The sequence below is a fragment of the Antechinus flavipes genome, chromosome 1 (genome assembly GCF_016432865.1).
Source record: "Antechinus flavipes isolate AdamAnt ecotype Samford, QLD, Australia chromosome 1, AdamAnt_v2, whole genome shotgun sequence".
Taxonomy (NCBI): domain Eukaryota; kingdom Metazoa; phylum Chordata; class Mammalia; order Dasyuromorphia; family Dasyuridae; genus Antechinus; species Antechinus flavipes.
In genome coordinates, this window is record NC_067398.1 from 182421593 (window position 1) to 182493681 (window position 72089).

The following is a 72089-nucleotide window of genomic DNA, read 5'->3' on the forward strand; positions in this document are numbered from 1 at the left end:
CTATTTTTCACTATGATATCTATCTCTGAGCACAAACATTTTTCCTCTTTCTAAACAATAACAATTTCAAAAGCAAACTTGATTCTAGTAGCTTTAAAGTGAGAACCATTAAAATCATCACTTGATTTTTTAAAAAGAATTTTTAAGTTTTAGAAATTATACTTGAAGAATACAAATTACTCAAGGATACCAGGTTTTTAAAAGTTCCATGCTGTTCATATTCTTTTTTCCTACAACTTTTTTTTCTTTTTTATGAACTTAACAATCATCATATAAAATTCAAAGTACAAATAAGATTAGTAAAGCAGGGTATGTAAGAAACTGTGGATTCCTATTATGAAATTAAAGTTTCATTAAAAGATATATGTATAACAAGCAACAACATTTTTGTGTCCATCCCTGCATTTCTCTTTTTTCTATTCTTTTGAAGATTTTTTCGACAGACATTTCATATATACTGACCCACCTTTTCCACCAAATCTTGAGTAAAAATATCTCCCTTATGACCTATAATTTTTCTATGAAATTCTTGTTGGTTTCTTTTTCAAAATCTTTAATTTCATAAAGTATAGATACTAATCAGGAGTCAGGAAGTTCATGGCTCTACCAGTATAATTCCCAAGCAGTAACTTAACCTTACCTCTTAGTTTTAGTTTCTACATTTGTGTACTAAATGACCTCTAAAGTCTCTTCTAATCTAAAATATCAAAAATGCACGAGTAATTCACTACCAACCGTCTACCATGATTGCTGTATAAAAAGGCTCCTAAATATATTGTTTGTAATAGAGGCCTGCAAGATCAGTCTTTGCTGTTAAGATAGTGGATCATCTTTGTTGACCTTTGATACCAATAAGTACAAGTATATTTTCTCTTCTGACTGATTTATACATGACATAGCTATTTGGCTTTAATAGCTTATACTACTTGTAAATATAAGCAACTCCAATAGTAGAGTTGTAATAAGCACAGCCATTTAAGGAGATACTGGCAATTTTTAAAAGAATTCTTTTTGCTTAATTCTCTTTCTTCTCCCAACTCCCATTCTACTATTGAGATAGATAGATGGTTGGATAGATAGATAGACAGACAGACAGACAGATAGATAGATAGATAGACAGACAGAAAGAGAAATGTATGGTAGAGATGATGGATAAATGAATAATAGAATTGTAGTTAGAGGTGTGCATATGTAATATACATATATATTATATAGACATATGTATGTCTATACATTAGAAATCATCTTGTGAAAACTGGGACACTGATGCATTGTTGGTGGAACTGTGAACGAATCCAACCATTCTGGAGAGCAATCTGGAATTATGCCCAAAAAGTTACCAAATTGGGCATACCCTTTGATCCAGCAGTGTTTCTATTGGGCTTATATCCCAAAGAAATACTAAAAAAGGGAAAGGGACCTGTATGTGCTAAAATGTTTGTGGCAGTCCTGTTTGTAGTGGCTAGAAACTGGAAATTGAATGGATGCCCATCAATTGGAGAATGGCTGGGTAAATTGTGGTATATGAATGTTATGGAATATTATTGCTCTGTAAGAAATGACCAGCAGGATGAATTCAGAGAGGCTGGGAGAGACTTACATGAACTGATGCTAAGTGAAATGAGCAGAACCAGGAGATCACTTTACACTTTGACAACGATATTGTATGAGGATGTATTCTGATGGAAGTGGATTTCTTTGACAAAGACTCAATTTCAATTGATAAATGATGGACAGAAGCAGCTACACCCAAAGAAAGAACACTGGGAAACGAATGTGAACTATTTGCATTTTTGTTTTTCTTTCCGAGTTGTTTTTACCTTCTGAATCCAATTCTCCCTGTGCAACAAGAGAACTGTTCGGTTCTGCAAACATATATTGTATCTAGGATATACTGCAACATATTTAACATATATAGGACTGTTTGCCATCTAGGGGAGGGGGTGGAGGGAGGGAGGGGAAAAATCGGAACAGAAGTGAGTGCAAGGGATAATGTAAAAAAAAATTACCCTGGCATGGATTCTGTCAATATAAAGTTATTATAAAATTAAATTAAATTAAATTTAAAAAAAAAAAAAAGAAATCATCTTGCTTCACAGTGGAGTAATAGCTTTGTTAACAAAATGATGTCATAACTTACTTAAAAGTTGATGCAATAGAAAAGATTTTAATAGAATAAATTTAACTCTAACTAGTGTAGGGGGAAAAAAAGACATGTGAAATTAGAAGAGCTGCCTTTAAATGCTAGGTACTCTAGTAATTCTTTATGTAACCACAAGCATATTACCTCATCTCTCTAAACTTTATCATCTGGAAAATCAGAGCATTGAATTAGATGATCCTTAATTTTTGTTGCAACTTTAAAATCCTATTGCCCTTTGTCAATAGCTTGGCCAATTAGGATTGCTGTGCTGTTTTTTTAAGTTGTGTTCAAATTATAAGAAACAATTAGAAACAATTCTAGAAAAAAATAGTCAATTTGACTGTTACTCCATTAAAACTAGAATAAAATAAGCAAATTAAAAACACCCAATTAAATACCAAATTAATTTTTTGAAACTCAAAGGAGAGATTAAGAAAATAGAAACTTAGAAAACTATTGAACTAATAAACAAAACTAAGTCTTGATTTTACCAAAAAAAAAAACCTTACAAAATATATAAACCTTTAGTTAATTTGATTAGAAAAAGGAAAAATAACAACAACAACAACAACAAATCACCAGCATCAAAAATGAAAGGAATGATGTTACTACCAATGAAAAAGAAATTAAGCAATAATTAGGAGCTATTTTATCAAACTTTATGGTAGCATGTCTGACAGTGTAACTGAAATGGATGAATATTTACAAAAACATAAATGTCCCTGGTAAACAAAAGAGGTAAAAAAAAAAAAAAAGGTAAACCAAAAAATACTTTAAATAGTCCCATTTTAGAAAAAGGAATTGAACATGTTATTAACAAACTCCCTAAGAAAAAATTTCCAGGATCAGATGAATCCACAAATGACTTCAACCAAAAATTAAAAACCAAATTAAAAAACAATTAATTCCAATATTATATAAACTATTTGGAAAAATAAGTAAACAATGAATCCTTCTAAATTCCTTCTATAACACAAATATGACACTGATATTTAAGCCAGGAAGGGCCAAAACAGAGAAAGAAACTTACAGACCAATTTTCCTAATGAATATGAATCCAAAAATTTTAAATAAAATATTAGCAAAGGGATCACAGCAACTTATCAGTAGGATAATACTCTATGACCAAGGAGGATTTATACCAGAAATGCAAGGCTGATTCAGTATCAGCAAAACTATTACCATAATTGACCATGTCAATAAGAAAACTAACAGAAATCATATGATAATCTCAATAAATGCAGAAAAAGCTTTTGACAAAATACAGCACTCATTCCTATTAAAAACATAAAAGAGTACAGGAATAAAGCGAACTTTCCTTAAAATAATAAGCAGAATCTATCTAATACCTACAGCAAGCATTATTTGTAATGGAGAGAGAAGCTGGACACAATCCTAGTAAGACCAGGGGTGAGACAAGGATGTCCCATTATTACCACTATAATTCAACATTTTACTAGAAATGTTGGCTTTAGCAAAAATAAATGAAAAAAGAAATCAAAACAAAACTACCACTCTTTGCAGATGATATGATAGCATACTTAGAGAATCCCAGAAAATCAATCAAAAACCTCTAGGAAACACTTCACAGCTTTAGCAAAGTTGCGGAATATAACATAAATTCACAAAAATTATCATCATTTCTCTATATTACTGACAAAGCCCTCTAGCAAGAGATAGAAAGAGAAATTCCATTTAAAATTGCTATAGACAAAATAAAATACTTGGGAGTCTATTTATCAAGACAATCCTAAAAACTATATGAATACAATTACAAAACACTTCTCACACAAATAAAATCAGATCTAAACAACTGGAAAGATATCTTTTTTTTTTTTTAATGCCAATTCTATTTATTGTATTGTATCATATTAAGAGACTTATTTCGGACTTCCGGTTAAGATGGCGGAGAGGAGGCACACTGCTGCATAAGCTCCACGCTTTCTCTCACTATCCATTCCATTACAAGCCTCTGAATTAATGCTTGACTGAAAAAAAACCCACAAATAGTTACCAAGAGAAGCCATCCTTGAGATTCGCCAAGAAAGGTTTGTCTTTACTGGAGGGCTGGGACGGTTTTAGATCGGGTGCAGGTGGCGGCAGTGAGAGCACGGGAGCAGACTGGAGAGGGGTTGGGGAGTGATCGCAGCAGTCTCTGCGGGGAGAGCTTCGCTACAGGTTTGGATACTTTGCTCCGGCAGCAAGTCAGCAGCCCAACAGAGAAGCTAAAAACACCGGGGCTGAAGAATACAACCCCAAACAGCTGGAGTCTCCCGGGACCTGGCCGCCTCCTCCCTTTCCCTCCCCCCCCCCCCCCCACAGTGACTCAGCACGCTCTGGGATCTCAGAGCGCAGGCGCAGCACAGTCCTGCTAGTGCCTCACTGCTGCCCCCTGCAGTCTGGAGAGGAAGCTCGGTAACAACACCCAGCCCCTCCCCCAAAGAAAGACTCCAGTTTTTTCTGTTTTTCTTTGCTAATTTGTCTCTGATTATTAGACAGAATGAGCAAGAAGCTGAAGAGGACTTTAACCCTTGACAGCTTCTATACAGATAGAGAGCAGACTCTAAATCCTGAGGAGACTAAAAACAGACAGTCCCCAGGTGAATCCCCAAAGGAGGAGATTATCTGTTCCTCAGCACAGATGAACCTCATAGAAGTGATTAAAAAGGCTCTCACAAGGGAGCTAGAAGAAAAATGGGGAAAGCAGAGTGAGGCTTGGGAAAAGGAGAGGGAGGCTTGGCAAAAGAGCCTGGAGAAAGTTAAAGAGAGAGTGGATAAAGAAGTAAAATCCTTGAAAAATAGGATTAGTGAACTGAAAACAGAAAACAGCTCTCTAAAAAACAAAATTGGCGAAATGGAAAAAAAATTCCACAGAACAAAAGAACTCAATTGGACAATTAGAAAAAGATTTTTAAAAAGTGAGTGAAGAAAATACTTCACTGAAAATCAGAATTGAACAAGTGGAATTGAATGACTCGAGGAGACAAGAAGAATCAGTCAAGCAAATCCAAAAAATTCAAACAATGGAAAAGAATGTGAAATACCTTCTGGGGAAGACAACAGACCTGGAAAACAGATCCAGGAGAGACAATCTGAGAATCATTGGACTTCCAGAAAAACATGATGAAAAAAAGAGCCTGGACACTATTTTCCAGGAAATTATCAAAGAGAACTGCCCAGAAGTCATAGGAACAGAGGAAAAAATAAACATTGAAAGGATTCATCGATCACCCACTGAAAGGGATCCTAAAATCAAAACACCAAGAAATATAGTGGCCAAATGCCAGAACCCTCAGATGAAGGAAAAAATATTGCAAGCGGCTAGAAAAACCCAATTCAAGTATCAAGGAGCCACAATAAGGATCACCCAGGATCTGGCAGCATCCACATTAAAAGATCGAAGGGCCTGGAATATGATATTCCGAAAGGCTAAGGAACTTGGTATGCAACCAAAAATAACTTACCCAGCGAGAATGAGCATCTTTTTCCAGGGAAGAAGATGGACATTCAACGAAGTAAGCGAATTTCATCTATTTCTGATGAAAAAACCAGAACTTAACAAAAAGTTTGATCTACAAATATAGAACTCAAGAGAAATCTAAAAAGGTAAAGATTAATCTTGGGAACTATATTTTGACTATATAGATGTATAAAGAATACATGTATACCTTGTTCTAGAAATTGTGGAAAGGACATTGTATCAGAAAAAGGGTAAAGTGGGGGTAGTACATCTCATGAAGAGGCATAGGAAACCTATTATATCTGAGAGAAAGAATGGAGGGGGATGAATATAGTGGGTATCTTACTGCCTTCAGAATTGGCTTTAAGTGAAAAATCTTAAGACATATTCAATCTATGGTGAAACTTCTCCCACCTCATTGAAAAGTGAGAAGGGAAAAGTGAAAAGGGAAGGAATAAGCTAAGCGGAAGGGAATACGGGAACTGGGAGGGAAAGGGGTAAGATAGGGGGAGGAACTCTAAGGCGGGGGGAGGGATACTAAAAAGGGAGGGCTGTGAGAAGCAAGTGGTGCTCACAAGCTTAATACTGGGAAGGGGGGGAAAGGGGAAAGAAGGGAGAAAAGCATAAACCGGGGTTAACAAGATGGCAAGTAATACAGAATTGGTCATTCTAACCATAAACGTGAACGGGGTAAACTCCCCCATAAAGAGGAAGCGGTTAGCAGAATGGATTAAAAGCCAGAATCCTACAATATGTTGTTTACAGGAAACACACCTGAAGCGGGGAGATACATGCAGGTTAAAGGTAAAAGGTTGGAGCAAAATCTACTATGCTTCAGGTGAAGTCAAAAAAGCAGGGGTAGCCATCCTGATCTCAGATCAAGCTAAAGCAAAAATTGATCTAATTAAAAGAGATAAGGAAGGGAACTATATCTTGCTAAAGGGTAGCATGGATAATGAAGCACTATCTATATTAAACATATATGCACCAAGTGGGGTAGCATCTAAATTCTTAAAAGAGAAACTAAGAGAGCTGCAAGAAGAAATAGACAGTAAAACTATAATAGTGGGAGATCTTAACTTTGCACTCTCCGAATTAGACAAATCAAACCACAAAATAAATAAGAAAGAAGTCAAAGAGGTAAATAGAATACTAGAAAAGTTAGATATGATAGATCTCTGGAGAAAATGTAATGGAGACAGAAAGGAATACACTTTCTTTTCAGCAGTTCATGGAACCTATACAAAAATTGACCATATATTAGGACATAAAAACCTCAAACTCAAATGCAGTAAGGCAGAAATAGTAAATGCATCCTTTTCAGACCACGATGCAATGAAAATTACATTCAACAAAAAACCAGGGGGAAGTAGACCAAAAAATAACTGGAAACTAAATAATCTCATACTAAAGAATGATTGGGTGAAACAGCAAATCATAGACATAATTAATAACTTCACCCAAGAAAACGATAATAATGAGACATCATACCAAAATGTGTGGGATGCAGCCAAAGCGGTAATAAGGGGAAATTTCATATCTCTAGAGGCCTATTTGTACAAAATAGAGAAAGAGAAGGTCAATGAATTGGGTTTGCAACTAAAAATGCTAGAAAAGGAACAAATTAAAAACCCCCAGTCAAACACTAAACTCGAAATTCTAAAAATAAAAGGAGAGATCAATAAAATTGAAAGTAAAAAAACTATTGACTTGATTAATAAAACTAAGAGTTGGTTCTATGAAAAAACCAACAAAATAGACAAACCCTTAGTAAATCTGATTAAAAAAAGGAGAGAGGAAAATCAAATTGTTAGTCTTAAAAATGAAAAGGGAGAACTCGCCACTAATGAAGAGGAAATTAGAGCAATAATTAGGAGTTACTTTGCCCAACTTTATGCCAATAAATTCGACAACTTAAATGAAATAGAAAAATACCTCCAAAAATATAGCTTGCCCAAACTAACAGAGGAAGAAGTAAATATCCTAAACAGTCCCATCTCAGAAAAAGAAATAGAACAAACTATCAATCAACTCCCTAAGAAAAAATCCCCAGGACCAGATGGATTTACATGTGAATTCTACCAAACATTTAAAGAACAATTAACTCCAATGTTATATAAACTATTTGAAAAAATAGGGATTGAAGGAGTCCTACCAAACTCCTTTTATGACACAGACATGGTACTGATACCTAAACCAGGTAGGCTGAAAACAGAGAAAGAAAATTATAGACCAATCTCCCTAATGAATATTGATGCTAAAATCTTAAATAAAATATTAGCAAAAAGATTACAGAAAATCGTCACCAGGATAATACACTATGACCAAGTAGGATTTATACCAGGAATGCAGGGCTGGTTCAATATTAGGAAAACTATTAGCATAATTGACTATATCAATAACCAAACAAACAAAAACCACATGATCATCTCAATAGATGCAGAAAAAGCATTTGATAAAATCCAACATCCATTCCTAATAAAAACACTTGAGAGCATAGGAATAAATGGACTTTTCCTTAAAATAGTCAGGAGCATATATTTAAAACCATCAGTAAGCATCATATGCAATGGGGAAAAACTGGAACCTTTCCCAGTAAGATCTGGAGTGAAGCAAGGTTGCCCACTATCACCATTATTATTTAATATCGTATTAGAAACACTAGCCTCGGCAATAAGAGTCGAGAAAGATATTAAAGGAATTAGAGTAGGCAATGAGGAAACCAAACTATCACTCTTTGCAGATGATATGATGGTATACCTAGAGAACCCCAGAGATTCTACCAAAAAGCTATTGGAAATAATTCATAATTTTAGCAAAGTAGCTGGCTACAAAATAAATCCCCATAAATCCTCAGCATTTTTATACATCACCAACAAAACCCAACAGCAAGAGATACAAAGAGAAATTCCATTCAGAATAACTGTGATACCATAAAATATTTGGGAATCTATCTACCAAAGGAAAGTCAGGAATTATATGAGCAAAATTATAAAAAAGTCTCCACACAAATAAAGTCAGACTTAAATAATTGGAAAAATATTAAGTGCTCTTGGATCGGCCGAGCGAACATAATAAAGATGACAATACTCCCTAAACTAATCTATTTATTTAGTGCTATACCAATCAGACTTCCAAGAAAATATTTTATTGATCTAGAAAAAATAACAACAAAATTCATATGGAACAATAAAAAGTCGAGAATCTCAAGGGAATTAATGAAAAAAAAATCAAATGAAGGTGGCCTAACTGTACCTGATCTAAAATTATATTATAAAGCAGCAGTCACCAAAACCATTTGGTATTGGCTAAGAAATAGATTAGTGGATCAGTGGAAAAGGCTAGGTTCACAAGACAGAATAGTCAACTATAGCAATCTAGTGTTTGACAAACCCAAAGCCCCTAACTTCTGGGAAAAGAATTCATTATTTGATAAAAACTGCTGGGATAATTGGAAATTAGTATGGCAGAAATTAGGCATGGACCCACACTTAACACCATATACCAAGATAAGATCAAAATGGGTCTATGACCTAGGCATAAAGAACGAGATTATAAATAAATTAGAGGAACATAGAATAGTTTATCTCTCAGACTTGTGGAGGAGAAAGAAATTTGTGACCAAAGATGAACTAGAGACCATTACTGATCACAAAATAGAAAATTTTGATTACATCAAATTAAAAAGCCTTTGTACAAATAAAACTAATGCAAACAAGATTAGAAGGGAAGCAACAAACTGGGAAAACATTTTCACAGTTAAAGGTTCTGATAAAGGCCTCATTTCCAAAATATATAGAGAACTGACTCAAATTTATAAGAAATCAAGCCATTCTCCAATTGATAAATGGTCAAAGGATATGAACAGACAATTTTCAGATGATGAAATTGAAACTATTACCACTCATATGAAAGAGTGTTCCAAATCATTATTGATCAGAGAAATGCAAATTAAGACAACTCTGAGATACCACTACACACCTGTCAGATTGGCTAAGATGACAGGAAAAAATAATGATGAATGTTGGAGGAGATGCGGGAAAACTGGGACACTAATGCATTGTTGGTGGAGTTGTGAACAAATCCAACCATTCTGGAGAGCAATCTGGAATTATGCCCAAAAAATTATCAAATTGTGCATACCCTTTGATCCAGCAGTGTTTCTATTGGGCTTATATCCCAAAGAAATACTAAAGAAGGGAAAGGGACCTGTATGTGCCAAAATGTTTGTAGCAGCCCTATTTGTAGTGGCTAGAAACTGGAAAATGAATGGATGCCCATCAATTGGAGAATGGCTGGGTAAATTGTGGTATATGAATGTTATGGAATATTATTGTTCTGTAAGAAATGACCAGCAGGATGAATACAGAGAGGACTGGCGAGACTTACATGAACTGATGCTAAGTGAAATGAGCAGAACCAGGAGATCATTATACACTTCGACAACGATATTGTATGAGGACATATTTTGATGGAAGTGGATTTCTTTGACAAAGAGACCTGAGTTTCAATTGATAAATGACGGACAAAAGCAGCTACACCCAAAGAAAGAACACTGGGAAACGAATGTGAACTATCTGCATTTTTGTTTTTCTTCCCGGGTTATTTATACCTTCTGAATCCAATTCTCCCTATGCAACAAGAGAACTGTTCGGTTCTGCAAACATATATTGTATCTAGGATATACTGCAACATATCCAACATATAAAGGACTGCTTGCCATCTAGGGGAGGGGGCGGAGGGAAGGAGGGAGGGAAAAAAAAATCGGAACAGAAACGAGTGTCAATATAAAGTAATTATTAAATAAAAATTAAATTAAAAAAAAAAGAGACTTATTTCTTCATCGTCCTCTTCAACCCCCTTCCTCAAGTGCCGGGTTTGTTTTCTTTCTTTTTTTTTAATAACTTTTTGTTGACAGAACCCATGCCAGGGTAATTTTTTACAACATTATCCCTTGCACTCACTTCTGTTCCAATTTTTCCCCTCCCTCCCTCCACCCCCTTTCCCCTGATGGCAAGCAGTCCAATATATGTTAAATAGGTTACAGTATATCCTAGATACACTATATGTGTGCAGAACTGAACAGTTCTCTTGTTGCACAGGGAGAATTGGATTCAGAAGATATAAATAACCCAGGAAGAAAAATAAAAATGCAAGAAGTTTACATTCATTTCCTAGTATTCTTTCTTTGGGTGTAGCTGCTTCTGTTCATCCTTGATCAACTGAAACTGAGTTACCATGTTTCCCTGATAATAAGACACTGTCTTATTATTTTTTTGGACAGAAAACCACCAGAGGGCTTATTTTCAGGGGAGGGCTTATTTTAATGAACATTGACAGCAATTTTAATAAACAGGTAAATGTGAACAAAAAAAAAGTACCTTTATTCAATAATGATCATGCCATCTTCTTCAACAACATCATCATAAGTGTCCATACCCTGAATTCCATCCTGGATGTCTTACGCCTCTATTTCCTTCAGAAGAAGTGGACCCAATCTGTCATGTCCAGCAATATAGCTCTCTTTAAATGAACATGTCTTGTCCAGGTAACCTGCTCGTAGTGCCTTGGCGACACAGCTATCAGTAATTTTATCCCATGACTGCTTCACCCAAGTCACGACTTCTTGCAGACAAGGCTTCACAAACTTTCCACACTGATTTCTTTCCATTCTATTTTCAATGTAGTCATTGACTTCCATGCACAAATGGTCCTTGAATGGCTTGTTTATTGCAATATCAAGGGTCTGAAGATAGGCAGTCATTCCTGCAGGAATCATTACTTGATCTATTCTTCTCTCTGCAAGGAAGTTCTTCATTTCTTTAGCATGGTGAGTGCTGGCTGAGTTCTTCTTTTATCCTCCATCATGCCCCCTGAGTTCTTCTTTTATCCTCCATCATGCCCCTTTTATCCTCCATCATGCCCCCTCACTCCTGCTTACATACCGGGTTTTTATGTTGTCCTGCCTCAGCTCTCCTCCGTGGCACTGCTCTCAATGGCACCAGCAAGCAAATCACTGGGGAAGAACAGGAGCTCACTGCTACAACTCTGATTGGATGCAGCTCGGAGCGCGGCGTGCGTTTTCACCCGGGGGGGGGGGGGAGGGGAGGAAGGGGAGACGGTACATACAGAGGGTACCATAATGTAGCATGTAGTGCAGGGGATCACCTTCACTACAGCAGCAATCTCAATAGGGCTTATTTTTGGGGGAGGGCTTATTTTAGAGGAATCTTACACAGTAAGGGGAGGATTTATTTTCGGGATAGATCTTATTATTGGGGAAACACGGTAGATCTCTTTGTCAAAGAAATCCACTTCCATCAGAATACATCCTCATACAGTATCGTTGTTGAGGTATATAATGATCTCTTAGTTCTGCTCATTTCACTTAGCATCAGTTCATGTAAGTCTCACCAATCCTCTCTGTATTCATCCTGCTACTGGAAAAATATCAATTGATCATGGGCCCACCAAGATAATATAATGAAAATGACAGTTCTGCCTAAATTGGTCTACTTCATCACTGCCATACTAATCAAACTGCTAAAACATTATTTAGAGAACTAGAAAAAATAAGAAGAAAACTCATCTGGAAAAACAAAAAGTCAAGAATGTCAAGAGAATTGATGAAAAAATACAAAGGATGGAGGCTTAGCAGTAGCAAATCCAAAACAATATTATAAAGTAACAGTAATTAAAAACCATTTGGTACTGGCTAAGAAATAGAGAGGTGGATCATTGGAATGGATTATGTACACACAACACAATAATCAAAACCTATAGCAATCTATTCTTTGATAAACCCTAAAACTCCAGTTTTGGAAATAAGAACTCACTATTTGACAAAAATTGCTGGGAAAACTGATGAAACTCAGCATAGACCTATATCTCACACCCCATACCAAAATAAGGTCAAAATGGATACATAATTTTGGACATGAAGAATGATACTGTAAACAAATTAGGAGAACAACGGATAATTTACCTATCAGTTCTTTGGAGAAGAGAGTTATTTATAACCAAAGAAAGACAAAATGACCAACTCTGATTAGATTAAATTTAAAAGATTTTGCACAAACAAAACCAACATAAACAAGATTAAAAGGGAAGTACAAAGCTGGGGAAAAAAATCTTTACAACTAGTGTTTCTGATAAAGGTGTCATTTTTAAAATATGTAAAGAACTGTGTCAAATTTATAAGAATACAAGTCATTCCCCAATTGATAAATGGTCAAAGGATATGAACAGATAATTTTCAGATGATGAAATTAAAGCTATTTATACTTATATTAAAATTGTTCTAAATCACTATTAATTAGAGAAATGCAAATTAAAACAACTCTGAGATACCACATTACACCTCTCAGATGGGGTAAAATAACAGAAAAAGATAATGATAAATGTTGGAGGGAATGTGGGAAAACTGGGACACTAATGCATTGTTGGTGGAATTGTGAAATGATCCAAACCATTCAGGAGACCAATCTGGAACTATCCCTGTAGGGTTATAAAATTGTGCATTTCCTTTGATTCAGCAGGATCATTACTGGGTCTGTATTCCAAGGAAATCATAAAGCAGGGAAAAGGATCCACATGTGTAAAAATGTTGGTAGCAGCTTTTCTTATAGTAGGAAAGAACTGGAAAGAAGTGGATGCCCATCAATTGAGTAATGGCTGAACAAATTATGGTACATGAAGATAATGGAATATTATTGCTCTATAAAAATGATGAACAAGCTGATTATAGAAAGGCCTGGAAAGATTTATATGAACTGGTGCTGAACAAAATAAGCAGAACCAGGAATACTGTACACAATAACAGCAAAAATGTATGAGGATTAACTATGGAAAACTTTGTTCTTTTCAATTATTCAGTGATCCAGAGCAATGCCATCTGCATCCAGAAAAAGAATTAAGGGGACTGAATGTAAATTAACACGTATTTTGTTCACTTCTTTTTTCTGCTTTTCTTTTTTTTTTTTTTTTAATCTCTCCCATGGTTTTTCCCTATTGCTCTGATTTTTCTTTCCCAACATGATTCATAAAGCAATGTATATTAAAAATAAATAAACTTACTACAATAACATTTTTAAAACAAATAAGAAAGAACATTAAACAGCAAAATCCAGGTGTGAAGAAGAGAAAGTTGTACAGAAAGAAAATATGAAGGGCATTGTAGACCATATTTGTCATTTTGATCATTTTCTGTCTTGCTCAATGGTTTTCATTTACGTGAATTACCATTCATAAAAATCATCTAATTCTATTCTAGTTCATGTCAGCTTTACTCTTTCTTCAGGAAACAACCCTTTATTTTATCCTTTCCCACCAATCTATCCAACCATAAAATTAGGATTTTTTTCTTTATCCTTTTGCTTTTAAAATTATATTAGCTTGCTTCTTGTTTTCATTCTATGACTCTTTCTCAACTGCTTGATTTTTTCTTCCTCCCTAAATTATAGATTCATGAAGATTAGGATCTGTATCTTCTAGTTCTTTTGTATCCTCTTATAATATTTCTAAAATCATTACATATACAGAAGGTTTTCAAAATGTGATCCTTAAATGAATTAAACATGTTCTATCTCAAAACATGGCTCTTGTGACTTGCAATAATAACTCTTAATTCTTATTGAAAATCTTCACTGAATCTACTTAGTAAAAATTATTTTTTAGTGTTTTCTTTTAAATTAAATTTGTTTGGGTTTTTTTGGTCTTTTAAATTAAAATGAGGAAAAATTATTCCTATATGCATCACTTCTAGCCAAGAAATTTAGTGCACTAAAATTAATATTCCCAATATAAATTAATGATTTGACAGTAATTGTGAATATTTCTCTATAAGGGAAAATATTTTACAAAAATCATATCACTTAATTTCACCTACTAATGTTTACCCCAAATTCCTTATACTATCCAATTAACTATTAACTGGTATTTTATTTAGTTTATTAGATCATTTCATACTTTCATACCTTCCTAATTATACCCTATATTCAATCTTCATGATTTAAAATAAAATTGAAAAATAATAAATAGCATTTACTACCTAGTACATGCTGGAGGCTGCGCTGAATACAGTGTTACCTCACATAATGCATTATCTTACTCAATCCTCTCAATAACCCTGGGAGGTGGGTGCTATTCATATTATTATTTTACAAGAAATTGAATTAATATGCTTACATGTTTGCTCCAAATTATACATTGATTAAAAGTCTGAAACTCTGATTTAAAAGTCTGATTTAAATTCAGGTTTTCCAGACTCTACGTCTAGTGCTCTATCTCCCACTTCTTACCTGGATTTTGCTATCTGAGTTGCCTTTTAATATTGAGTGAAAATGACATAATAAACTGAGTCATATTTGTAAGTTTTGTTTTTATTTTTGTTTTGTTTTTTTGATTGGGGAGGGGTTGTCTGCACTTAAGATTTCACTGGTGCTAGAAATTCTTGATGAAGAGGCTATCTCTATCACTGCAGATGGCCAAGTATTGCCAAACTGTTTAAGGAGATGTCTGGGGTCTGGGAGGGTTAAGTCTGTGGTCACATAGTCAATATCTTTTAAAGTTGGCACTTGAACCTCACTTTTCCTGATGTTTACACTGGCTCATTGTCCTCCATAATATAATACCTCTCCAAAGTAAACTCAGTGACTATCATTGGACATTTGGGAATAAATAAATTGAACATTAGGAATAAATCTGTAATAGTGGAATTTTAAGTACTATGTCACTTGGGTCGGAGAGAAATTCTGGAATGGGGAACTTTTTAATTATTACTACTTCCATACTACATGAGTAATAATCTGCCCCAGAAACTTGAATTAAGAATTAACAAGTACATGAAGGGAAAAATGAAAAGTAGATTTGAGAACAATAGTGTAAATAGATACATGATGGGACTGGGATCATACTATTTAGGCCAAGTGAAACTAACTATTCCAAATACATTAGGCAGAAATTTGAAGTTCCTGATTCTTATGTACTTAATTGAAGTAAAAACACCAAGCAGTATCTAAGTATGATGTATCAGATTCAATCATGTTCCATAGCAATAATGATGTTTTTATCAGGACTTATTGGGGGGTAAAGATTGGTCATTCCAAAACTAAATCTAGCATACACATGATAACAATGAGCTTTTGCATTTGTGTTGATAATTTAAGTATTTAAGGAAAAGGGCATTGAAAAGCATCTATGAAAAATCAAAATACCCTGCAAAGACATTCTAGAAGCCTTCCATTTGCCTAGGACTTATAGAGAACAAGCATCCACATACAATGACTCTTTCCTTGTCATTATGTGAGTCCAGAATTATAATAATCATTTTCTAAATTTTTTTCCTAAGATTCCTCCTTCTAAAATTAATTAAAATCTCTATTCCAAGAAATTGACTTAGCCAGGTGGGAGTGTATTTGGAGGGGAGAAAGAACGATTTGTTTCCAATTATTCTGGATCTTTTACACAGTGGAAAATTTGACTGAATTCCACTAAATAAACAAAGATAATTTTGCTCCAGAGAGAAGGAGAGATTTACTTAAGGGGAACAAACAAGCAAATGGATATTCAAGAGAATTTGTAGACTAATACAAAATAAAAACTTCTACAAATTGAGAATTTTTTAAATTGATATAAAATATATATGATGATATATGCATATATACATATATGTTTATAAGCGTATGTTCATATATCTACATGTATAATTTCTCTATTATATATTAAAACAATTTTGAACATTTTTAAAAAAGCTTTTAATATTCAAATTCTATCCCTCCCCCTCTTTTTCTGTCCCTGAGATGGTTAGAAATCCAATAGAGATTATATATGCAATCAGGTAAAACATTTTTATATTAGTCATTTTGTACATAGTATTTTTACCTTTTTGCTGTCATTTGTTTGCTTGGTTTTTCCCTTTCTCATAATTTTTTCCCTTTTGATCTGATTTTTTTTAATCACCATGATGAATATGGAAATATGCTTACAAGAATTACACACACATTTAACGTATATCAAATTGCTTGCTGTCTTGAGGAGGGGGGAAAGAAGAGGAAAGGGAGAAAAAATCTGGAACACAAGATTTGCAAAGGTGAATGTCTTAGCATGTATTCAGAAAAATTTAAAAAAAAAAACATAAAAAATAAATAAATAATGATTAAAAATAACCATCTCACCTCAGAATTTTTACTAGGTATACCTGATGAATGGATTATTGTCCAACCTCATCTCCATTTCCTACTCTCCTTGGCTTTCTTCAAATCCCAAATAAAAATAAAATTCTGTCTTCTGCAAGAAGACTTTCTTGATCCTCCTTAATGCTAGTATCTCTGCATCCCAAAGTTATCTTCAATTGATCCTTTATATATCTTGTCTGTATAGAGTTGTTTCTGTGTCATCTTCCTCATTAGACTGAGAGTTTCTTGAGTACAGAAACTCCTTTTTCTTTCATCATATCTCCAGTTCCTGGTCCATATTTGGTGCTTAAAAATACTTCCTGATTTCCTGTGAAAGAAGATGAGACTATCTTGTAACATTAAAGCCCAATTACTAAATTACTCCTCAGTCTTCTCTTCTCCAAGCTAGGCAATCCCAACTCCTTTAACTTGGACTCAGAATTATTTTCTAACCATTTAGTTATTTTTATTTTTTTCTGAGCACTTTCTAAATTCTCCATAGGCATTCTAAATATGGAAAGCCCTATAGTAACAACAATAATAGTGATGACTCACATCTGCATACAGCTTTACAATTTACAAAGTAACACACAGTGCTGTGAGGGTTGATATTATCTGTGTCTTTGTCACTAAGGCTCTAAATAATACCAGTTTTTCCGAGTGAATTTTATGTTGTTTCAGCAGATGCAAAGGGTTTCTACAGTTTCATCACAAATATCCATGACTGATTCATGATAAAAATGAAAATATCATTCTTGAAAAGTGACTTATTGGCACATTTGGCCTTGGAGCAACTTTAGACCTTCATGATCTATGCAAGATGCAAACAAAGGTAAAGATGCATGACTGGCTAATTACTGCAGATGAAGTGAGGAGAAAAAGAAGCCTGAGGCTTAATCCAAACTAGGTCATCAATTCTGTAATTTTACTTAGGCTATTATGCCTCAGTTTCCTATTGAGTGTAACAAGAATAATAAGCTTGACCTATATTCCTAAAATGTCATTTGAAGCATTTTTTTTAGAAAAGATACAACCGTTATAAAGTGATTCATGGTCTCTGAGCATGTACTATAGTAGTAATAATAATAAGTGAAAAATAGATTCATCTTAAGGTTCATTGAAAGTTTACAAGATCCAGAAAACCTTTTAATATATCTTTGTTAATTCCATTATCTTTCTTATTGCTATAATTACTCAAGCAACATATGATGTTAGATTTCAAGCAGAATGTTTCCCACAGAACTAATCATATCCCCTCTCCAACTTGAGATTTACATTTATTTCCTTAAATGTCATGAAATTCATTAATAGAATAATTCTCCAATGGCAGTTCTCTCTCTCTCTCTCTCTCTCTCTCTCTTCCTTCCCCTTTCTCTCTTTCTCTTCTCTCTCTGTCTCTCTCTGTCCTTTACTCTGTCTCTGTCTCACTGTCTATTTCTCTGTCTCTCCTTCAAAAACTTTAGGGACAAAACATACATAAGAATTGATTGTCCTAGAGTAAAAAGAATACTGAGTATTTTGTCAAGCATAATGACAAACAAGAATAATTAAAAATAGTATTTATATGTCGCTTTAAAGTTTGTAAAAGACTTTACAAATATTGTTTCATCTTATCCTCAGACAACAGCCCCAGGAATTAGGTGCTATAATTATCCTTATGATTAAACTGAGGGAAGCAACTAGCAGCACAATCAGTTGAGTGATTTATCCAGGATCATACAGTTGTTTTAGATGTCCAAGGCTAGATTTGAACTTAAATCTGTACTACTATTGCTTATGGGAAGAGTATAACAATCAACTGGCTTATGGCTTCAAAAACCAATCTTATATTACCCCCAATATAAACTCTTTCTCTTAGTCACGACTTCCTTAATAAATACTGTCACACCCAAACAATGTAAACCCTTGAAGACAAGGACAGTGTTCTTCTAATATCTGTATCTCTAATACAATGTCTACCATACAATAAATGTTTATTAAAATCATTTTCATTCATTCAATCATTTATTCATAAAATGAATGCAGATTCCATTCTGTAAGAAAGCAATTTAAAACAGAACTAAGAATAAGCACCTAGTAATTTGTCACCTTGCATCTACTTTTCAAAACTCTTGTATTTTGTCAGTAACTTCTGCATCAAATTTACTCTTTGCTTTCCCAGTTCTTGTCACCCTTAGCTCACATTTTCTCCCAAACCCTCCATTCTCGTCTAGTGACATGCATCTACAATTCATTACTTTAGTCTAACATTTCTTAAATTTCATGATCCATGAATTTCTTGGGATCCCTGAATCTTTTAAGAGATTAAAACTGTTTTTATGATTATACTGACATTTTAATTCATAACAGGATAATGATCAATAGCTATAACTTACAAAAAAGCTCTTGGGGGAAAGAGATGCGCAATCTATTTAAGAGTATAAACAGGGTCATAGAAGAAAAAGGTTGAGAACATCTGTTTTAAACACTCTCCCATTAATAAGTTGTTTCCTCCCTCTCTAATAGGGCATGTGTTTAAGGACGTTCAAAAGAGTTTCTCTTCTTCTCCAGTCCTATAGGATCCTGGGTAGAAAACCTTTGGAAATTAATGCACAATGGTAATAACAGTCAAATAACTTAATGAATACAAATGTTTCACAGAGGTGTTGCTCAAGAAAAGAAGAAGAGAAGACTATTAAGTAGATGTGTGAATCTGGAGGAGGAGAAGGAGTAATTCTGTTTAATAAGATGTTTCAAGCATTATCTTACTAATTTGCTAAGGAGCAGGTACTGGCTATACAGTACTTATAAAGTAATTAGAAATCCTTGATAATTGTTTTTTTAATTAACAACAAAACTTGAAAAAAGCTGCTACGCATTCCCACGTCTCTTCTGGATTAATTTTGTTAGATTCAGGAAAGGCAGTTTATGCACAAGAGGCTTTTCCATTCCAAATTAGAGGGTGAAGATGAACAGAATGGATTCACTCTTGTAATTTATAGAACCAAAGAGAGCCCTTACTAGGATTACTTTCAGAGTTCTAAGAAATGCTATTGATCAATTCAGACAACCTTTTGGTCCTTTATAAGGGAAACTATTAACACATTGTGGAACCTTTCTCTACTCCAAGCATCTGATGCTCTTCTGTTCCATCTCTAATTATTACAATCACTAAAGCCACAAAAGCCCAAGGTACAAGAAAGAGAATTCAGGTCATCAGCAGACGTGACAAAGCCATCAACACAGATATAATGAGACCTGCATGATCTATATAAAATAAGGAAGAATATTACTGTGATAAATCCAAGGACTTCATATCACATTGCAAAGTGACTGATAACTGGGTTAACTAATATGAGAACGCATGTGTTTGGTGTAGTCTGTTGAGAGTGTAACTGCACTCTCAGTGCAGAGTTCTGCACTTCTGAATAAGATCCATGCTCAAAACCCAAGTATCTCTTTCAATAGATGCAAAAAAAAAAACTCATAGACTACACATGGCAGGTCATCCCCTGCAAATTTGTGAGCCTTGAAGCTCAAACTCCTTTATAACAATTACAAAACTTTTCTGTTTAACACATTTCGTTAGCAATTTTATCACATCTTTCATTTGTGCCTGAATTTTGTAGTTGGGGCACAGGGAAGGCAGAAGTATTTGCTGTCGACATTATAATTTTCTTTTCATGTTTTTGGCTGGCTGGAAATTGGGACAGCTCTTATAAGATAGGTGAAAGAAGATCTCTGTTCTATTCTCAGGAAAGCCAAATTCTAGCAATTACTTCATTTCTTGACCCTTCTTCATCTTTACCACTGGATAAACTGGAAGTCATTTCATTCACTGGTAACCAGGTCATCAATCAATGAGTTTAAAAACAACGAACACTATAGAATACTAGATCAGAACAAAGAAGTTCTGGAATCACAGCTCTAAAGCTGGAAAGAACTTCAGAGATCATCTGGTTTAATTCTCTCATTTTACAGAGGAGAAAAATTAAGTCTGGAGAGAATAAAAGATTTCTTCAGGCTCAATGAACAGAATAGTCAGAATTTGAATCCATTTCTTTTGGCCCTTTTGGGAGTCATTGCTCTTTGTACTATATATTACATTGTCTTTGATCTTTCAAATGAATTGCTGAATTTTAATGATTTTTTTTCTCTGTAATGCTAAACCTCTGATCAAACACCAAAGTGAACTGCTTCAACACTTAATTAATAGCTATTTTAAATCTTAAAGTTTTCATTTTGTGAAGTTTCTGCTCTTTCTCTTTGGAGCTGAAAGTTTGAATTTAAGGCAAACTCTAAAAAGAAGAATCTGTTTTGGATTTATGCCCAGACTGGCTAGAGTCAGAAATGATCAGGAACCTTGTGAGGAAGCTTATTCCAGCCCATTTGACACACTCAAGGGTTTGAATAATCACCACCATTCACATGAATTAAACTAAATCTTTGAAACTCTTAAGATTTAACTATTAGGAGAAGAAAGATTCAAAGAAAAGCAAAATCAAGTTTTGGAAATGATACATTAAGATATTAGAAGGAAGTATTAAAAAATCATCAGTGAGGTCAGAGAAGATTGTGAGCTTGTTTTACCACAAGGAAAACTGCTGGGGAAGTACTACCACAATCACAACCCCTCCATTCCATACACACATACACACACACACACACACACACACACACACACACACACACACAAAGTGAGGGGATAGTAGATAACTTAGTGTAAATGAAAATATACCACTCTGAGAATCAGAAAACTTTTCTTAGTTCTCTTAGCAAATACATTATGATCTTGGGCAAATTATTTTAATCTCTACAGGTTTGTTTTCCAATCTGTAAAATAAACCGATTTTATCCCCAGATTTACCTATCACTAACCTATTAAGACAATTGTAATTTTGTCTTTTACTTTTTGAAAGTTTAAAGTCATAAAATGGCACAAAATCAAATACCCTTTCCTCAGTTTCAGTTTATGAAACAATTCATTGCCTTATACATGCATAAACTAGTTAATGACTGTAAATATTCATGAGAATTTATGTCAATGATTATGTGAATTCAATGTGTGGTAATTCTCTCCAGTGATTCAGATCACAATGCATCCATCCTATGTGCAATCTTACTCTTCTGCCTCATTAAATGGAGATGATCTTAGGTATTCAGCAAGGCTGGCCACTTGGTGATGAAATCTTTCCCAGTGGTTAACCAAAGGTGAAATGAAGTATTTAAAATGATACCTCTGAAATCTCCTTGATTATGAAGCTGCTGAGAATAAGGCCCAGTTGTTTGTTCGTTTGTGTGCTTTACATCTTTGTAATTTTCACATGAATTGCTCAAATAATTAGTGCTTAATAAGTATTTGTTGGAGGAATAGATGGTAGAATGGATAGATGAAAGGATTAATGGATGGATGGATGGATAAATTTATGAAGAAGTAAACATGGTCTTGACAAGATGTTGTTACCAAGATTACAGTAGAGATTAAATCCTGTTAGGACTATAAAGGGGCTTCCAAAGCCTTTTATTTCACCACTGTTTTATTGTATTGTTGTATTGATCATAGTTCAAAATAAATGAGCCATTGCCTGAAGTCTGGAGAAGAAAATGTTTTTATTACTCAGTTTCACTGTAATGGCATTTGTTGTGTCAGGGTTTGACCTGTAATACAGTATAAGTACGTACACACAGACAACAATTATATATAGACAGGCTTTTTTTTCAAAGAAAAAATGCCCAGTTTCCCTTTTAATGTATTCCATGTCTCTGTTGGGTCATTCCTGTCCAATTTCAAGGGCCGAGGTCCAACCTTGGAGCTTTGGCAAATTAAAAGGTGTATGGTTCCAGAAGCTTTGTCTTTCTTATGTTAATCAAGGCTAATCATGTTAAAACATGTTAGCACAGCAAGCCCAGGGATGTGTGATAGGATGCCGGCTCTAAAGTGAAATTAGCAGTGTGAAGGAAGCCTATGTGAAAAATCGTGTGGAGAGGCTGATTGAAAATGAAAATGAGGTATCTTTTGAAGAAGATGTGCTAGAAGTCCAATGGTGTGATCATAGGGTATGTCAAAAAAGTACAATCAGTGCTGTCAATGCCTCCAAGATTAAACTAATAATTTTTCTGCTTAAAAAATAAAAAAATAAACAACATAAAGAGGGGGTAAAAACCCCATTTGCTATGTACATACCTTATCATGGCAACTTCTAGAAATAATGTGAACAGTGAATTTCCTGCTTCAAGAAAAAAATATAAGAAAATAGAAGATTTCTCATTTGAGAGCTATTGTGTGCTGGCTGGTATTTTTTTTTCCTCTCCCTATTCCATGAGCACACACACTCCATTTCCCTTTCTCCTGATCTTTGGAACACTGTGATAAAGTTACATGTATTTTAAGATTCATCATTTCTCTGATGGGACCCTCTAACAACATAAACCTGCTGACCCCCATTAGTTCAGTAGCTTAGTTCGCTCTTCTATTACTGCCTGTGTAAAATGTTTACATTTACAACTCTTTTTAACCACTTACAGTGATGGTGTGTGCCTGCTTTCATCCCTCATTATTACCAGTATAAATTAAGGAATTGCCTTGGGGTCCTAGGTGCTCCATCTTCATGACTAGAACAGCCCCATTCCCTGGCTGAAGATACAGAAGGAACAGTCTACAGATTTTATTTGAAGCCACTTTATAAGGGGTACCCAGAAGTATACACAGGGTACCATGTAGTAAATCATTCTGTAATGAGCCACAAACCACTTGTTAAGAGTTGCATGCAGTTCACAAGCTTCACAGTGAGGATCATTGCCTTAAGGCAAGTCATTTTTAGAATAAGGCATCAGGATCTAGGTGGATCATATTTCTTTTAACACAACTTTTTCATGTGAACCAGAGTTTATTTATTTAATTATTTCTCTTCTAATAGTATGTTCATCCACTATATAAACCATTCCAGATTTACTTACCTGAATACTATGATATATGTATTTCAAATTCTTCCTTAAATCCTTACTGACTGTGCAATGGATGGGTGCCTACATGGATGCAAGGATGGATGAAGAGAAAGATGGAGGGAGGAACTATTCAATTTTATTTACATGGTGCTTACTTGTTACTACAGGAAAAAGTGATTAAAGAAAAGTTGTCTTAACTCCAAGTCTACCTTTAGTATTCTTCTTACTCCAAAAATAAATCTTAATTTAGAATTCAGTTCTTAAGATGATGTCCATTAACATGACTTTTAAAAAACTATATTGATAACTACACTTAAGTTTAATTGGTCTTCTTTGTAATTTGTCTTTTAATACATTTTAAAAATTCTGGAAATATATATTGATTTCACCAGACTACCAAAAGGTCCATGAAAAAAATAAGAACTCTCTGACCTGCAAATATCATTCTACACAATAGATACTGATTAATATAAATACATGCACACACACACACTATCCATTGTTCACTTTCAAATAGTAAGAAATGCACAAGAAAGGAAATATCAGGACTTAATCAAGAGGAATAACAATTGTGTCTTACTTTAGCCCATCATTCTGGATAATTTGCACAAGAGTGATTGTTAAAATGCTACATTTTATAGAAATATCACAGGTTATAAATCAAAGAGATGAATGGAATCTTGGTTCAACTAATAAATTACCCTGAAAAAAAAAAAGAAGAAGAAGAGGTCTGTTTATTTGTGCACATTGACTTGGGAACAGTTCCCATTGTCTTCAGACATGGATCAGTAGAGAGGGAAGGAAGCCTGGGTGTTAAGTGAAGGGAAGTACATTGTAATTATTAGGACCTCAGAGCCCCCTTCTTTTCACATTCCCCAAAATGGAGCAGTTGACATGCTGAATAGCTAATGGTGGTTCTGTAGGAGCAGAGGAAGATGGAGTAGGCAGCTCTTCCAAATTACACTCTTGCCTGTCCCTGTTGGGCTGGTGCTTTGACATGGGCATGAGGGTGCATGGTATGATTTCAGTGGCAATTTGGCAGGATACCATTTCAAAAGGAGTTTTCAGCTTAGAGTAGGAAAGCAGACCTGTTATTACTAGATACTTTAAATTCATGGACTTTGTAAATGGGGATCTCCACTTAACAAATAATCCACATTTAAAGAAATGCTTGTTTGGACTTAAAAAAAATAATTTGACCTTCCATTATATAATATTTCATTTCAGCTGGTCAAGAGCAAGAGTCAACTGCATCCAAAAGAAGGAATGATAAGGATTATAAATTATCTTCCAAAACCAGAATTTACTCAAGAATGCACAACTTTAATGAGCATTTATAAATGCCAAAAATAAAACATTTAATGAGTGGGCTGAAGTTAGATTGTGCTTATTTGTCATAGTAGTTCACTGGAAGCCTTTTAAGAAAAATTCCAACAGATAATTTATATATTGACAAAAATGTTAATATATTACAGATGTGGTTACAGTCTGCTGTTATATGGTTTTACTCAACAGTGATGCTCCCTACAAATGCTCTAAGTCACATATACATGATTATCACTTGTGTGACTATAAAGTAACAGGACCATCTTACAAATGTAACTTGAGAAATCAGTGACATCATTCCATCATCATACTGTTTTTTGTAAAAAGATTGTACAACTATAATTAACTAAAACTTACAGCAGCTAATCAGATTTTTTTATTTAATGAAATTTCTTATTTGTTTGATAATAACATTAATAAATGAAAAAATACTTAAATAACTACTTTTCTTATTTTTTGTTGTCCCAAGATCTAAAACCAGCAACAATATTCAGTCCATGGTCTCAAAAAAAAAAAAAAAAAAGGAAGAAGATAGAAAAGAAGATCTAGACCTGTCATCTCAACAGAATGTTAAGAGTTGCTCTACCCTGGTCTCATGAAGGACATAAACAAGTAACATGCTAATGATAAAAGGGAAATCTATTTAAAGAGGTAAAAACAAGAGAAATCAACTAACTTAGAGAAAGAGAGAGCTGTTTATATAAGGGATGTATATATGCATGTATGTGTTATGAATATGTATACATTGATATCCACATTTTTTTATCTATTGATGGGAAAAGTGGAATATCAGAGATGGGACAGTATCACTTTTCATCTGACTGCATGATGGTTAACAGCCAACAGAAAGAAGGTAGAAATATCTATCTCTTATCATGCTCCCTTTTTATCTGTTAAGAAGATTATTTGAACTGGGTAAGGTATGACAAAAAAGAATGAAAATCAATTGAAACACAGTGAGGACATAATAATAAGTAAATACCAATTTGTTCTTCAATGAGTTCAAGTGAGCAGACCTAGAAAAACTCCATTCCTAAACAAACTACACCTTGTGCACATGCTTGCAAAGAATGTATTCTAGCATACTAGCATTCCTTCAGAAAGCATTGTCCTTTCCTAAAGGGGAAAGACAAGGGAAATTCTACCTTATGGGGAAAAGGCCAATGAAAATGTGACTTGCACATCTAGTCCATGTTCTAACCTGCCCTGAAGATATTTGACAATGCTGAAACATTGGTGTACTTACTGAAACACTGTAAATGACCAATAACTATGGGAGAGAAGACATAGGATTATTGAAAGTCAAATATTGACTGAATTTTCAAAAAAAGGAAGAGTATAGAGTCTGCCAACTAAAGAATAAGCTTTATTTTTATTCCTAAGAAATTCTAGAATATGTGATAGGGATCATTGATTAACTTTCAGAAAATAGTTTTGCTAAGATTTAGACATACTAAGCTTGGCTCATTTCCTTTAAAAAGTTATTTTTCAGAAGGTTATTAAAACAATAGATCAAGAAAATGTCAAAGACAAATTATGCCTACATTTTACTTTATCAAAAGATTTTAAATTGTGATTTCCTTCCTAATGGACAAGATAAAAAAAATCCAGTGGATTATATTGTGGTTAGGGAGTTTTGGAATTAGTTGACTAGACCCAATGTGTCTGCTCTGTATTAATGAGTTAAAGTCAAATAAAATCAACTAATCTTCTCTCGGTCTTGTACTATTCAACTTTTTTTAATTGATGAAAACACACATAATCTATTTGTCAGAGTTGTAGATGACATGAATCTGGGAAGCATAACTAACACTTTTGATGACAGAACTCTTGATAGATTAGGATGACGGTTTGAACCTAAAAAGAAGAAATTTGATAAGGATAAAGATAAAGTTGTATATTTGGGTTCAAAAATTTAACTCTGAAAATATATAATACAAATGAGCTCTCTAGGTAACAATTCATGTGAAAAAGAGCTGGGGAATTGAAACTCCTCTGGTGCCCCACTCCTGCCTGATATAATAGAAACTCTCTAAGGACACGGCCAGTTTTTTCTTTGTAACTTAAACATCCAAAACAAAATCTGGAATAGAGTAATCACTTAAGTGTTTATTGAATGAATGAATAAACCAAATAAAAGAGTTGGTTAAGTTGGCACTGATATATATCCAAAAGTAACAACAATATCATTTCATAGGACATTTGATTATCTCATGCTGAAGGGTATTTGCAAAGAAACCACTTTGAAAATAACTCTAGCTTGCACATTAATTTCTCTTATAAAAGATGAATATTTAGATAATTTTAAGGAAGAACTGATAACCTGAATTAAAGCAACATTTACTTTGATGTCAAAATAAAAAAAATGTGAATAGGGAAAGATAGGGGAAAATATGTTGGAACATAAGATTCAAGAGTAAGGAAAGAATTAGTCCAAAAGATTTACAGATTACACAGAAGCCTCATATAACTTGTGTTATATATTATACTTGTGTTATCATGAATATTTTCTTCCAGAAAAAAATTTATGAAGCAATGTTCATAGTAAACACTAAATAATGTCACATAAAATAGGATTGATTATATATTGATAGGAAAGAATGCTAATCTTCAAAATAATACAGTTTGGTAGACAATCTATAGAATTCTTCTATTGTGTATATTATGTACTCCCTTACTTTACCTCATTTAGGAGTGGCTATATGATGCAATGGATAGAGCTCTTGGCCTCAAATCAGGAAGGTTTGAGTTTAAATTTGACCTCAGACACTTACTAACAGTAAGTGATAGGAGGAAAATCACAACTTCTATTTGTCTAAGTTTTTCATTTTTAAAATGAGGGTGATAATAGTTCTTACCTCACAGGATAAATCACAGGATCAAATGAAATAACATTTGCGAAGGTCAGCACAGTTCCTGGCACATTCCTGGCACAAAGAAAGTATTATGTAAATGATAGTTATTATTCAGTAAACATTTATGAAGTGTCTGCTATATGCCAGGCATGTATTAGATATTAAGAACAAAAAGAAAAGGGATCTAGACATTATTTTGAAGGAAATTACATTGTATGAGGAAAAGAGCTTCAATCTACTTAAAACACATACACACTTATTTATTTACTTATTTCTGGAATAGGGAAAATTAATTAGCAAATAATAGGATCAGGGCAATCACTTTACTATTTATTATATTATCTATGAAATCAATTACCAATACTCTATTGGTATGATAATTCATTTGCTTTTAGCCTGGAGTGACACATTGACCCCTAAAAATCATGTGGTTCCTTCCTCTTTAATTTTATGGAGTTTGTTTTAAATAAACACTTGTGAGTTTCATCACAATTGCTCTGGGTACGCTCTAGGTACCCAGTCATCTAAATGTTAGTTAATCCCTGGCTACTTTATAGTAGGAAAAAAGATTAAATTTATAGTAAAAATTTGTGTAACAAAAGTTTATTACATTATAGTGTTTCTGGAGAGGAAGCTGGGGACTCAACCTTTTAATAATTGTTCTTTCAACCCAATTCTTCTATCTAAACAGTCCTACAAATTACCAAGACTGTCATTAATATCTCACTTCTTTGCTCAGGCCTACCTTTACTTAGGAGAGTACTGGGAACCCATGCTTGCTCCAGTTTCCCAAATCTATACATTCAGAATGTTGGTGTGTGTATGAAATAGGACCTAGCACATGCGAAGGAATCTCTCAACAAGGAGAGACTGGGTGGCCAACTATGGGAGGGCATGATAATGGATATTTGAAGTACCTTGAAGAAAAGACAGAATATAAGAAGATATTTTCTAAGTGATTAAGATAAGCTTATCATTAAGTGAGCAGGTTCTGTGATTGAATTTGGGGCTATTCCAAAAGAACAAACAATCACAACCTTGGTTATTTTTTTTTGTTCTTTTTCTGTTCTACTTTTGGTTTGATTCCTTTGCTGATGACCTCCAGTAACCAATAGTGTGAGAGCAAGGGTTTTAGGCTTTCCCCATGAAGGGCAATATAGGATCCTCTGAAAGCATCTCAATCCTTGGCCTCTGCATTTGTTCACTCATTCTAGATGAAAGATATTGAATTGGAGATACTGACCTTATGAGTTCTAAAAGGTTAGGAGAAAAATCCTAAGGGACAGGTTTCATGATGAGCTTTTGCTGGGCATTTAGCATCACTACCCTAACGATGAAAGAGGGATCTTTGGGAGTGATTTTCAGGACTCAGTTAAGCAGAAGGTGAGACAAGAACTAATCTGATAGCAGTCTCATATCGAATATGAATTTAATGGGACTAGGTTATGTAGGAACTGGGCTAAGTTACAGCCCCAATCTCCCCAGAAATCAAGACAAGATGGGCTACAGTTTGCCCACAAGGTGATGAGGGAAATGTTAGTACTTATTTTTCTCTTGGTATATTTTTTTATTAAATCTTTTTATTTTAAAAATATATGTATAGATAATTTTCAACATCTCACAAAATCTTGTATTCCAAATATTTCCCTCCTTTCCCTCCATTCCCTCCCCTAGAAGGCAAGTAATCCAATATTAAGCATGTGCAATTCTTCTATACATATTTCCACAATTATCATGTTACATAAGAAAAATCAAATCAAAAGGGGGAAAAATGAGAAAGAAAATAAAATGCAAGCAAACAACAACAAAAAGAATGAAAATACTATATTGTGATCTACATTCAGTTCCCATAGTCCTCTCTCTGGGTATAGATTGCTCTCTCCATCACAAGACCATTGGAACTGGCATGAATCATCTCATTGTTAAAAAGAACCATGTTCTTCAGAATTGATCATTCTATAATCTTGCTGTTGCTGTGAACAATGATCTCCTGGTTCTGCTCATTTCACTTAACATCTGTTCATGTAAGTCTCTCCAATCCTCTCTGAAATCATCCTAATCATTTCTTAAAGAACAATAATATTCCGTAACATCCATATACCATAACTTATTCAGCCATTCTCCAACTGAAGGACATTCAATCAGCTTCTAGTTTCTTATCATTACAAAAAGGACTGCCACAAACATTTTTGCACATGTGGGTCCCTTTCCCTCTTTTATGATCTCTTTGGGGCACAAGCCCAGTAAAAACATTACTGGATCAAAGGGTCTGCACAGTATTACAGCATTTTGGACATAGTTCCAAATTGCTCTACAGAATGGGTAAATAAGTTCACAACTTCTCTTGGTATATTTTTCAAGCAAATTTCTCTCTGTAAAAAAGAATTGATATTAAATGGTCAGATGTAACTGAAATCTTAGTAACTACTTAACAGATGCTAGTGGAGTGCATCTACTGGCGGTTGAATCAATAGCATTAGAGAAGAGGCACTCCAAATGCAATATATAATCAATGATTAAAGAGTTACATAATATAGTTTTATCTTTTTTTAATTTTTATTTAATAATTACTTTATATTGACAGAATCATTGCCAGGGTAATTTTTTTTTACAACATTATCCTTTGCACTCGTTTCTGTTCCAATTTTTTCCCCTCCCTCCCTCCACCCCCTCCCCTAGATGGCAAGCAGTCCTTTATATGTTAAATATGTTGCAGTATATCCTAGATACAATATATGTTTGCAGAACCGAACATATGTTCTTGTTGCATAGGGAGAATTGGATTCAGAAGGTATAAATAACCCGGGAAGAAAAACGAAAATGCAGATAGTTCACATTCGTTTCCCAGTGTTCTTTCTTTGGGTGTAGCTGCTTTTGTCCGTCACTTATCAATTGAAACTCAGTTAGGTCTATTTGTCAAAGAAATCCACTTCCATCAAAATATGTCCTCATACAATATCATTGTCAAAGTGTATAATGATCTCCTGGTTCTGCTCATTTCACTTAGCATCAGTTGGTGTAAGTCTCGCCAGTCCTCTCTGTATTCATCCTGCTGGTCATTTCTTACAGAACAATAATATTCCAAAACATTCATATACCACAATTTACCCAGCCATTCTCCAATTGATGGGCATCCATTCATTTTCCAGTTTCTAGCCACTACAAATAGGGCTGCTACAAACATTTTGGCACATACAGGTCCCTTTCCCTTCTTTAGTATTTCTTTGGGATATAAGCCCAATAGAAACACTGCTGGATCAAAGGGTATGCACAATTTGATAATTTTTTGGGCATAATTCCAGATTGCTCTCCAGAATGGTTGGATTCGTTCACAACTCCACCAACAAGCATCAATATTCATTAGGGAGATTGGTCTATAATTTTCTTTCTCTGTTTTCAGCCTACCTGGTTTAGGTATCAGTACCATGTCTGTGTCATAAAAGGAGTTTGGTAGGACTCCTTCAATCCCTATTTTTTCAAATAGTTTATTTAGCATTGGAGTTAATTGTTCTTTAAATGTTTGGTAGAATTCACATGTAAATCCATCTGGTCCTGGGGATTTTTTCTTAGGGAGTTGATTGATAGTTTGTTCTATTTCTTTTTCTGAGATGGGACTGTTTAGGATATTTACTTCTTCCTCTGTTAGTTTGGGCAAGCTATATTTTTGGAGGTATTTTTCTATTTCATTTAAGTTGTCGAATTTATTGGCATAAAGTTGGGCAAAGTAACTCCTAATTATTGCTCTAATTTCCTCTTCGTTAGTGGTGAGTTCTCCCTTTTCATTTTTAAGACTAACAATTTGATTTTCCTCTTTCCTTTTTTTAATCAGATTTACTAAGGGTTTGTCTATTTTGTTGGTTTTTTCATAGAACCGACTCTTAGTTTTATTAATTAATTCAATAGTTCTTTTACTTTCAATTTTATTGATCTCTCCTTTTATTTTTAGAATTTCAAGTTTAGTGTTTGACTGGGGGTTTTTAATTTGTTCCTTTTCTAGCATTTTTAGTTGCAAACCCAATTCATTGACCTTCTCTTTCTCTATTTTATACAAATAGGCCTTTAGAGATATGAAATTTCCCCTTATTACCGCTTTGGCTGCATCCCACACATTTTGGTATGATGTCTCATTATTATCGTTTTCTTGGGTGAAGTTATTAATTATGTCTATGATTTGCTGTTTCACCCAATCGTTCTTTAGTATGAGATTATTTAGTTTCCAATTATTTTTTGGTATACTTCCCCCTGGTTTTTTGTTGAATGTAATTTTCATTGCATCGTGGTCTGAAAAGGATGCATTTCCTATTTCTGCCTTACTGCATTTGAGTTTGAGATTTTTAGGTCCTAATATATGGTCAATTTTTGTATAGGTTCCATGAACTGCTGAAAAGAAAGTGTATTCCTTTCTGTCTCCATTACATTTTCTCCAGAGATCTATCATATCTAATTTTTCTAGTATTCTATTTATCTCTTTGACTTCTTTCTTATTTATTTTGTGGTTTGATTTATCTAATTCTGAGAGTGCAAGGTTAAGATCTCCCACTATTATAGTTTTACTGTCTATTTCTTCTTGCAGCTCTCTTAATTTCTCTTTTAAGAAATTAGATGCTACACCATTTGATGCATATATGTTTAATAGTGATATTGCTTCATTATCCATGCTACCCTTTAGCAAGATATAGTGCCCTTCCTTATCTCTTTTAATTAGATCAATTTTTGCTTTAGCTTGATCTGAGATCAGGATGGCTACCCCTGCTTTTTTGACTTCACCTGAAGCATAGTAGATTTTGCTCCAACCTTTTACCTTTAACCTACATGTATCTCCCCGCTTCAGATGTGTTTCCTGTAAACAACATATTGTAGGATTCTGGCTTTTAATCCATTCTGCTAACCGCTTCCTCTTTATGGGGGAGTTTACCCTGTTCACATTTATGGTTAGAATGACCAATTCTGTATTACTTGCCATCTTGTTAACCCCGGTTTATGCTTTTCTCCCTTCTTTCCCCTTTCCCCCCTTCCCAGTATTAAGCTTGTGAGCACCACTTGCTTCTCACAGCTCTCCCTTTTTAGTATCCCTCCCCCCGCCTTAGAGTTCCTCCCCCTATCTTACCCCTTTCCCTCCCAGTTTCCGTATTCCCTTCCTCTTAGTTTATTCCTTCCCTTTTCACTTTTCCCTTCTCACTTTTCAATGAGGTGGGAGAAGTTTCACCATAGATTGAATATGTCTTAAGATTTTTCACTTAAAGCCAATTCTGAAGGGAGTAAGATACCCACTATATTCATCCCCCTCCATTCTTTCTCTCAGATATAATAGGTTTCCTATGCCTCTTCATGAGATGTACTACCCCCACTTTACCCTTTTCCTGGTACAATGTCCTTTCCACATCAATTTCTAGAACAAGGTATACATGTATTCTTTATACATCTATATAGTCGAAATATAGTTCCCAAGATTAATCTTTACCTTTTTAGATTTCTCTTGAGTTCTATATTTGTAGATCAAACTTTTTGTTAAGTTCTAGCTTTTTCATCAGAAATAGATGAAATTCGCTTACTTTGTTGAATGACCATCTTCTTCCCTGGAAAAAGATGCTCATTCTCGCTGGGTAAGTTATTTTTGGTTGCATACCAAGTTCCTTAGCCTTTCGGAATATCATATTCCAGGCCCTTCGACCTTTTAATGTGGATGCTGCCAGATCCTGGGTGATCCTTATTGTGGCTCCTTGATATTTGAATTGGGTTTTTCTAGCCGCTTGCAATATTTTTTCCTTCGTCTGAGGGTTCTGGCATTTGGCCACTATATTTCTTGGTGTTTTGATTTTAGGATCCCTTTCAGTGGGTGATCGATGAATCCTTTCAATGTTTATTTTTTCCTCTGTTCCTATGACTTCTGGGCAGTTCTCTTTGATAATTTCCTGGAAAATAGTGTCCAGGCTCTTTTTTTCATCATGTTTTTCTGGAAGTCCAATGATTCTCAGATTGTCTCTCCTGGATCTGTTTTCCAGGTCTGTTGTCTTCCCCAGAAGGTATTTCACATTCTTTTCCATTGTTTGATTTTTTTTGGATTTGCTTGACTGATTCTTCTTGTCTCCTCGAGTCATTCAATTCCAATTGTTCAATTCTGATTTTCAGTGAAATATTTTCTTCACTCATTTTTTAAAGTCTTTTTCTAATTGTCCCATTGAGTTCTTTTGTTCTGTGGAATTTTTTTCCATTTCGCCAATTTTGTTTTCCAGTTCACCAATCCTATTTTTTCAAGGATTTTACTTCTTTATCCACTCTCTCTTTAACTGACTTCTCCAGGCTCTTTTGCCAAGCCTCCCTCTCCTTTTCCCATTTTTCTTCTAGCTCCCTTGTGAGAGCCTTTTTAATTACTTCTATGAGGTTCATCTGTGCTGAGGAACAGATAATCTCCTCCTTTGGGGATTCACCTGGGGACTGTCTGTTTTTAGTCTCCTCAGGATTTAGAGTCTGCTCTCTATCTGTATAGAAGCTGTCAAGGGTTAAAGTCCTCTTCAGTTTCTTGCTCATTCTGTCTAATAATCAAAGACAAACTAGCAAAGAAAAACAGAAAAAACTGGAGTCTTTCTTTGGGGGAGGGGTTGGGTGTGTTACCGAGCTTCCTCTACAGACTGTGGGGGGCAGCAGTGAGGCACTAGCCCTACTGTGCTGCGCCTGCGCTATGAGATCCCAGAGCGTGCTGAGTCACTGTGGGGGGGGGGGGGGGGGGGAAGAGGAGGTTGGCCAGGTCCCGAGAGACTCCAGCTGTTTGGGGTTGTATTCTTCAGCCCCGGTGTTTTTAGCTTCTCTGCTGGGCTGCTGACTTGCTGCCGGAGCAAAGTATCTAATCCTGTAGCGAAGCTCTCCCCGCAGAGACGGCTGCGATCACTCCCCACCCCCTCTCCAGTCTGCTCCCGTGCTCTCACTGCAGCTGCCCTCAGCCTGCGCCCGATCTAAAACCGTCCCAGCCCTCCAGTAAAGACAGACCTTTCTTGGAGAATCTCAAGGATGGCTTCTCTTGGTAACTATTTGTGGGTTTTTTTTCAGTCAAGCATTAATTCAGAGGCTTGTAATGAAATGAATAGTGAGAGAAAGCGTGGAGCTACACAGCTATGTGCCTCCCCCTCCATTCTTTCTCTCAGATATAATAGGTTTCCTATGCCTCTTCATGAGATGTACTACCTCCACTTTACCCTTTTTCTGGTACAATGTCCTTTCCACATCAGTTTCTAGAACAAGGTATACATGTATTCTTTATACATCTATATAGTCGAAATATAGTTCCCAAGATTAATCTTTACCTTTTTAGATTTCTCTTGAGTTCTATATTTGTAGATCAAACTTTTTGTTAAGTTCTAGCTTTTTCATCAGAAATAGATGAAATTCTCTTACTTTGTTGAATGACCATCTTCTTCCCTGGAAAAAGATGCTCATTCTCGCTGGGTAAGTTATTTTTGGTTGCATACCAAGTTCCTTAGCCTTTCGGAATATCATATTCCAGGCCCTTCGATCTTTTAATGTGGATGCTGCCAGATCCTGGGTGATCCTTATTGTGGCTCCTTGATATTTGAATTGGGTTTTTCTAGCCGCTTGCAATAATTTTTCCTTCGTCTGAGGGTTCTGGCATTTGGCCACTATATTTCTTGGTGTTTTGATTTTAGGATCCCTTTCAGTGGGTGATCGATGAATCCTTTCAATGTTTATTTTTTCCTCTGTTCCTATGACTTCTGGGCAGTTCTCTTTGATAATTTCCTGGAAAATAGTGTCCAGGCTCTTTTTTTCATCATGTTTTTCTGGAAGTCCAATGATTCTCAGATTGTCTCTCCTGGATCTGTTTTCCAGGTCTGTTGTCTTCCCCAGAAGGTATTTCACATTCTTTTCCATTGTTTGATTTTTTTGGATTTGCTTGACTGATTCTTCTTGTCTCCTCGAGTCATTCAATTCCAATTGTTCAATTCTGATTTTCAGTGAAATATTTTCTTCACTCACTTTTTAAAAATCTTTTTCTAATTGTCCCATTGAGTTCTTTTGTTCTGTGGATTTTTTTTCCATTTCGCCAATTTTGTTTTCCAGTTCACCAATCCTATTTTTCAAGGATTTTACTTCTTTATCCACTCTCTCTTTAACTGACTTCTCCAGGCTCTTTTGCCAAGCCTCCCTCTCCTTTTCCCATTTTTCTTCTAGCTCCCTTGTGAGAGCCTTTTTAATTACTTCTATGAGGTTCATATGTGCTGAGGAACAGATGATCTCCTCCTCTGGGGATTCACCTGGGGACTGTCTGTTTTTAGTCTCCTCAGGATTTAGAGTCTGCTCTCTATCTGTATAGAAGCTGTCAAGGGTTAAAGTCCTCTTCAGTTTCTTGCTCATTCTGTCTAATAATCAAAGACAAACTAGCAAAGAGAAACAAAAAAAACTGGAGTCTTTCTTTGGGGGAGGGGCTGGGTGTGTTACCGAGCTTCCTCTCCAGACTGCAGGGGGCAGCAGTGAGGCACTAGCTCTACTGTGCTGCGCCTGCGCTATGAGATCCCAGAGCGTGCTGAGTCACTGTGGGGAGGGGCGGGGGGGAAGAGGAGGGTGGCCAGGTCCCGAGAGACTCCAGCAGTTTGGGGTTGTATTCTTCACCCCTGGTGTTTTTAGCTTCTCTGCTGGGCTGCTGACTTGCTGCCGGAGCAAAGTATCTAATCCTGTAGTGAAGCTCTCCCCGCAGAGACGGCTGCGATCACTCCCCACCCCCTCTCCAGTCTGCTCCCGTGCTCTCACTGCCGCTGCCCGCTGCCTACGCCCGATCTAAAACCGTCCCAGCCCTCCAGTAAAGACAGACCTTTCTTGGAGAATCTCAAGGATGGCTTCTCTTTGTAACTATTTGTGGGGTTTTTTTTTCAGTCAAGCATTAATTCAGAGGCTTGTAATGAAATGAATAGTGAGAGAAAGCGTGGAGCTACACAGCTGTGTGCCTCCTCTCCGCCATCTTAACCGGAAGTCCCTAGTTTTATCTTTTAAGGAGTCATGTGTAATGGCATATTCATGGGAGGTGTATTATTGATTGCAATTGATTGCAAAATTGCTATTTTGCTTTATCAAATAAATTTTTTATAGTCAAAAACAATAAATACAATCATATATAGTGTTTTCTTTACTTTTATTCCTCTCTAAACCACACAGCTTTTTCTACCATGCCTCAGAAAACTCTGAATCCTGGAAGCTCATTCCAGTCCTAGATTTCACACATTGAAGGTACTCCAGTTTGAAAATAACTCTCCAGACTTATGGCCTCTCCATCTGCTTAGATAGATTCTCTCAAAATTTTCATTTAAGGAGGGTTCTTTGACTAGCTATGCCTCATTCTCTTCCAGGTGACCCTTTGAACTTTTCTCTACCATAGGCCTAAAGTGAATACTCAAGTCCTTCCATTCCTCCCTAAATCAATTTCCTTTTATGTATTGTCTTTCTCCACAAATTCTCTGAGTGCAAGGTCTATATTTCTGCTTATATTTATATTGTGCCTGTCACATTATAAGCACTTAATAAAATTTTATTAACTAACCGCCTCACTAACTTTTAGTCCCATTACAATAATAACTAGAAAACTTTGTGGGGAAAATCTAATTGTTCCTTTCTAATACTCTCATTGATATTTCCATGTATACATAAATTATTTTTATACAATTTTATATTGATGGGAAAGTACTAACTTTTTTGGAAATTTATTTTATTTTTTTTTTTTTTGTTTTTTTTTTTTTTATTTTTTTTTTTTTATTTTTTTTTTTTTATTTTTTTTTTTTTATTTTTTTTTTTTTATTTTTTTTTTTTTTTATTTTTTTTTTTTTATTTTTTTTTTTTTATTTTTTTTTTTTTATTTTTTTTTTTTTTTATTTTTTTTTTTTTTTATTTTTTTTTTTTTATTTTTTTTTTTTTGTTTTTTTTTTTTTATTTTTTTTTTTTTATTTTTTTTTTTTTTCTTTTATTCGTCATAGACTAATTAGCTTCTATAATTTTAGAGTCAAATAGTTTTAGGCTACATATGTATACATAATTATATGCACACTCACTATGAGTATACAGATACACATATATACACAAACACAAATTTTAAGGTGCTTGGTAATAACTTATAGGTAGAAATAATCTCCCATAGGCAGAATTGATGATATGGATCATAAAGGAGTCAGCATGTATGCACATATGTGTACATACAGGAGGGAGGATACATAAAAGAGATAAAAGAATAGAGGAAAGAAGGAGGAGGACATCATAATAGTCTAAGTGGTAAAGAAGACTTGTGGCAGTAGAAATAAAGAGACTGAGAGATTAGAGGGAGAAATTAGGCAGACCCCAGATTTACAATGCATGATGAATGATCAGATGTGAGAAGAAAGAGGTAAAGATGACACCAAAACTAGCAACATTGGTAATTTGCATCTCTTTAAAGTTCAGGATCACCTATTCCAACTACAAAACATTGCCACCCATATGTTACCACCAAGCACCTGCTCCTTCAGAACTCACATAGCATAGTACTTTCCCTTGACATTCCCAAACACCTATAATACAGTGTGTATTGAAGCTCACTATATTAGTATCTCTTCTCCCTCCTGGACTATAAATCCTCTGATGGTGGGAACCATCTCCTTTCTATAGTTTTATGTTTCCCCCAGGCCCTAATACAATGCTCAGCATATAAGACAGAATAAATGTTTATATATTTCATATGTTAATTCAAACATAAACTATCATCTGAATTTCAGCCAATGTTAATAATGATAGCTAGTATTAACTTTTAAGGAGTCATGTGTAATGGCATATTCATGGGAGGTGTATTATTGATTGCAATTGATTGCAAAGTTGCTATTTTGCTTTATCAAATAAATTTTTTTATAGTCAAAAACAATAAATACAATCATATATAGTGTTTTCTTTACTTTTATTCCTCTCTAAACCACACAGCTTTTTCTACCATGCCTCAGAAAACTCTGAATCCTGGAAGCTCATTCCAGTCCTAGATTTCACACATTGAAGGTACTCCAGTTTGAAAATAACTCTCCAGACTTATGGCCTCTCCATCTGCTTAGATAGATTCTCTCAAAATTTTCATTTAAGGAGGGTTCTTTGACTAGCTATGTCTCATTCTCTTCCAGGTGACCCTTTGAACTTTTCTCTACCATAGGCCTAAAGTGAATACTCAAGTCCTTCCATTCCTCCCTGAATCAATTTCCTTTTATGTATTGTCTTTCTCCACAAATTCTTTGAGTGCAGGGTCTATATTTCTGCTTATATTTATATTGTGCCTGTCACATTATAAGCACTTAATAAAATTTTATTAACTAACTGCCTCACTAACTTTTAGTCCCATTACAATAATAACTAGAAAACTTTGTGGGGAAAATCTAATTGTTCCTTTCTAATACTCTCATTGATATTTCCATGTATACATAAATTATTTTTATACAATTTTATATTGATGGGAAAGTACTAACTTTTTTGGAAATTTATTTTATTTTTAATTTATGTGAAAAACATGCATTTACATAGCATAATATAATAAACAAGATTGTATATGAAACTGAAAATCTATCATGCACAACTTGCTATGCTATTTATATTATATTTACATATTTATATTATATATATAAAATAAATTTATATATAATCATTTTCCCTCTCCTTCAAACCTAGTGATGGCTACCATTAGATAGGAACAGGTATATACACATACACATATATGTATCTGTGTTTATAGGTATGTATTTATGTATAATTATTCTATACATTTTTCTTTTATTAGTCATAGACTAATTAGCTTCTATAATTTTAGAGTCAAATAGTTTTAGGCTACATATGTATACATAATTATATGCACACTCACTATGAGTATACAGATACACATATATACACAAACACAAATTTTAAGGGGCTTGGTAATAACTTATAGGTGGAAATAGTCTCCCATAGGCAGAATTGATGATATGGATCATAAAGGAGTCAGCATGTATGCACATATGTGTACATACAGGAGGGAGGATACATAAAAGAGATAAAAGAATAGAGGAAAGAAGGAGGAGGACATCATAATAGTCTAAGTGGTAAAGAAGACTTGTGGCAGTAGAAGTAAAGAGACTGAGAGATTAGAGGGAGAAATTAGGCAGACCCCAGATTTACAATGCATGATGAATGATCAGATGTGAGAAGAAAGAGGTAAAGATGACACCAAAACTAGCAACATTGGTAATTTGCATCTCTTTAAAGTTCAGGATCACCTATTCCAACTACAAAACATTGCCACCCATATGTTACCATCAAGCACCTGCTCCTTCAGAACTCACATAGCATAGTACTTTCCCTTGACATTCCCAAACACCTATAATACAGTGTGTATTGAAGCTCACTATATTAGTATCTCTTCTCCCTCCTGGACTATAAATCCTCTGATGGTGGGAACCATCTCCTTTCTATAGTTTTATGTTTCCCCCAGGCCCTAATACAATGCTCAGCATATAAGACAGAATAAATGTTTATATATTTCATATGTTAATTCAAACATAAACTATCATCTGAATTTCAGCCAATGTTAATAATGATAGCTAGTATTAACATAGAATTTTAATGTTTATATAGCACTTTACAAATATCATCTCAACTGATCCTCACAACAAGACCTTCATATATTTTTAATCTCTGTTTTAAAGATGAGGAAAATGAGGCAAATAGAGGTGAAATAATTTAACTCAGGATCCCACAGCTATTGTCTGAGTCAGGATTTGAACACAGATCTTCCTAACTCTAGTTCCACTATATATTCATTATATTACTAGCCATCTCAGTTGATGAAAGAGTCACTATTTCTCTCAGAATCTGGCACCTCCTAAACATCACTGATACAGAAAGTATTCCCAAAAAAAGAATAAAAGTATCATGGGAATAAATAAGTAGAGCCACATCTCTCCACTACACATCTCTTCTTAGCAAAGAGAGGGGTTGATGAGAGAGGAGGCAAAGCTAGATTAAACAAGCCTGTAGGCAAATGGAGATCTCATCCTCTCCAAGTACATTAAAATTGTGGTAATGGGAAGTCTTTCTTCACTATCAAGCTCTCCTCTTAACATTAAAAATACTTGGAAAGTCTAGTCATTCTGATATTGAAGTTTAGTATATTCCAATTCTGGAAAAGAGTTTTTATGAGACTTTTTTCATAAGTGGAACTCGAGGAGAATAAATGATCTCCTGCCTACATTCAGCAAATTAAGGTTGGAGCATTGCCTGCATTGCTGGACTTACAGCTTTACAACTCACTACATGCTTTCTCAGCAAGAGGACTGGAATCATTTGTCTTGCACAAGAAAAAGTTTTTTAAAAGGAAAGGAGAGAGGGGAAAGGTAATTTGAGTAGTCATATGGTGTTCAGTTACTTCCAAATAGAGAGACAATATTACATATTGCTTCAGCCTTGCTGTAAAGAGGCTTTTAATTATTATTAAGTAATTTACCAGTTTCCTTCAGCCCATGAACACGATAGGTGGGAAACATGAAAGCAGCCTAATTGATGCACAATGTTCAAAAATGTTTGACTGTGTCTATAGGGCAGTTTCAACTATTAAGTAAGGTGCCTTGTGAAAGCTTGTAAATGAGATAATTCTTTTTTGTCATTTATATTGGATTAAAGATTTTTGCTAAAAGAAGAAAAGTCCTAAGGAAAAATAAATATGGCTTCCTTATCCATAGTGCACAACTTAACATTTAGCACTTACTTTGTTATGCTGACAGCAAAGCACAGTGGATAAAGAAAAATTGTCTCAGAGTGAGAGAGAGAAGAGTTCATCTTCTACCACTGAAATATTATGGATATATGATCTGAGACAAGTCAATCACCCATATATAATTCTGGGTCATGATTGAGGACAGCGAGAATCACTTGTGATTGGTCACAAGGTACCAAAGGTGCTGGTCACAGTTCCAAGGCAGAGAGAAGTACAAGTTCTTGTGGATACATGAACACAGGGGATCTTTTTACAATTTCATGGAGAAGAGGAACACCAGCTTTCACTGTCACAGAAGATAAGGGGCCCTTTCTAGGTAAAGATCAAAATAGAACAGAAGGGAAATGACTACACTTCTTTATAGAGCACAACACTATAGAAGCACAACACAAAAACTTGCAGACTAGAACTAACTCTAAAAACTTTAGCAGAAAAAAAGGCTGAAGCTCCCTAATATGAGCAGAGACAAAATTTAAGATAAAGTGCAAAGTCAAGAAATAAGTAGGAAAATGAACAAACAAAGTTTTAATAACTTGAACATAGAAGGTGCCATAATGGCAAGGAAGACTAAGACATGCTTAGAAAAAGACAACAATATTATACCTACAAGCAAAGCTATTTGTCCCAAAATGCAATAAAATTTTTGGAAGAGATCTTTTTTTTTACTGGATGAGTTGTAAAGGAAAAATTAGAAAAGAATCAGGAGTGATAAAAATATGAAAAGAAATTATTAGTTTGGTCTAAGAGGTACAAAAATACTGAAGAAAATAACACCTTAAAAAAGTATTGACCCAATAGTGAAGAAGCACAAAAATTCAACTGAAAGAAAAACTCTTTAAAAAGTAGAAATAGGCCAAATGGAAAATAAGATACAAAAATTAATTGGAAAAAAGAATTATTTAAGTATAATTGTCCAAATGGGGGAAAATGTACAAAAACTCACCAAAGAAAATAATTCCTTAAAAAATTAGAATTGGGCAAGTAGAAGGTAGTAACTCCACAGGAAATCAAGAAACAATAAAACAAAGCCAACAGAACAAACAAAAAAGAAAATATGAAATATCTCATTGGAAAAAGGCACCTGAAAAATAAATCCAGGAGACATCACTTAAAAATTATTGTACTTATTGTATTATGTGAACCATGTAATTAAGAAAAGAGTCTAGCACAGAGCCAAGATGGCAGAGAGTAGACAGGTTTTGTCTGAGCTCTTCCTTGTTTCCCCCAGATCAACACCAGATCAAACTCTGAAAGAGTGAGAGAACACACAAATATTTGAAGTGTAACAAATTTGCAATGGAAGATATTTTGGAGAAACTTCAGAAAAAGTCTGTTTCAATTGGCAAAGGAGGAAAGTGGGTTAGCACAGGTGCAGCACAGGGACCCAGGACAGTGCAGTATCTACCAGGGGAATCTACCAGGAGGAGGCTATTTGCGAAAATACAGCAGTATTGGCAACTCAACCCTGGTTCAGAAGCCAGTAGATTAGTAGACTACCTGTGAAACATCCAACAAAATGACAAAAGGCAAATAGTGAGCCCCTTAAATCCCAGAATAACTCAGGATTTAGCCACACTCACCAAACACTGGAAGGAAGTTTGCAGTACCTACCCCAGGGCAGGATAAAGTTATGGTCACCTGTAGAAGAAGCTTAGGACAGTCTCTCCTTTGTCTTAATATTTAAACATTTTAAAATTAGCAAAAGTACCAGCCCAGAAGTCAGGAGGACCCAAGATCAAATCTGGTCTCAGACACTTAAGACTTCCTAGTTGTGTTACCCTGGGCAAGTCACTTAACCCCAATTGCCTCAGCAAAAAACAAACAAACAAACAAAACAATAAAACAACAAAAATGAGCAAAATAGCAAAAATAACTGTGACCATAGATAGCTTTTATGGAGACAGAGAAAAAGAGACCCTAGATCCTGAGGACACTAAAGATAATCTCCACATTAATCCTCCATGATAAGAATTTGTCTCCATTTCACAAGGTTCTCTTGGAAGAATTCAAAAAGGATCTTAAAAGATAGAAGAAAAATGAAGGAAGGAAATTATCTGAAGAAAAATACTTTAAATATATTTAGAGAAATGGAAAAAGCATTAACTCCTTACAAAATAAATTTGATAAAATGAAAAAAAAAGCATATAACTACTTACAAAATAGATTTGACAAAGTGGAAAAAGAAACCAACTCATTGAAAAACAGAATTTGTGAAATGGACAAAAAGCCAATGAACAAAACAACTCATTTAAAAGTTTGATTGGCCAAATGCAAAAGGAGATTGAAAAAAACTAATGGAAGAAAATAATTCACTAAAAATTAGAGAACAAAAGGAAGTGAATGACTCAATGAGACATCAAGAATGAATCAAACAAAAACCAAAAGAAGGAGAAGAAAAGAAGAGGAAGAAGAAGACGATGATGAAGAAGAAGAGGAAGAAGAAGAAGAAGAAGAAGAAGAGGAAGAAGAAGAAAAAGAAGAAGAAGGAGGAGGAAGAGGAGGAAGAGGAGGAGGAGGACGAGGAGGAGGAGGAGAAGAAGAAGAAGTAGTAGTAAAATACCTCATTGGAAAATCAACTGACCTAGATCTAGGAAAGAGACAATCTAAGAATTATTGTACTTCCTGAAAACCATGAATAAAAAAGAGCCTAGACAACATCTCTCAGGAAATCAATGAAAACTGCCCTCATGTCCTAGAACCAGAGTAAAATAGCAATTAAAAGAATTTAACAATCATCTCCTGAAAAAGACCCCAAAATTAAAACTCCAAGGAACATCATAGCTAAATTTAAAAATTATCAGATCAAGAAGAAATTACTGTAAGCCACCAGAAAAAAAAAATTCAAATCTCAGGAAGCCACAATCAGGATTACCGAGGACCTAGTGACTTCCATCTTAAAGGTTCAAAGGGCCTAGCATATGATATTCCAAAGAGCAAAGGAATTTGGCTTTCAGCCAAGAATTAACTATCCAGCGAAATTAAGCATTATCTTTCAGGGGAAAAGATGAACATTCAATGATACAGGTGAATTTCATTTATTTCTGATGAAAAGATCAGAATTGAACAGAAAGTTTGATCTTCAAATACAGAACTCAAGAGAAGTATAAAGGGGTAAAAAGAAAAGAAAAAAAAAACGTTTCTTTTTAAAGTTAAAAAGTTCACATCACTATATAGAAAAATGATATATTTACCTATTAAAAATTGTATCGCTGATATGAGTACACTTAAATGGTACAGGGATAATTTTATTATGATAGAGGAAATGGGATTGTCTTAGAAGAAAAGGAAAAAGGAGAGAAAAATGGGATAAATTACATGTCATGAAGAGGCAAAAAAAAACCTATTACAACTGAGGAAAGAAAGAGACAGGGATGAGCATTGTCTGAATCTTAATCTCATCAGATTTGGCTCAAAAAGAGAATATCATACATATTTACCTCACAGAGAAATTTGTTTCATCCTATAAGCAGTACAAGGAGGGAAGGGGAGAGGCTCATAGAAGGAAAAATTAAAGTAGAAAGGGAAAAGGATAAGAAAAAGGGAGGGGCTATAAAAAGGAGGACTATTAGAAGGAGATGGTGATCAGAAGCAAAACACTGGGAAAAAGGAAAATATAGAAAGTAAGGAGAAAAGTATAATGGGGAAAACAAGATGACAAAAAATACAAACTTGGTAATTTTAATTGTGAATGTGAATGGCATGAATTCTTCCATAAAACAGAAGCAGATAACAGAAAGGATTAAAAGCCAGAATCCTGTAATATGTTGTTTATAAGGAACACATTTAAATCATAGTGATACATATAGAGTAAATATAAAAGGCTGGAGCAGAATGTATTATGCTTAAGCTGGAATAAATAATAATAATAATAAGCAAGGGGAGCAATCCTGGCCTCAGATCAAATAGAAGGTATAAAATAGATCTAATTAAAAGAGATGAGGAAGGAAAATACATTTTGCTAAAAGGTACTATAGATAATGAAGTATTATTAGTACTAAACATATTTGCATCAAGTGCCATAGCATCCAACTTCTAGGAAGTTGAGATCTATAAGAAGAATTAGACAGCAAAACTATACTACTGGCAGATTTCAGCCTTGTTCTCTCAGAACTAGCTAAATCAAACCACAAAATAAATAATGTTTAAAAATTAAGGAAGTAAGTAGAATTATATAAAACTTGTATATGATATATCTTTGGAGAAAATTGGGTGGAGACAGGAAGAAATATACTTTTTTCTTGATGGTATATGGAACCTACATAAAAATCTCAAAACCAAATGCAGAAAGGCAGAAATGATAAATGCATCTTTTTCAGTTCATGAAGCAATAAAAATTACATGTAATAAAAGGCCAGGGGAAATAAACCAAAAATTAATTAGAAATAATAATTTAATCCTAAAGAATGAGTGGGTGAAAAAAATAAATCATAGACACAATCAAAATTTCATCCAAGAAAAATGACAATAATGACACAAAATACCAAAATTTATGGGATGCAGCCAAAGTAGTTCTTAGGGGAAGTTTCATATGTCTAGAGATACTTATTTGCATAAGATAGAAAAAGAAAAGATCAATGAATTGGTCATGCAATTTAAAAAGCTAGAAAAAGAACAAATTAAAAACCCCCAATTAGGCAGAGCCAAGATGGTGGAGAAGATACACATGACATTCTAAATTTCTCTTCTACCCTCACTACTAATTACCAAATTCAGTCTCAGAATAGTGGTTGATTGGTAAAATCCAGAAATATTTGGAGTACAACAAATTGCCAGCCAAAGATAATCTGGAAGATGACTAGAAAAGATTTATCCTGATTGGCGTGAGCAGGCCAGCACAGGCAGGGAGGTAGAACTCAGAGGCTAGCACACTGAATGGATGGGGGTGGGGTGGTCTCCACAGGTGAAGATTTTGCAGGAAGGACTCCAGCACAAGTTGGCTGCTCTTCTTTGGTTGCAAAGCCGTAGACCAGCAGAGAAGTTACAAAAAGGCCAATGTAAGAGTGTACTCCAAAAAACGCCAGAATCTAACAGGATCTGGCTACACCCATTCAGCACTGGGAGTGATTCAGAACAGATCACAGCACAGCCATACAGCCGCATTGTGCCACACGGGGCTTGTGCGCGGGTCAGCCACGAATCTGCAGAGCAGAAGGGCTCTGTCCAGGACAACAGAACTTCCCCAGTGTGGATGCACTTCCCAGGGCAGAAACACTTTCCATGAGGGGCTCTTCCCAGGGTACTTATGCAGCTCCGCTGCTCTTAGCAGCTCGTTTACAGGACAGCTACTGTCCATATAGCTATCCCTGCTCTGCAGAGGAAGCTGATAATCTCCTTGCCCTGAAGGCAGACCCTAAAGGCTTTTGTAGTTAAAAAAAAAAAAAAAAGCCAAGCATATATATTAATGTAGCTTCTCTACAAAAAGAGAGCAGGTTTTTGAGCTCAAGGAGACTAATAACAGACAGACTCCAGACAAAACGGCAAAATGTTGTGTAACCTGATCCCCATTATACAAGGCTCTCCTAGAAGAATTTATAAAAAGTCTGAAAATAAAGCTAGAAGAAAAATGGGGAAAGGAAAGAGAAGCTTTGCAAGAGAGTATGAAAAATATATAAAATTCACTTAAAGAAAAATTTGATGAAGTGGAAAAAGAAAACAACTTCCTGAAATGTGAATTGGAAAAGATAAAGAACTCCCAGGGAAACAGAATTTGTGAAATGGAAAAAATAAAGAACTCCCAGGAAAGTAGAATTTATGAATTGGAAAAGATAAAGAACTCCCAGGAAAATAGGATTTGTGAATTGGAAAAAGAAAGTAACAGTTAAAAAAAAAATTAGTGAAATGGAAAAAAATTCCATAGAGTAAAACAACTCACTTAAAAAATTAATTGGACATATACAAAAAGAAGTAAAGAAAAAAGAAAAAGCTAATGAACACTCATTAAAAATAAGAACTGAACGAAAAGAATTGATTGATTCATTGAGACATCAAGGCTCAGTCAAGCAAAACCAAAAAAAAAAAAAAAAAAAAAAAAAAAAAAAAAAAAAAAGAAAGAAAAAAGAAAAAAAAAAAAGAAAAAAAATAGAAAAAATGTTAAATATCTACTTGGAAAAAAACCAACAGACCTGGAAAATAGATCTAGAAGAGATAATCTGAGGATTATTGGACTTCCTGAAAATTATGATGAAAAAAAAAAAAGAGCCAAGACACTATTTTACAGGAAATCATCAAAGAGAACTGCCAGATGTAATAGAATCAGAAGGTAAAATAGACATTGAAAGAATTCATCAAATACTTTCTGAAAAAGACCCTAAAATAAAATCTCAAAAGAATGTTGTGACTAAATTTCTGAACTATCAGACTAAGGCAAAAATATTACAAGCAGCCAGAAAAAAAAAAATCAAATATTGAAGAGCCACAATAAGGATCACTCAGGATCTAGCTGCTTCCACATTAAAGGATCGAAGGGTCTGAAATCTGATATTTGAAAGGCAAAAGAACTTGGAATGCAGCCAAGAATAAATTACCCAGCTAAGCTAAGCATTTTCTTCCAAGGAAGAAGATGGACATTCAATGAAACAGATGAATTCCATTTGTTTATAATGAAAAAAAAAAAAAAAAAAAAAAAGACCTAAACAAAAAAATTGACCTCCAACTATAAGACTCAAGAGAAGCAGAAAAAGGTAAAAAGAACTCTTGAGAAATGAATTTCTCTTATGGACATACATAAAGAGTGCACATATAATTTGATTTTATTGATATAATATTAAAAAGAAGTAGAAGTGGAAAGGGGATAGTATCAGAAAAAGGGAAAAGGGGAAATAAAAACAGGGAAATTACATTCCATGAAGAGGCAAAGGAAACCTATCATATCTGAGGGAATTTAGGGAGGGAATATTGTGTGAATCTTATTCTCATCAGATTTGGCCCAAAGAGAAAATAATAGACATATTTGGTTTCCAGAGAAATTTCTCTCACCTCATTAAAAAGTGGGAGAGGAAAAGGGAAAAGGAAAAGAGTGATAAGGGAAGGGTACAAGAAAGGGGAAGGGATTCAAAGTGGGGAGGGAGGGATCTTAAAGAGTCAGAGCTGCGTGATGCCAGTGGTGCCCATAAGTTTAATACTGGGAAAGGGGGTAAGGAGGGGCAAGAAAAAGAGAAACATAATCTGGGGATAATAAGATGGCAGGAAATACAGAATTAGTCATTTTAACCATAAATGTGAATGAGATGAACTCTCCCATAAAGTGAAGGTAGATAACAGACTGGATCAAAAGTCAGAACCCTATAATATGTTGTTTACAAGAAACACATATAAAGCAGGGAGATACATATACAGTAAAGGTAAAAGGCTGTAGCAGAATCTATTATGCTTCAGGTCAAGTAAAAAAAGCAGGGTAGCCATCCTTATCTCAGATCAAACAAAAGCAAAAATTGATCTAATTTAAAAAGATGAGGTAGGAAACTATATCTTGCTAAAGAGTAGCATAGACAATGAAGTAATATCAATATTAAATATATATGCACCAAGTGGTATGGCATCTAGCTTCCTAAAGGAGAAGTTAAGAGAGCTGCAAGAAGAAATAGATAGCAAAACTATAATAGTGGGAGACCTCAACTCTTGCACTCTCAGAGTTAGATAAATCAAACTACAGAACAGATAAGAAAGAAGTTAAAGAGTTAAACAGAATATTAGAAAAGTTAGATATGATAGATATTTGAAGAAAACTGAATGGAGACAGAAATGAGTACACTTTCTTCTCAGCAGTTCATGGAACCCATATAAAAATCGACCATATATTAGAACATAAAGACTTCAAAATTAAATGCAAAAAGAAAGAAATAGTAAATGCATTCTTTTCAAATCACAATGCAATAAAAACTATATTCAACAAAAAGCTAGGGTTAAATAGACCAAAAAAGTAATTGGAAACTAAATAATTTCATCCTAAAGAATGATTGGGTGAAACAGCAAATCACAGACACAATTAATAATTTGACCCAAAGGAATGACAATGAGAAACCATACCAAAATTTGTGGGATGCAGCCAAAGTGGTAATAAGGGGAAATGTTATATCTTTAGAGGATTACTTGAATAAAATAGAGAGATGATTGGGCTTGCAACTTTAAAAAGTAGAAAAAGACCAAATTAAAAACCCCCATATACTAAACTTGAAATTCTAAAATTGAAAGGAGAAATTGATAAATTTGAAAGTAAAAAACTATTGATTAATAAATAAAATTAAGAGTTGGTTTATGAAAAAACCAATAAAATAGGTAAACAGTTGGCAAATCTGATTTTAAAAAGGAAAGAGGAAAATCAAATTCTTAGTCTTAAAAATAAAAAGGGAGAGCTTTCCACTAATGAAGAGGAAATTAGAGCAATAATTAGGAGTTACTTTGCTCAATTTTATTCCAATAAATTTGATAACCTAAGTGAAATGGATGAGCACCTTCAAAAATATAGGTTTCCCAGATTAATAGAGGAAGAAATAAATTGCTTAAATAGTCCCATTTTAGAAAAAGAAATAGAACAAATATTAATCAGCTCCCTAAATAAAAATCCCCAGTACCAAATGGATTTACATGTCAATTCTACCAAACATTTAAAGGACAATTAGCCCCAATGTTATATAAACTATTTGAAAAAATAGGGAATGAAGGACTCCTACCAAATTCCTTTTATGACACAGACATGATACTGATACCTAAACCAGGTAGGTTGAAAACAGAGAAAGAAAATTATAGACCAATCTCCCTAATGAAAACTGATGCTAAAATTTTAAGTAAAATATTACCAAAAAGATTACAGAAAATCATCCACAGGATACTACACCATGATCAAGTAGGATTAATAGCAGAAATGCAGGGCTGATTCAATATTAGGAAAGCTATTAGCATAAATGACTACATCAATAACCAAATTCACAAAAGATATATGATCATCTCAATAGATGCAGAAAAAGCATTTGATAAAATCCAACATCCATTCCTATTAAAAAAAAACAATTGAGAGTAGAGGAATAAATGAACGTTTCCTTAAAATAATCAGTAGCATCTATTTAAAACTATCAGTAAGCATCATATGTGATGGGGGAAAATTAGAACCATTCCCAATATGATCAGGAGTAAAACAAGATTGCCCACTATCACCATTACTATTCAATGTTGTATTAGAAATTCTACTTCAGCAATAAGAGTTGGGAAACAGATTAAAGAAATTAGAATAGGTAATGAGGAAACCAAATTATCACTCTCTGCAGATGATATGATGGCATACTTAGAGAACCTCAGAGATTCTACTAAAAAGCTATTACAAATAATCCACACCTTTAGCAAAGTTTCAGGATAGAAAATAAACCACATAAGTCATCAACATTCTTATATATCACTAACAAAATCCAACAGTTAGAGTTACCAAGAGAAATCCCATTTAAAGTAGCTGCTGATAATACAAAATATTTGGGAATCTCACTGCCAAGGGAAAGTCAGGAACTATATGAACAAAACTACAAAACACTTTCCACACAAATAAAGTCAGATCTAACCAATTTGAAAAATATTAAGTGCTCTTGGATAGGTTGAACAAATATAAAGAAGATGATAATACTACCTAAACTAATCTATTTATTTAGTGCTATACCAATGACCTAGAAAAAAAATAACAAGAAAATTCATCTGGAAGAACAAAAGGCCAATACTTTCAAGGGAACTAATGAAAAAAATCAAATGAAGGTGGCCAAGCTGTATCACATCTAAAACTATATTATAAAGCAGTAATCACCAAAACCATTTGGTATTGGCTAAGAAATAGACTAGTTGATTGGTGGAATAGGTTGGGTTCAAAGGACAAAATAGTCAATAACTTTAATAATCTAGTGTTTGATAAAACCAAATACCCCAGTTTTTGGGTAAGAATTCACAGTTTGACAAAATTTGCTGGGGAAATTGGAAATTAATATGGCAGAAACTAACTATTGACCCACACTTAACACCATACATTAAGATAAGGTCAAAATGGGTTCATGATCTAGCAGAAAGAATGAGATTATAAATAAATTACAAGAACATAGCATAGTTTACCTTTCAGACCTATGGAGGAGGAAGGAATTTGTGACCAAAGAAGAAACAGAGATCACTACTCATCACAAAATAGAAAATTTGATTATATCAAATTGAAAAGCTTTTATACAAATAAAATGAATACAGACAAGAATAGAAGGGAAACAATAAACTGGGAAAACAGTTTTACAGTCAAAGATTATGATAAAGGCTTCATTTCAAATATATATAGAGAATTGACTCAAATTTATAAGAAATCAAGCCATTCTCCAATTGATAAATGATCAAAAGATATGAACAGACAATTCTCAGATGAAGAAAAAAACTTACTAGCTCCAAATCATTATTAATCAGAGAAATGAAAATTAAGACAACTCTGAGATACTACTACATGCCTGTCTGATTGGCTAGGATACAGGAAAAGATAATGCTGAATGTTAGAAGGGATGTGGGAAAACTGGCATACTGATACATTGATGGTGGAATTGTGAATCCAGCTATTTTGGAGAATGATTTGGAACTATGCTCAAAAAATTATCAAAATGTGCATACCTTTTGATCTAACAGAGGTACTACTGGGCTTAGAGTCCCCAGACTTAGTCAGACTTAGTCATCCCAAAGAGAGCTTAAAAAAGGAAAAGAAACATATATGTACAAAAATGCTTGTGGCAGCCCTCTTTGTAGTGGCTAGAAACTGGAAACTGAGTGGATGCCCATCAATTGGAGAATGGCTGAATAAATTGTGGTATATGAATGTTATGGAATATTATTGTTTGGTAAAAAATGACCAGCAGGAGGATTTCAGAAAGGCCTGGGTATACTTACATGAACTGATGCTGAGTGAAATGAGTAGGACCAGGAGATCATTATATACTTCAACAACCATATTGTATGATGATTAGTTCTGATGGATGTGACTCTCTTCAACAATGAGATGAATCAAATTAGTTCCATTTTTTCAATAATGAATAAAACCAACTATACCCAGCAAAAGAACTCTGGGAAATGAATGTGAACAACTATATTGCATTTCCAATCCCTCTGTTTTTGTCTCCATTTTTTTATTTTCTTCACAAGTTAATTTTACATTATTTCAAAATCCAATTCTTCCTGTGTAGCAAAATAACTGTATGGATATGTGTACATATATTGTATTTAGCATATTTGACATGTATTGGTCTACCTGCCATCTAGGGGAGGGAGTGGAGGGAAAGAGGGGAAAAATTAGAACAAAAGGTTTTGCAATTGTCAGTGCTGAAAAATTATCCATGCATATATCTTGTAAATAAAAAAGCTATAATAAAGAAGAAAGAAAGGAAAAACCTCCAATTAAATGCCAAATTTGAAGTTCTGAAAATAAAAGAGGAGATTAATAAAACTGAAGTAAAATTGGTAAACTAATGAACTGTTTTAAAGTAGTCCAGTAATTTTGGAGAATAATTTGGAATTAATCCCAAAAGGTTAAAACAAACAAACAAACAAACAAACAAACAAAAAAACCTGTGCTTATTTTTTGACCTAGCAACATGACTACAAGGTTTTTTTACCCCAAAGAAATCAAACCAAAAGACCTATATTTACAAAATATTCATAGTAGCTCTTTTAGTGATGACAAAGGATTAAAAATTGTGGGGATCATCACTTGGGGACAACTAAACAAACTATGGTATACGATTGTAAAAGAATACTATTGTACTATAAGAAATTGCATTCATTTCAGTAAAAAAAAAACATGTAATATGTATATTTATATATATATAAACTGATAAAAAGTGAAATGAGAAAAACAAGGAGATCAATTTAATGATGATGATCTACTATGAAAGACTTGGCTATTCTGATCAATACATTGTTCCAAAATAATTCTAAAGGATTCACGATGAAAAAATGCCATCCACCTCCAGGGAGAGAATTGGTCAAATATTAATAAAAATTAAATTTTAATTTTCTCATTTCTTAGTTTTCTCTGCTTTTTAGCAATATAAAATATATTTGTATGATTTCACATATATAATTGATATCATTTGGCTCACCTTCTCAGGGGGAGGGGTGGAAGTGAAGTAGAAAATTTGGATTTCAGTTTAAAAAGACAAAAATGTTAAATAAATAAATATTTTTTAAAAAAATAAAATGTTTTTGGGGAAAAAAGATCCACTAAACCATTGGCTCTTTTTAACTAATGATCAATTAGGGTATTGATTCATTACTTCAAAGTTCCAATTCTTCAGAACTCTCAATCATGTTCATGGAAGTTTCCACAATGGTCCTTCTAGTCATACTCCACAAATACTTCAGTTTTTACTACAAAATTATTGATCATGAATATTAATGATGAAAAGGGCACATAAAGTCATTATATTTAACTCTACATTTTAAACAAGTGAGAGAGGTAAAAGTCTTATTCTAATGTTACAAATTAAATACTAGAGCTAAAAATCAAATTCAGATTTTTTTTAACACTTCTTTCTACTATATCACGATTTCCTTTTATGTTTTAGTGCTGGAATGTATTACAGAGATGATCTCATCCAAGCTCATCATTTCTTAGGTGATGAAGCTGATCCACAGAGATTAAATTACTTTGTCAATGATTATATAGTACTCATGTCTCCCAATGTCACAAGGAGTTCCCATATGTGCATCATGCCATTTCTCCCATGATTGTTTTATCTCTGGAACATGATTGTTAGATACTGAAAAGACATAATATATGTTTATCACATCACCCAGTAGAGCAGTGAATATAAGTCAGTACCTATTGATTATATACTATATATATATTAGATGGTATTTAGTGCTAGATAGGACATTAAAGATCATTTTATCCTATTCATTGATTTTATTAAAAAATGTGATGCACGTGCAAAAATATTTGTGGCAGTCCTTTTTGTAGTGACAAGAAACTGGAAACTGAGTGGATGCTCATAAATTGGAGAATGGCTGAATAAGTTATGGTATATGAATGTAATGGAATATTATTTTTCTATAAGAAATGACCAACAGAATGGTTTCAGAGAGGCCTGGAGAGACTTACATGAACTGATGCTAAGTGAAATGAACAGAATCAGGAGATCATTGTACACAGCAAAATTAATAGTATATGAAAATCAATTCTGATGAACATGGCTCTTTCCAACAATGAAATAATTGATGCCAATTCCAATGATCTTGTGAGGAAGAGAGTTATCTACATCCAGAGAGAGGACAGTGGGAACTGAATTTGGCTTACAACATAACATTCTCAGTCTTTTTGTTGTTTGCTTGCATTTTGTTTTCTTGCTCATTTACTTTCTTTTTTTGATCTGATTTTTCTTGTATAGGAAGACAATTGCATAATTATGTTTATACATATTGGATTTAACATATATTTTAATATGTTTAACATATATTAGATTGCTTGCCATCTAGGCGTGGGTTGAGGGAAGGAGGAGAAAATCTGAACCACAAGTCTATGCAAGGGTCAATGTTGTCAAATTATCTGTACATATGTTTTGAAAATAAAAAAGCTTTATTAAAAAAGAAGCACTGTGATGTATTGAATTCTCCATTTACCATTTACTATCTGAATGACCTTTGTTACCTCACCTCTAGGTTTCGGGTTCATCTTCTGAATAAGGAGGTAGTCTAGTGGACCTTCTAAGGGTCTTCTAGCTCTAAATCTATTACATGCTGATCTTATAAATTAACCTGAGACCCAAAGAGGTAAAGTAAGTTTCTTAGAAAATTGATTAGATTAATATCCCTTCCAAAAAAGGATGCCCAAATATTCAAATACTGAGTTAGGGTACCTGACCAAGTTCTTTGGTGAGGATCAAATAAAACAATGCATGTAAAACACATAGGCCAGTACCTAGCACATTGTGCATGCTAAACAAATGCTCCTTTTTTCCTCCCTCCCTTATTCTTTCTATTTCTCCTTCCCATTTTCTTTCCCTCCCTTTCTTCCTTTTTTCCTTTTCCCATTCTTCCACAATCACTTTTTGAGTTATTACTATTCACAAAGGGCAGCTATGTAGCACAATGGATAGAGAGCCAAGCCTGGAGTCAGAAAGACATATCTTCCTGAATTCAGATCTGGTCCCAGACCCAGTGTGACCCTGGATATGTCACTTAATTCTGTTTGCATCATATCCCTCATCTGAAAAATGAGATAAGGAAAGAAATGGCAAATCAATCCAATATTTTTGTCAAGTAAACAACAGACAGCATCACAAAGATTCAGAAACATTTGAACAACAATAAACTATTCATAAAATAGCATGTTACATTCTATAGGATATATAAAGTTGAATATAACTATCAGATTATAATTTCCAACAGGACAGGGATTATTTGATTTTTGCATTTCATTCAGTCCTTATTAGTGGGTACTTAATAATTCTTATAGATTCACACTACTCTCATGAGTATCTTGATTCCATGTTAAACTTTATGCCATTCTATGTAAAATTTCACTTATATGTTCCCAGTGCAATCACATTAGTTTCTTTAAGACCCTCCTTTTCCCCTCTTCCTCCTCAGATCTATTTATGTGTATATTGTCAAAATTCTATTCTTTAGAATCTCTTTCCTCCAAAATTCTTTGAGAAAACTTCTCTTATAATTTATTATATCATGTTCCCCTCTTATATCCACTTTGTGAAATTACTGAATGTAATTGGGCCAAAATTTAAGATAGATGTCAGACTGTGCTAAACATTCATTTAATTAATTACTGATTACAAACTCTGAAGTAGCATGTTCATTTCTTCCCCAAGGTTACCAGGGAAAATAAATCTCTAAACTTGCAATGGGAGACAGTGAGAAAATATGACTCAGTTCACAAAATCCAATATACATGCAACTTTCCAATGACAAGTCTATTAAAAGAAGGTAGACGAGTTATTTTTCTACATGACTTTGTAAAGGATTCTTTTCATATTCAGTTTCATAGAGTATAATTGAATTAGCCAATTGTAATCCAAAAGAGAGCCAAGTAACCAATTCTTTCTGAAAAGAAAAGTGTTTTCTCTACAGATGGCCAATTGTCAGCATCAAAAATCTCTTTCAAATATGATTTCAATTTTTTTCACCCAAGTAAAGTTCTTTATTTTGACAGCAAAATTTGAAATTTTATATTATATATTATATTATATTATATTATATTATATTATATTATATTATATTATGTGTGTGTATGTATATATATATATATATATATATATATATATATATATATCCATAATGGCACATTAAGTTTAAGGTAAGAGGAGATTTATAAAGCACCCCTTGGTTATTAACAAAATGCTAAGTTTTTAACATTCATCTAAGCAATTAAAAATTCTGCTGCATTTTAGCAAATGGTTATTCCGCACATGATATTGTACATAAACAGATAAAATGGGAAAGAAGATTTGGGAAATATCATCTTAGAATGAAATAGTTTAATGGATCATATAAGTGTTATAAGAGAAAGGAAGTTTAGAAGAGAAAGGAGGGTTTTTATTTTGTTTTATTCTTTAAAATTCAATTGCTAAGCTCTGAACATGTATGTTTTGTAATATTTGGAGGGCCTTGGGCAGATGTTCCAAATTTCAGAAACTATGATTTCTTCAAAGCCACAGAAGATTAGATTCATGCTTTGATTTTATAGCATTTTGATGTGGACTTGGCCAAAAACAAGTTTCCTGTGCTAATTTCCTTTAACTTTATGTAATTAGTCACTGTTTTTAATTATAGAACAGGATCTAATTGTCTACTGACCATTGAACTACTCTTTTTATAATGGGAGATTTTTTACTTTCATATGTACTACATTATTGTCTACCTTTTCACTTTTCCAGCTGTCTACTTTCCTCTTTATAATTCTTTCAGTCCCTCTCACACACCCCTTTTCTTTTGTGGGGCCTGCAATGAAGGTCCTTTCCCTTCCAGCTGGCAAGGCATTAAGAGGGTCTGAAAAGGGGTGTACAGGAGTGAGTTACACTCTCCCTGGGGACCAATTACATTTGAAATACTCCTGATCTGCCCTGATCAGGGAGTGGGTCCTCCCTTCACAGCACATTGTGCTATCCCTGTGCCACCTGATCAACCCTGGTTCTTGCCTTTATTTAAATTAGGGTGCCACCAATCTTGGATCCATGTCAGGGCCTTTAGGTAACACTGGGGAATAAATTAGCATCCTGCTGTTGTTTCCAAGCCACATGGACAACGTTATTAGACGCTCATCAGAAATAAAGGGAGCAGTTACAAAAATCTCAAGAAGAAAGGATTCAGAAGAATGTCATGAAATTCTATGATATTATACAGTTTTTAATGAAATGAAGAATGTAGCAACTATTTTTGTTTCCTTTTGGAAGATAAAGTGATTGTGGGGATATTGTTTTTGCTCCTGCAAGGGTTTTTTATTCTTATCATGTGTCTTGGTGATATGTTAATGTTGTTAGTGTATTCTCTGGAATTTTCAAATTCTACAAAAAAAAAAAAAAAAAAAAAAAAAAAGTAAGGTATATTAAGTATATCATAGTATTTCAGCTGGCTCATAATTCAAATTATCAATATTGGTGGATAGAAATGATTCAACTGGAATAAGAAAAACACTTGCCCAAGAAAACAATCCTCAGAAATTGTAGAATATTAGAAAATGACTAATACGCAACTTAGTAGGTATCCAAGAAACTGATTCTAAGTAAGAGCTCTGCTAGAAAATATATGTCACAAAACTCAAAGCAGTGCATTTTTATAGCATTTTGGAAAGCATGGAGAGAGAGAGACTGCATTTATTGAGGTCAAATCTTGGCAGGGCTACATATGATGAAATCACTTTTATTTTACAGCTAAAAAATTATATAACCTAGTTGAGGTTTTATTGCTTTCAGTCTGAGTTGCTGTGTTTGTTGTTGTTGTTATTTACTTTTTTTTTTAAGTAATTTGTGATATTGGTATTGAAATTGTGCTGTGAATTCCCACAATAACTTTCATGGTCATTCCCATTCAGGGTACACTTCTTTCATGTAATTATATCCCTCAATATGTCAGACATTTTATTTTGTTCTTTTGTAACCTTGTGTTAGAGAGTCTGAAAAGAAAATGAAAGGAGAAAAAAAGAGAAATAAGAATCTTGTGAATATTCAGGACAATTTTTCAGTTTGAGCAATAAAAAAGAGTATTTCATACACAATATGCTATGTCATTCTTCTCTTGGAGAATCTATATGTATATGAAAACTGCAATAATTATCAGACTAGAAGTATTTTACTGTTTTTTAATAAAGAGTGAGGCCAAATCAACAAATGAATGTTGATATACTCTTTGACAAAAAGGCAATGTAATTTTAAAGAAATATTTTATTGATGGTTTTTGGCTTTTACCCAAGACATTTCCCACTGTAGATACCAAAACTTATAACTGTTGAGAAAAGTTGCTTTCAAGAAAGTTAGTCAAATTTATCCTTCATTAAGTGTTTTTTAATATGTTTAGTTCCATCACTGATATACTGTGTTTCTTTTGTAAGTAAAGCAATATGTTATCCACAAATAAGGATAATTTCACTCATATTATTTTTATAATTAGCATTCCTAAAATTAATTCTATGCACTGTATATCTCTGCTTTATCCCTGTATTTGTTGGGAAGACATCAACTGTTTATCCATTACAAATAATGTTAATTGTTATTTTAATTCAATTTTTAGATTGTGCTTTTAATAATATTTCCTCTTCTTTTTTCTATTTCATTTAAAAAAAATTAAATACAAAATAAAAAAAGCAAAACAGAAAATTAAAATTAAAAAATCAAAAAAAAAAGTCACATGCCCAGCAGAACATCAGGGAAGATTCAAAATATGTAACCATAAATTTCCATTTGAAGAAAACTTATGTAATAAAGAATATATTTATGATTGTTCATCTTTTCTTTGATTCCTTCTAGGTTAATAATTTGTTCTGTGCTGTGCACTTTTTTACTTTATTCTTACCATTCCTTTTGTCCCCCCATTTTCACCCAGTAGGCTGAAGTTAAGTGCCAGTATACATGCATGCATGCATTCACACACATACATATATACATATATTTACATTACATAATACATATATCTATAAGCATGTATACACACACATATACATAAGCATTTCTACATGTGTAGAAATGCATCTAAAACAATAATAATATTATTGGCATGTAATATAGACTTCTGTCTTGATTGAATCTCTAAGTTTGATTTTGTCTGAGATCAATGATTATTAGCCTACTTATTTGTTCTAATTAATTCTACCCTGATCCTTGTTATAGTGTTTAAATTTATCTCTCATTTCCTTTCCCTGCTAATTCTTCTACTTTAATTCTAGTTCTTGACTTGCTATTGCTTAACCTCTTCCCATTCATGAATTCCTCCTTATCTTGTGTTTCCACCATTTCCCTCCCTCTTGATTCCTTTACCATTAATTTACATACTTTGTCTCACTGCCATAAACTTACTCATTCTTCTGTTCCCCACCTTATCCTATTCCCTCTCCCTTATTTCTTTGTAGATTTTGGAAGGTAATATTCCCTTCATGGTATATACAAATGTATTTATATGATAAATAAATAAATAAACAAATAAATAAGTAAATACATGAATAAATACATAAATACATAAGTAGATAGATAGATAGATGTGTGTATGTATGTACAAATGTTTTGTTCAATATATAGAACATTCCACATATAAGTAGGTTTTCAGAACTACCAGCCCTCCTCCCCCTAATAATGCCTCTGTGTTGATTTTTATTCTGTATCTCATTCATATAATATAATTAATATTTTTGCTTTTTCCTATAGTTTTGCTTTTTAGAGGCAGATCATATTTACATCTGCTCTAATTTTTCTTTTGAGCTACTCAGTTACACACTACTCAATTATAACAATCAAACATATGGTATATATTTTCATGTAAAATACATAAAAAATTTGTCCTTGTTGAATCTTTAAATTAATCTTTATGCTGTCTCTTTTGTTAAATTTTCTATTAAGTTCAGATTTGGTGAGATAAAGTTGGGAAAATCTGCAATGTTTTTTAATATCTTTTTTGTTGTTGTTCAATATTATGATTACTTTTGTTGAATATGATATTTTTAGCCAGGGGCCTAATTTTTTTTTTTTATTATTGATAAATGTTGTTCCAGGATCTGTGGTTTTTTATTGTAGATGCTAATAAATTCTATACAAATTTAATTGTAATTCCAGCTTATTTGAATTTTTTTCCGTTTTTGTTTTGTTTAGGATTTTTGTTTCTTGTAGAATGTTCTCTTTGATGTGGGAATTTTGAATTTTGGCAATAATAATTCTATGTGTTTTCCATGTAGGATTTCTTTGAGGTGGTGACTCATGGATTTCTATTTCTATTTCTGCTTTTCCCCCAGGACACATTTTTGTTGACTGTTCTTGCATTATTGTGTCAAGGTTCTTTTTATCTTTAATGTGGAGTGCCATACCCTTTATGATTTATATGTAGTGTTGTCTATTTAACCCATTTCCGATGTGAGTAGATTTTCAGAACTACATGCTGTCCTCCCCCCACTAATGCCTGTGTCTATTCTCCATCTACACTTCATTTGTATAACATAATTACTATTTTTACCTTAATTCTGCACCATTGTTGATGTCAATCTTAAATATATATTATTCGTTTCCTGTGTTAAAATATATATATATATATACAATTTGTGCATATTGAGTTGCTTAAGATTTGTCTTTGATTTTGGCTCTTATATCTTTTCCATTGAGTTCAGGTTTTATTATTATTAAGTCCTGAAAATCTCCATGTTTGAGAAAATGACCATTCTTTCTTGTATTCAACATATATAGATATAGATAATTTTGATGGCTATGATATTTTTGGCTGCAGGCCTAGTTCTTTTGATTGTCAGTAGACATGATTCCAGGATCTGTGGTCTTTTGTTGTGACTGCTAATAAATCTTGCACAATTTTAATTGTAGCTCCAGCATATTTGAATAGGCTTTTTTTTTTCTTGTTTCTTGCAAAATTTTCTATTTGGTCTTGGATCACTCTGATCTCTTTGATCTTTCAAAATTTGGCAATAATGTTCCTGTGTGTTTTCCACATAGGATCTTGTTGAAGTGATAATTGGTGGATTCTTTCTATTTCTACTTTCCCCTCATGTTCTATCACTCCAGGACAATTTTCTTGGATTATTTCTTGCATTATTGTGTCAAGGTCCTTTTTTTAGTTAGAACTGTCAGGTACTTCTATTCTTCTTATATTTTCTTAAATATATTTCTTGTATTTTCATATATTTCTTAATCTGTTCTCCAGATTTCTTGTTTTCCTTATACAATGTTTCTCATTCTGTTCTTTTTTTTCATTCTTTATAATCTGTTTTGTAGGGACTTCCGGCCAAGATGGTGGAGTGGAGGCACATAGCTGTGTAAGCTCCTTGTTTTCTCTCACTATCCATTCCATTACAAGCCTCTGAATTAATGCTTGACTGAAAGAAAGAAAATAAAAAACACAAATAGTTATCAAGAGAAGACATCCTTGAGATTCACCAAGAAGGGTCTGTTTTTGCGCCAGGGTGGGGACGGTTTTAGATCAGGCACAGGCTGAGGGCAGACAGCTGAGAGCACGGCAGGCAGCTCACAGCCGAGCAGATCGGAGAGGGGGTGGGGTGTGATCGCAGCAGTCTCTGCGGGGAGAGCTTTGCTACAGGATTGGATACTTTGCCCTGGCAGCTAGCCAGCAGCCCAGCAGAGAAGCTAAAAACACCGGGGGGTGAAAAATACAACCCCAAACAGCTGGAGTCTCTCAGGACCTGGCCACCCCTCCCCCACAGTGTCTCAGCACGCTCTCAGAGTCTCAGAGGACAGGTGCAGCACAGTCCTACTAGTGTCTTGCTGCTGCCCCTAGTCTGTAGAAGAAACTTGGTAACACCACCTAGCCCCTCCCCTCAAAAAAGCAGACTCCATTTAGGGGTTGTTTCTTTTTTTCTTTTTGCCAGTTTGTCTTTGATTCTTCTCTGACAAAATGAGCAAAAAATTGAAGAGGACTTTAACCCTTGATAGCCTCTATACAGATAGAGAGCAGACTCTAAACCCTGAGGAGACTAAAAACAGACAGTCTCCAGGTGAATCCCCAAAGGAGGAGATCATCTGTTCCTCAGCACAGATGAACCTCATAGAAGTAATTAAAAAGGCTCTCACAAGGGAGCTAGAAGAAAAATGGGAAAAGGAGAGGGAGGCTTGGCAAGAGAGTCTGGAGAAGTCATCCCACTCATTTAAAGACAGAGTGAATAAAGAAATAAAATCCTTGAAAAATAGGATTAGTGAACTGGAAACAGAAAACAGCTCTCTAAAAAACAAAATTGGCGAAATGGAAAAAAATTCCACAGAACAAAAGAACTCAATTGGACAATTAGAAAAAGATATTTAAAAAGTGAGTGAAGAAAATACTTCATTGAAAATCAGAATTGAACAATTGGAATTGAATGACTTCGAGGAGACAAGAAGAATCAGTTAAGCAAATCCAAAAAAATCAAACAATGGAAAAGAATGTGAAATACCTTCTGGGGAAAACAACAGACCTGGAAAATAGATCCAGGAGAGACAATCTGAGAATCATTGGACTCCCAGAAAAACATGATGAAAAAAAGAGCCTGGACACTATTTTCCAGGAAATTATCAAAGATAACTGCCCAGATGTCATAGAAACAGAGGGTAAAATAGACATTGAAAGAATTCATCGATCACCCACTTAAAGGGATCCTAAAATCAAAACACCAAGGAATATAGTGGCCAAATGCCAGAACCCTCAGACGAAGGAAAAAATACTGCAAGCGGCTAGAAAAACCCAATTCAAGTATCAAGGAGCCACAATAAGGATCACCCAGGATCTAGCAGCATCCACATTAAAGGATCGAAGGGAATATGATAGTCTGAAAGGCTAAGGAACTTGGTATGCAACGAAAAATAACTTACCCAGCTGGAATGAGCATCTTTTTCCAGGGAAGAAGATGGACATTCAACGAAGTAAGCAAATTTCACCTATTTTTGATGAAAAAAACAGAATTTAACAAAAAGTTTGATCTACAAATATAGAACTCAAGAGAAATCTAAAAAGGTAAAGATTAATCTTGGGAACTATATTTCGGCTATAAAGATGTATAAAGAATACATGTATATCTTGTTCTAGAAACTAGATGTGTTGTACCAGAAAAAGGGTAAAGTGGGGGTATTACATTTCATGAAAAGGCAAAGGAAATCTATTATATCTGAGAGAAAGAATGGAGGGGGATGAATATAGTAGGTATTTTACTGCCTTCAGAATTGGCTTTAAGAGAAAAATTTTAGACATATTCAATTTATGATGAAACTTCTCCCACCTCATTGAAAAGTGAGAAGGGAAAAGTGAAAAGGGAAGGAATAAGCTAAGCGGAAGGGAATACAGAAACTGGGAGGGAAAGGGGTAAAATAGGGGGAGGAAATCTAAGGCAGGGGGAGAGATACTAAAAAGGGAAGGTTGTGAGAAGCAAGTGGTGCTCACAAGCTTACTACTGGGAAGGGGGGTAAAGGGGAAAGAAGGGAGAAAAGCATAAACAGGGGTTAACAAGATGTCAAGTAATACAGAATGGGTCATTTTAACCATAAATGTGAACAGGGTAAACTCCCCCATAAAGAGGAAGCAGTTAGCAGAATGGATTAAAAGCCAGAATCCTACAATATGTTGTTTACAGGAAACACACCTGAAGCGGGGAGATACATGCAGGTTAAAGGTAAAAGGTTGGAGCAAAATCTACTATGCTTCAGGTGAAGTCAAAAAAGCAGGGGTAGCCATCCTGATCTCAGATCAAGCTAAAGCAAAAATTGATCTAATTAAAAGAGATAAGGAAGGGCACTATATCTTGCTAAAGGGTAGTATGGATAATGAAGCAATATCACTATTAAACATATATGCACCAAGTGGTGTAGCATCTAATTTCTTAAAAGAGAAATTAAGAGAGCTGCAAGAAGAAATAGACAGTAAAACTATAATAGTGGGAGATCTTAACCTTGCACTCTCAGAATTAGATAAATCAAACCACAAAATAAATAAGAAAGAAGTCAAAGAGATAAATAGAATACTAGAAAAGTTAGATATGATAGATCTCTGGAGAAAATGTAATGGAGACAGAAAGGAGTACACTTTCTTTTCAGCAGTTCATGGAACCTATACAAAAATTGACCATATATTAGAACATAAAAACCTCAAACTCAAATGCAGTAAGGCAGAAATAGTAAATGCATCCTTTTCAGACCATGATGCAATGAAAATTACATTCAACAAAAAGCCAGGGGAAAGTAGACCAAAAAATAATTGGAAACTAAATAATCTCATACTAAAGAATGATTGGGTGAAACAGCAAATCATAAACATAATTAACAATTTCACCCAAGAAAACAATAATAATGAGACATCATACCAAAATGTATGGGATACAGCCAAAGCGGTAATAAGGGGAAATTTCATATCTCTAGAGGCCTATTTGCATAATATAGAGAAAGAGAAGCTCAATGAATTGGGCTTGCAATTAAAAATGCTAGAAAAGGAACAAATTAAAAACCCCCAGTCAAATACTAAACTTGAAATTCTAAAAATAAAAGGAGAGATCAATAAAATTGAAAGTAAAAAAACTATTGAATTAATTAATAAAACTAAGAGTTGGTTCTATGAAAAAACCAACAAAATAGACAAACCCTTAGTAAATCTGATTTAAAAAAGGAAACAGGAAAATCAAATTGTTAGTCTTAAAAATGAAAAGGGAGAACTCGCCACAAAGAAGAGGAAATTAGAGCAATAATTAGGAGTTACTTTGACCAACTTTATGCCAATAAATTTGACAACTTAAATGAAATAGAAGAATACCTCCAAAAATACAGCTTGCCCAAACTAACAGAGGAAGAAGTAAATATCCTAAACAGTCCCATCTCAGAAAAAGAAATAGAACAAACTATCAATCAACTCCCTAAGAAAAAATCCCCAGGACCAGATGGATTTACATGTGAATTCTACCAAACATTTAAAGAACAATTAACTCCAATGCTAAATAAACTATTTGAAAAAATAGGGATTGAAGGGCTCCTACCAAATTCCTTTTATGACACAGACATGGTACTGATACCTAAACCAGGTAGGCTGAAAACAGAGAAAGAAAATTATAGACCAATCTCCCTAATGAATATTGATGCTAAAATCTTAAATAAAATATTAGCAAAAAGATTACAGAAAATCGTCACCAGGATAATACACTATGACCAAGTAGGATTTATACCAGGAATGCAGGGCTGGTTCAATATTAGGAAAACTATTAGCATAATTGACTATATCAATAACCAAACAAACAAAAACCATATGATCATCTCAATAGATGCAGAAAAAGCATTTGATAAAATTCAACATCCATTCCTAATAAAAACACTTGAGAGCATAGGAATAAATGGACTTTTCCCATAGTCAGGAGCATATATTTAAAACCACCAGTAAGCATCATATGTAATGGGGAAAAGCTGGAACCTTTCCCAGTAAAATCTGGAGTGAAGCAAGGTTGCCCACTATCACCATTATTATTCAATATCATATTAGAAACACTAGCCTCTGCAATAAGAGTCAAGAAAGATATTAAAGGAATTAGAGTAGGCAATGAGGAAACCAAACTATCATTTTTTGCAGATGATATGATGGTATACCTAGAGAACCCCAGAGATTCTACTAAAAAGCTATTAGAAATAATTCATAATTTTAGCAAAGTAGCTGGATGCAAAATAAATCCCCATAAATCCTCAGCATTTTTATACAGCACCAACAAAATCCAACAGCAAGAGATACAAAAAGAAATCCCATTCAGAATAACTGTTGATAGCCTAAAATATTTGGGAATCTATCTACCAAAAGAAAGTCAGGAATTATATGAGCAAAATTACAAAAAAGTTTCCACACAAAGTCAGATTTAAATAATTGGAAAAATATTAAGTGCTCTTGGATAGGCCGAGCGAATATAATAAAGATGACAATACTCCCTAAACTAATCTATTTATTTAGTGCTATACCAATCAGACTTCCAAGAAAATATTTTAATGATCTAGAAAAAATAACAACAAAATTCATATGAAACAATAAAAAGTCGAGAATCTCAAGGGAATTAATGAAAAAAAAAATCAAATGAAGGTGGCCTAGCTGTACCTGATCTAAAATTATAGTATAAAGCAGCAGTCACCAAAACCATTTGGTATTGGCTAAGAAATAGATTAGTGGATCAGTGGAAAAGGTTAGGTTCACAAGACAGAATAGTCAACTATAGCAATCTAGTGTTTGACAAACCCAAAGATCCTAACTTTTGGGATAAGAATTCATTATTTGATAAAAACTGCTGGGATAATTGGAAATTAGTATGGCAGAAATTAGGCATGGACCCACACTTAACACCATATACCAAGATAAGATCAAAATGGGTCCATGACCTAGGCATAAAGAACGAGATTATAAATAAATTAGAGGAACATAGGATAGTTTATCTCTCAGACTTGTGGAGGAGAAAGAAATTTGTGACCAAAGATGAACTAGAGACCATTACTGATCACAAAATAGAAAATTTTGATTATATCAAATTAAAAAGCCTTTGTACAAACAAAACTAATGAGAACAAGATTAGAAGGGAAGCAACAAACTGGGAAAACATCTTCACAGGTAAAGGTTCTGATAAAGGCCTCATTTCCAAAATATATAGAGAACTAACTCAAATTTATAAGAAATCAAGCCATTCTCCAATTGATAAATGGTCAAAGGATATGAACAGACAATTTTCAGAGGATGAAATTGAAACTATTACCACTCATATGAAAATATGCTCCAAATCATTATTGATCAGAGAAATGCAAATTAAGACAACTCTGAGATACCACTACACACCTGTCAGATTGGCTAAGATGACAGGAAAAAATAATGATGAATGTTGGAGGGCATGCGGGAAAACTGGGATACTGGTGCATTGTTGGTGGAGTTGTGAACAAATCCAACCATTCTGGAGAGCAATCTGGAATTATGCCCACAAAGTAATCAAACTGTGCATACCCTTTGATCCAGCAGTGTTTCTATTGGGCTTATATCCCAAAGAAATACTAAAGAAGGGTAAGGGACCTGTATGTGCCAAAATGTTTGTGGCAGCCCTGTTTGTAGTGGCTAGAAAATGGAAATTGAATGGATGCCCATCAATTGGAGAATGGCTGGGTAAATTGTGGTATATGAATGGTATGGAATATTATTGTTCTGTAAGAAATGACCAGCAGGATGAATACAAAGAGGCTTGGAGAGACTTACATGAACTGATGCTAAGTGAAATGAGCAGAACCAGGAGATCATTATAGACTTCGACAACGATATTGTATGAGGATGTATTCTGATGGAAGTGGACTTCTTTGACAAAGAGACCTAACTCAGTTTCAATTGATAAATGATGGACAGAAGCAGCTACACCCAAAGAAAGAACACTGGGAAACGAATGTGAACTATTTGCATTTTTGTTTTTCTTCCCGGGTTATTTTTACCTTCTGAATCCAATTCTCCCTGTATAACAAGAGAACTGTTCGGTTCTGCAAACATATATTGTATCTAGAATATAATGTAACCTATTTAACATGTATAGGACTGCTTGCCATCTGGGAGAGGGGGTGGAGGGAGGGAAGGGAAAAATTGGAACAGAAGCGAGTGCAAGGGATAATGTTGTAAAAAATTACCCTGGCACAGGTTCTGTCAATATAAAGTTATTATAAAATAAAATAAAATATTAAAAAAATAATAAAAACAAAAACAAAACAAACAAACAAATAAATAAATAAATAATAAAAATAAAAGACCTGGGTTCAAATTTCCCTGTGCCATCTACTTGTTTTTGGGCATGTCATTTAACCTCTATGCTCCTTAGCTGCTTCTTCCCTTTGTTGGGGATAATAAACACGAATTAAGGAGAATTATTTTAATAGTTCAATTGAGAAATTGTGAAAATTCTTTGTATCACACTATAAAAATATAAGTTAATAACACAAAACCACATCCATTTACTAATACATCCTCAGCTTTTACATGGTTAATAATAAAATTTTTAAAATAAAAATAATAATAATAATAATCCATATTTTCATCTGAGACTCTGTATCTCCTTTTCTGATTGGTTAACTTTTTTCATAATATTATTTTTTCTTGGATGGTTTTTATTATTCTTTTCGTTTTTTCTCAACATCTTTCATTTGATTTTTAAATTCTTCTGTAAATTCTTCTATGAATTCTCTCTGGACAGGGAGCTATTTCACATTAATCTTTGAGGTAGAAGCTTTTTTTTTACTTGAGTATCCTCTGAAGATGATTTTTTTTCATAGTCTTATTTTTCTTGGAAGGTCCTTTTGTAAAGTTTTTTTTTTTTTCCCTCAGTCTCTCTCATTTGACTTTTGAAGTCTTCATTTGAATTCTTCTATAAATGCTTTCTGGGCAGGTACCATTTATTGTTACTCTTTTGGTAAAAAATATTTTTTTTTACTTTGCTGTTCTCCTCTTAAGATGAATCCTGGTCTTCCTTACTGTCATACCAAGCTTCTATGGTAAAGTTCTTTCTTCTTTGGCTGCTCTTTGTTTGTTTAATGAGAATTATTAGTGTAAGCACTGGAATATTCTCTAGCTTCACTTCAGCTCTTTTTTCTGACTTGGAACCCCAAATCAAAAGCTCCACTCTCCTGCACATATCAGTAGCCAGCAGTATCTCTGCCTTAATGTTTCTGCATTCAACAGGTGTGCTTGTTTCTTCTTGAGTAAAACAGCATCTCATCAGCATAGCTGGGCCTAGTCTTCCTTATCAGCAGATAGTATTAAAGAATCCTTCTAAGACTTTGGTTTTTGAAGGGTTTAGAGCATAAAATTGTCCCATATTTTATAAAACTCTTTTTCTTTGTCTGTTGACAATAAGATGGTTTCTGCAGTTTTTTGGTTGCTTTTATTTTTTATATGATTACTAATGCTTATTATTTTCCTAAAGTTGAATCATCCTTGTATCACTGGAAAAATACAACATGATCATTATGAGTGTTTATACACATTCACACATACATATATGATATGAGTCTATTTTTAATGTGTTAACAATATTACATAGATAATAATTACTTAAATGATTAGATTTTTGCTCTTAATCACTAATGATCACAGAAATACAAATTTAAACAACTCTGAGGAACCAGTCACACATATCAGATTGGCAAAGACGACAGAAAAAGATAATGAATTTTGGACAGTGTATGCAAAAACTGGGACATTGATGCATTGTTGATGGAGTTATGAACTGATCCAGCCATTGTGGAGAGCAATTTGTAACTACAAACAAAAGGCTCTAAAACTTTGAACCTTTGACCAGCAGTCTCACTACTAGGTCTGTTTCTCAAAGTGATCATAAAAGAAGGGAAAAAAAGACCCATTTGTACCAAAATGTTTGTAGCAACTTTTTTTGTGATGGCAAGGAATTGATAATTGAGTAGATGCCCATCAGTTAGAGAATGATTAAATAAGTTATTGAATATGAATGCAATTGAATATTATTGTTTGATAATAAATGATGAGCAGGCTAATTTCAGAAAAGCCTAGAAAAACTTAGATGAACTGATGCTAAGTGAAGCAAGCAAAATCAAGAGAACATTATATAAGTAATAGCAAGATTATGTGATTATCAAGTATGATAGACTTAGCCCTGCATAACAAAACAGTGATCCAATATAATTCTAAGAGACTTAGGATAGAAAATGTCATCCACAACCAGAAGAGAAAACTATGGAGATTGAATGTCATGGTTTTTTCGTTTTTGTTCTGAATTGTCCTTCAAAACATGACTAATACGGAAATATATTTAGAATGATTGCACTTGTATAATCTACATCAGTAATAAAGGAAAGGAAAAAAGAAAATTTTTAGAATCTTAGAAATCTTAGAAAATCTTAGAAATCTTAGAATCTTAGAAAAATGAATATTGAAAACTATAAAACAATATTTACATGTAATTGGAAAAATAAGAAAAAAGTCAAAAAGATTGAAATAGTTTTTTTTTTTTTACATTATTCACCTACAAAAATTGTTCTTTATTCATTCAATACTATTCACTTGTAATATTGTCTGGACCAGTTATCCCCCTTTAATAGGTTTTTTAACTTACTGTATTAGTTTTTCTGATACTAGATTGTTTAGTAACAATTTTTTGTAAGTTTACATATTTAGTGTTTTTATATATATAGAAAAATGTTCAATTTTTCTGGCATATAAATTTGTATGAGAAATAGCATGATATTTAAGATAGAAGACCAATCTTAGAATTAAGATAAACTCAGCTGACATCCTGTCTCCGTAGATTTGTGAGGAAGAAGAAGAAGAAGGAGAAAGAGGAGGAGGAGGAGGAGGAGGAAGAGGAGGAGGAAGAAGAGAAGGGAAGAAGGAAGGAGGAGAAAGAGAAGGAGGATAATCCATTCCTTTTGATTTTTTTATTTGTTTTCTGTTTATTATGATATGGCATGGAAAGTAGAAATAATTCTATGTTCCATGTCATGGAACCCAGAACCCAGCATTATTCATTTGTCCTCATGTTCATCTCTCATTCCTTCTACAACTAGCACAGTCTACCTCCACACCTAAATCCTCCTGCCCAAAAACACTAGGGCCCCTTGAACCTACATATTCATAGGGTAAGACATTGTGCTAAAAATATAACTCTTATTCTAAAAGTGAAGTCTCCAGAGGGATACTCTTTCCACAAAAAACAAACAAATAAACAAAAACCACATAAGATTTTTATGTCATCCCCACTCATGTGAATATTCCCAAAGACCCTTCCTTCTTCCTTCTCCTCTCCTTTCCAATTGATCCCTTTACTCAAATTCTTTTGGCATGGGAACAAAATGTATGTGTATGTTGTTGTGTATGCATATGCGTATATTTTTTATTATAGCTTTCATTTACAAGATATATGCATAGGTAATTTTTCAGCATTGACAATTGCAAAACCTTCTGTTCTTACTTTTCACCTCCTTCCCCACACTGTCTCCCCCAGATGGCAGTAGAACAATACATGTTAAATATGTTAAAGTATATGTTAAATACAATATATGTATACATATCCATACAGGTATTTTGAATATGTAGGTATTATAAAAATAAATAAGAGGAATTCAAGGAAATACAGAAGTATTTATAGAATATGATAAAAGTAAGATTAATAGAAAAGCATGCACATTAAATCCAACTATACAGCAAAAGTAAAAAGCAAAGAACAAAAGTATTTTTTTCTGTTGGTTAATATTTTATATTTTAGATGTAGGGGGCGGGGCCAAGATGGCAGAAAAAACACACGTTTCTCTCTGACCTTCTCTAC